Source organism: Mesoplodon densirostris, chromosome 8, assembly GCF_025265405.1.
Source record: "Mesoplodon densirostris isolate mMesDen1 chromosome 8, mMesDen1 primary haplotype, whole genome shotgun sequence".
NCBI lineage: Eukaryota > Metazoa > Chordata > Mammalia > Artiodactyla > Ziphiidae > Mesoplodon > Mesoplodon densirostris.
This window is the reverse complement of record NC_082668.1, coordinates 33,155,911-33,227,999: the sequence shown is the minus strand read 5'-3', so window position 1 is coordinate 33,227,999 and position 72,089 is coordinate 33,155,911. Positions and strand designations below refer to the sequence as shown.

The 72,089-nt window shown below is 42.1% G+C and overlaps 1 protein-coding gene across 2 annotated transcripts; it reads left to right on the top strand.

The window, feature by feature from the left end:
* Positions 1-50,504: 50,504 nt before the first annotated feature.
* Positions 50,505-55,705, top strand: CTLA4 (cytotoxic T-lymphocyte associated protein 4). 2 transcript variants are annotated; one of them, XM_060106820.1, is made up of 4 exons: positions 50,505-50,613; positions 53,419-53,766; positions 54,225-54,334; positions 55,601-55,705. In XM_060106820.1, the coding sequence occupies exons 1-4, from the start codon at positions 50,505-50,507 to the stop codon at positions 55,703-55,705; spliced, it is 672 nt and encodes a 223-aa protein (XP_059962803.1). The 2 variants fall into 2 exon arrangements, with proteins under 2 accessions (XP_059962803.1, XP_059962804.1); XM_060106821.1 differs by lacking the exon at positions 54,225-54,334 and having other exon boundaries at positions 55,601-55,668.
* The last annotated feature ends 16,384 nt before the right edge of the window (positions 55,706-72,089 follow it).

Below are 72,089 nucleotides of genomic sequence, written 5' to 3'. Positions count from 1 at the left end.
CCCCTAATAACCTTATTCTATGCTCTACCTCTATGAATGTGCATATGTTAGGTGCCTCATACAAGTGATCCTCTGACATTTATCCATTTGTGACTGACTCGCTTCGCTCAGCATAATGTTTTCAAAGTTCATCCATGTTGTAGCAAGCATCAGTACTTCATTCCTTTCTATGACTGAATAACATTCCATTGTATGGATATACCACATTTGGTTTACCCATTCACCTGTCTATGGACATTTGGGTTGTGTCTTAGTCCATTCAGGCTGCTCTAATGAAATACCAGAGACTGGGTAGCTTATAAACAACAGAAATTTATTTCTCACAGTTCTAGAGGCTGAAAGTCCAAGATCAGAGTGTCAGCATGGTCTGGTCCTGAGTGAAGGCCCTCTTCTGCCTTGTAGAAGGCCAACTTCTCACTATGGTGGAAGAGGTGAAGGATCTCTGTGGGGCCTCTTTTATAAGGACACTAATCCCTTTCATAGGGGCTCTACCCTTATGACCTATTCACCTCCTAAAGACCCTGTCTCTTAGTACCATCACATTGGGCATTAGGATTTCAAGGTATGCATTTTGGGGGGACAAAAACATTCAGACCATAGTGGTTGTTTCCAGCTTTTCACTACTGTGAATAATGGTGCTAGGAACATTGGTACAGACAGACCTCTGTTCAAGTTCCTGCTTTCAATTCTTCTGCTTTCAATTCCACCCACCTAGGGATCATATGGTAATTCTATGTTTAACTTTTTGAGGAGCCACCAAACTCATTTTACATTTTATTTAGTCTTGACAAACTTGCCAGTGTTGAAACCACACATTGAAATCCTCATAGAGAGGGGCCACCTACTCTGGACCCAGGTTACCCCCAGCAGGTTACCCCCAGCAGGGCAATACTGCTCATTGCCTCCATTAAGGGACTTCTGTGTAGTATAGGCTAAAGTGAGCTGTATGGAATTTTCATTTTAGAAATGAGAAACAAATGGAAGAAGCTAAATCAGCGATATTACCCACTCTTCTCTTGGTAATGAGAGCTCCACTAACTTTCCCTGACTCTGCACTTAGGAAGCCTCACCAAATGCTTGTGGCAGCCTTATTTGGGTCTATACTGGATTCCCTCGACCAGTGTGGACTTGGAACCATGAGGTTCCAGGAGGGAGCTCTTTCCACTCCTACGCTCAACCTCAAGCCAACCTGTCACAAATTTATCAAGGAGAGGGAAGATGAACTTAGTTCATTTCATGCCCCAGTAACAGTTCTAAGTGTGCATTAGTCTAATGGGTTAGAATGTGGTCACCGGAGCCAGATGGCTTGTGCTCTGATCCCAGCTCTACTATTTGTTGTGTGATCTTTATTGAAATTATTTAATTTCTCTGTGCTTCAGCTTCCTCACCTATAAATTGGGGATTAATGACAGTGCTTTACTTATTTCACGTGATTGTCATGAGTTGACATGGTTAAGCAAGTACTTTAGAAAGTGCCTGCACTCTGGAAGGGCTCTGAAAGTGGGGGTAGTGTTAGCAGTACTGACATTATGATTATACCCAGGAATGTAAATTCTCTAAACTATAACAGTTAATAGCAAACTGACTATAGATCACCTCTGTAGCTCTGGTAATTAAACAAACAAACAAATAAAAAAAAACAACAAAAAAACAAAATTAGGAGGACACAGATGAACAAAACATGGAGAGACACAGCCAGATGGTTTGAAACAGCCACTGGGCTTTGTCTTTGGCCTGATGTCACAAGCCTAGAAAATGCTAACACTTGGCCTCTTAAATTTGTTTCTTGCCTCCAAATTGGAGTAACTCCACCACATTCATTGCATTGTGTGAGGACTTAGGCAAAGATAGGGCTTTATAAATGATGATCACAAAACAAATGAAAACACTTAGATTAACAACCTGAAGTAGCCCTTCAAACTGTCGTTGTCCAAACGGATCTGGTGTTTGTGACCACGTCTTGGCAGTGGTTGTGGAAAACATGAAGGTTCAGAGGTCAAGGACAGACACGAGAAAGAGTTGGAGTTGTCATGCAGTGCACTTGGGCCAGATTCATGTCTGTCCACTGAGGATAGGGGTGGGATGAAACTCACCAGTCTAAGGAATTTGGGCTAATTTCCGTTCAGCATCGAATTTAAAATACCAGAAAGATTTTTTGAAGAGATAGTGAAATCTGAGTCCTCCTCTATGACTACCTAACTGAAATAGAGAAGTGGAAACCACATGGTCGTAGCAAAGATGAGAGATGGACTGGAGGCTCTCCAGCCTTGAGACGGGGGTAGGGGGGTGGGGGGGTTAGACCTGACTCATTCTGTGAGGTGATCTGGAACCAGGTATTTATTCAGCAGTCACCTTGCGCCATCTATGGGTCTGTATGCTTTACTGCAATATCAGGAGAGTAGGCTGTGATACCTTCAGCCACAACGTGGTTGATTTGATTTTTAAAAACTAGTCACACCTCCCTTTGCCGGTGAAAACCTTTCTCATTTTTCAGTTTGTTTTTGTTTTTGTTTTTGGTGGATGCAACACTTTTGGTGACTATCAATAATACTCTCTTTGGAACAAGGGGAGAAATTTTGCCTTGAGATGCAGCTGTGCATTAGGAGGGCACTGCAAGCCCGGGATTCCATTTGCTAAGATGTTTCTCACAGCCAGGAAAGCCTTCTTTCTACATTAAATGACCAAGACGTCATTTAAAAAATCAGGTGAGGCTTGCATTTTCCCACAGTTTACTGGAAAAGGGGATGGACCAGGAGTTGGAGTGATTTCTGCTTTCTATTGTCCCAGTGTTTTACTCTTTGCACCAGCTGGTCTAGGGAAGGCCACTGATTGGGACACAGGGAACCCCGAGTGCCGTGAAGGGCAGGGCAGGCAAGGGAAGTCAGGGAGGACTGTTTAGAGAGCGTGAAGTGGGTTCTGGATTTTAGAAAAAATGAGGGTGGCAAGAAAGGGGGATGGGCTGGTGGAGAAGCCCCTCTGCCCTCTATACAGATCAAGAAGACCTCACATGAAAAGAAGAAACTTGTTCCTCATAAGGCTGTCTCATATTGAGCTTTCTTCCTTTGAGTCTCCATGTCTTTGTCATCTGCCTGTTTCCATTCTAAGTTCCCTTACCCTCTCCCTGGTCCAACCATACTGGTCTCCTTTAGTTTCTGGAAAGTACCACACTAGTGGGTTTTTGCAATCACCAAGGGTTTTTGCATCTGCTGCCGCCCTCTGCCTGGAACCATCCTTATCCTGGTAAGTCCTCTTCATGCTGTAGATCTCAGCTTAAAAGTCACTTCCTAAAGGAGGTCTTGCCTTATCCCCTAGACTCTATGGGATCTCCTTGTGCACTCTGTGCTTTGCATTTTTCCCTCTCCTTTGGAACTCTCATCACAATTGTGGGGTTACAGGTCCAACACCTGTCTCCTCTATATTGCAAGTGTGGGACTGTCTGTATCCCCATTGTCCAGTTAGAGGCTCATGGAGGGGTCAGGAGGGGAAAAAGAGCAGGAAAATTGTACCTCTTCCATCATTGTTTTCTTTGAAGGTTTATTTAGAAGCCAAGCTAACCGTGTTCAAACACTGATGCATGGTAGGGTTGGGGGAGAGAATGTTGTGGGTGCCATTTTCCCAGCCGAGAAATGGGGCAGGCTCTCTGGTCCTGTGGGCAGAGGAGGGACAGCACTCTGGGGTGGAGCTACTATTGTTACTCCTGCCCCTGGGGGTGGAGTAGGATGGTGACTGTGCAGGGGGGCCCCTGGTTGAAGCATGATGAGATCACCAAACTCAGGAATAGGGAGAGTGGACTTTTCTCCCTCAATTAATTGAGAAAAGCCATTTCCCAGAGTGCAGAGGAGAATTGGAAAGGTGAATTATGTCCATAGTGCAAACTTTTGAAGTATACATCATAATATATAATAAGTTATACATAAACCGAGAAGAAGATGGTGCTGAGGTTTGAATGGGTTGAGCCCAACTGCAGATGCAAGCATACTGAGCTGAGAGGAGATAAGGTGAGAAGGGCCAAGTGATCCAGTTCTAAGCCTCATCTTTTCTTTTATCATGAATACAATAAAGTCTTGAGGTCATGTTTAAAAATATAATAATGTCTATATCATTTTGAAGGTGAGAAAGAGAAAAGGTATCCTGTGAGGTTAATTTGGCTGCAGTATTTAGGCTGAATTGGAGAAGACTAGTCCAGGAAAGAGCGGTGAGTGTTAGGGCTGGAGCCGAATCCATGAAGCACGGTCTGAAGGAAGACCTGGGGCTCAGAGTCTTTGGGGTGCTAAGGGTCCCAGAGGGGCAGACCAGCTGTCACGGGGCACCTGGCTCAGCAGTTAGTGCCAGGATTATTTGAGGCTCATCAGAGGATCACTTTGGGTTGCCAGCAGGAAGCATCTGGTTTTGCAAAGCTGAGACAAAAGTAGGAACTGGTGTTTGCATTCAGTCTTGGTCATTTGACTCCTGATTGGCCAAAGAGATGTGAGAATGACCAAGGGGAGGGTAGGACACTAGGTCTTGATGGTTGTACCATGATAATAGTATGTTTCCTGGGTAATGAGGTCAAGGCATATGAAGGCTCACTGACACCCCTTTAAGTTTTAGAAAAACCCTCATAGGCTCAGAGGGAGTTGCTTAGGCTATAGACACAGAGTTGACCATGATCTTTGAATCCAGCCTGGCTAACACCATGATCCTTATTCTGACAGGGGAAACCCCCAAGTGTTGGATTTAGGAATGTGTATTGGGTTTTTATTGGCCATACCATTGTCTCCTCCAAGGAAAATCTTTCATTGTCAGATAGCAGGTAATGTTCTCAAGCCCTCCCTTGCTAAAATATCAAGTTCTTCACAGTTTCTTCTTAAGAGCTACCCCTTGGGCATTGCTGAGGCCGTGGAAACAGCACTGACGTGGCAGGGGAGAGTCTGGGTTCTACTCCCAGCCTCAGTACTCTGAAACTATGTCCATGAGCAAGTCATTTCACCCACCTGGAACCCAACTTCCTCACTGTAAGATGAGGGAGGTGATGTTCCTTCCATCTCTCACATCCTATAATCCTATGATCCAGTAACTGGAGGTAGTGATGCAGCTCAGCTTGTTTCTAGAAAACAAATACAGGCACCCCTCCTATGGTGGACTGAATGTGTCCCCCTAAAATTAATATGTTGAAGCCCTAGACTCCAATGTGACTGTATTTGGAGATAGGGCCTTTAGGAAGTTAATTAAGGTTAAATGAAATCAAAGTGTTGGGCCCTAATCTGATAGGACTGGTGTCCTTATAAGAAGAGAAAGAGATACTAGATCTCTCCCCCCGCCTCCTTTTGCTCTCTCTTTTCCTCTCTCTCTGTGGACCCAGAGGAAAGGCCATGTGAGGACACAGTGAGAATGTGGCCATCTGCAACCTAAGGAGAGAGCTCTCACCAGATAACCAGCCTGCTGTCACCTTGATCTTCTAGTTTCTAGAACTGTGAGAAAATAAATGTCTGTTGCTGAAGCCACGCAGTCCCTGGTATTCTGCTATGGCAGCCCAAGCAGACTAATATATCTCATCCCTCAAGAGCTAGACTATGATTTATTGGTCTGTGGCCTCTGCTAGAATTTGCATTTAACTTTTTCCATTGGCAAGAGAATAGAAAAATAAACTAGATTCTGGAAAAGAAGGAACTCCTCAACTGCGGCACTTATAGGCCATGTCTACTAAGGCCCTAGTGACCAAGTCTTTCCCAGAGTGGAGTCATGGATGTGCCTCAGATGTTTTCTCTGACTGCAGCCGATTCTCTGACACCAGCTGGGTGTCCAACAATTCAACTCATCTACCTGGAGTTAGCATCAGATCCCACAAGTTAAAGGATAGCCCCCTTTCAGGTGCCAGTCACAAGTTCCGAGCTACCTGTACTTCTGATCAACTAGCTATAAATTGGGGGTCCCCATGACCCCCCTCCTCAGGTTTGACAATTTGCTAGAATGGCTCACAGAACCCAGGAAAACTTTACTTAGGTTTACTGGTTTATTATAAAGGATGAAACTCAGGAATAACCAAATGGCAGAGATGCATAAGGCAAGGTATGAGATGAGCGTGGCGAGGAACTCCCACGCCCTCTGCGGGCGCTCCAGCTTCCCAGCATGTCAGTGTATTTACAACCCAGAAGCTCTCCCAATATCATTGTTCAAGAGTTTTTACAACCCAATTTCCAGTCCCTCCCTCCCGGACTCCAAGACTGTTGAGTGGGTGGAAATTTCCAACACTCTGATCGCCCTGTTTTTCGGCTATCTAAGGGCCCTACCCAAAGTCACTGTATTAGCATGAACTCAGGTGTGATTGAAAGGGGCTCATTATGAATAGTGAAAGACATTCCTATCACTCAGGAAACTCCAAGGTTTTAGGAGCTCTGTACCAGGAACCAGGGGCAAAGACCAAGTATATTTATTATTCTACCACAATATCCAACATGAATCATGTTCAGCCTTAGGTGGTCCTCTTGTACCCTTGTGGATGAGCCTGTATGGTTACTTTCTGAGCGAAAATTGAGCATGAAATCTTGAAAAGATTTTGTTGTTGACTCAAGAAGTTTTCTGCAACTTCTGCCAAAATATCTTGGTTGTGGGGCACTGGGCTGAGTGGGAAGCTGTGGGGCAATTGGACTGTAGGCCACTGATTTCCAGAAGGGAAGGTCCATACTGTCACCCCAAAGACCTAGATCACAGGACAAAGAACATGGAGCACGTGGAAGTGTGATAAGTTGAATTTCTGTCTTCTCTTCCTTGGGAGCTCCCTGTTTGGGATGTGGTAGCAGATGGACAGTGAGTGGTCTCTCAGAACTGACCTGTTCTAAGGACCCACAGAGGAGAAGAAGGAGAAGGCAAGCTGCAAAAGAGAGGGACACCAAATACAGGGATCCCTGGGGGAGTCCCAGGGATCTGAAGACCCAGAGTGACAGCAGACATGTGGCCATGGACTTGATCTAGACCCCGGGCTTTCTGTGGGGCAGCAGTAGGTCCTGCCTAGGCTTTCTTGGTACAACAGGATACGTATTGACATTACCCAGTGGGATGGAGAATGCAGGGCCAAAGGCCAGCTGTATGCTCCTGTGAACACACTGTATCTGGTCCTGCTATAAGCCTTATACATGTGTGCCAGGATGGCTCCAGGCCCAGCAGGCCATCCTCCAGGGGCCTGCATTGAAATCTTATTCTCGTTCCTATTATTGGAAGTAGACTAATTTGGAAAGAGGCCACACTGAAATCTAACTCCATATTGTGCTCTCAAAACTGTGTGTTAAGTAAAATTATTTCCTTCTCTTTTATCTGGCACTCACACAACAAAATCAGAGTTCATAATGTCACCCCAAAGGCCCTGGCTGAGGAATCCTGAAGATGAAGGATTTTTCTGAATTCTCGTAGAAACAAATACTTTAAAGAGTAGCTACAACTAAAGTTCGCAATCTATGGACCAGGTAGAGATTTTTCTATATCCAGAATTTCTGATTTTCCAGAATGTCTGGGATATTATTGTTTAGTGCATACAAGATTGCATAAATATATTTTATTTACGGAGGAGAATAAACTCTTTTCACACATGCTGGAAGCGTTTTTCTTTTTTAAACAAGATTACCTTGCTAAAAGGAAATATTTATTATAGGAAGTATTAAAAGAATGCAACAGGTCTTCCCTGGTGGCGCAGTGGTTGAGAGTCCTCCTGCCGATGCAGGGGACGCGGGTTCATGCCCCAGTCCGGGAGGATCCCACATGCCATGGAGCGGCTGGTCCCGTGAGCCATGGCCGCTGGGCCTGCGTGTCCAGAGCCTGTGCTCGGCAGCAGGAGAGGCCACAACGGTGAGAGGCCCGCGTACCGCAAAAAAAAAAAAAAAAAAAAAGAAGACAAAGAAAAAAAAGAATGCAACACTTGGAATTAATTGCAGTACTGTGTGAGCATGTAACGTGACATTTTTATAAATGGATAGATGTTGACGCCTGCATCTAATTCATTTCTGAGTCTTTCACAAACCCCACTAGGTACTCTATACATGCTACAGCCTTGCTGAAGTTTTGTTGAATTAATTTTTTTAAAGTAATAGTCTGAACCACTTATTTGCATACCTCTGGAGTTACCTTAACAGAAATGGGAGCCTTATTCAAAACAGACTAAGAGAAAGACCCAAGGGAGCACAGATTTTCAATATGTGGTTTCAAATGTTCACAGTTCATGGGTGCCTATTGCTTGCTCTCTCTTGACACTTCCACATTCAGTACAGTACAGTTCATTGTTTTGATCTATTTTCTTTTATGCTTCACTGAACACATAGTTGCAGGCTGAGATGTTAAAAGCCATCCATAGGTGGCCAGCTCTCTGATGGTGGGTCTGAAAAGAAGGAGACATCACTACTGGCCTAAGACTCCCCAGAGGTGGGAACAGCCCAGTTCCACCTTTCTGAATTTTTATTCTCCCCTTAGGTTCTCAGAATCTGTCAGAATTCTTAGTTGTAAGCAATGCAACCAGACATCAGCTGCTTTAACCTCACTTATTAAAATGGCATTGGGTTGCTTGTAGGGTTGCTGGCAGAATAGGAGAACCAGGCTTGGAGCTACAGGAGCAGGACACGATACCCACAATCGTGCCCCACAGTGCGCTGGTGAGGACACCACTGTCACTGCCCTTGCCGGACACTGTACTCTGTCGCTGACGCAGCAACACTTGTGCTCCAGGTAGAGGATGGGGACAGCATCAAACCACTGCTGCCATGGAAACATGATCTTGCTGCAAATGCCACCACCTCTAGAGAGGGTCTCAGAGTCGCTGCTTCTTTGTGTCACTAGTACCTGATTCACAGTCCAGAGTGGGTGCTTCTGATTGGTGGGTCCTGGATCCTGGGCCCATAACTACTTGCAGGGGATGCCTGGAAAGGTAGTATCCGACATTTCAGTTTTTATGGTGGCAAGTTGGCTCTGTCTTTCTTGAAGACTCATAAGAAAGGCAACTCTTCAAATAAATGGTAGGCAGTCAAAAGGAATGACAATTGTCCATGATATGAACTAAACTATACCAGGATCACCTGCCCCAAGAAAGAGGATAAAAACCTTGCTGTACACAGATTATTAAAATCCAAACTAAAACAAAACAAAAACTACCAGTAGTAAACACGATAGCAAGGAGATACTTTATTCCTTAACTTTGAAAATCCTGTCTACCATGAGAATGATTTCAAATGTAATTGTTTAAAGTTTATTCTACTAGGAGATTTGGGCTTCTTCTAAATATTTTTTAAGGGAGTTTTTCTTCTTCTTTTTCCTCTTTAGAAATCTACCTTATTGGTGGGCTATGGTATTGGATTGTTATGGGTTATTTTTCATTCATGGAGATCGATAAATTGTACATAGTGGTTATGTTTCTAGAAACTTCCAAATGGGAGAGCTTCAGTCCTTAAAACCTCTGTGGGGTAATCAGGTTTTTCTTAACTCATTTAGTCAATATCTCCTTGGATTTTACAAGAAATCTGAATTAGAGCCAAAAAGGCCACTTCTGCTTAGATGGGAAAAAAAGTGTCATATCTCACTAGGTTTGTACTGTGTCACTTTGGCACCAAAAGTTTCCAGTTCATATAATTTCACTCATACACAGAGGTGCAGTCTCAGTGCAGGGCATGTGGCATAGGGGTGAGAAAAGGAGAGAGTGACTTGGTGGGAAGGGCGAGAAGCCAGGGAATGGAACTTCCTGAATCGTGCTGGGCAAGCTTACCCACCAGAGAGCACTCCCCTTCCTAAACCCTGCTGATGTTGGTCCAGTTATTTCAGACAGTCCAAGTTAGTCCAACATTGTTGCAGCAAATGAATTGGGGTTGTTGTAATATGATTTTCACCTCCGCATTGCCAATAGCAAGTCTTGATCCAAGGGAGCATAGGGACTAGGTATATATATATATATATATATATATATTAGTTCACTCTGTAACCATTTACTAAGACCCTATTATGTACTAAGCATTGCACTAAGTGCTTTACATTTATTACCTCATTTAATAATCCCTCCAACAACCCTATCCTATGTAGTAGATCTAATTCCTTCCCCTATTTGAAAGATAAGACAACTGAGGCTCAGAGAGTTTAAGAGGCAGGAAAATTTGAATCCACATCACTTGACTCCAAAGTCTGTGATTCTAGCCACTGTCTCTCACGATTTTTGGTGCTCCAGATCCTGAGGTAACTGGCAGACAGTGTCTACCCTCAGCAGTGTTTGGACATCAGAAAAGAGACATCACCATACCATGTGTTTCATCCTATAATACTGTTGTATCCAGGAGCCCAGCCAAAGTTTGGATGGGAGGTAGCTCATGAAGGTTTTCTGAAGGAGGTAAACTTGAGCTAAGTAATTAAAGGATGACCAAGATGTTTCCACAGGAAAAGCATGTGTAGAGGCGTAGAGGTGTGAGAACCTGTTCCATGGCTGGTGTGCATGTAAAGAGAGAGAGAGAGGCTCAGGGGAGAGAGAATTGAAAACAGGGCTAGAAAGAAATGCAGAAGTAATGTGGGTGAAGAAAAGGGTGCAGATATGAGAGCCACTTGGAGAGTAGATTCAACAAAACTTGGCGACTGATTGGATCTGATGAATGAGGGATCCATTAATTTTTTAAAAGTATTTTAGAGTAGTTTTAGGTTTATAGCAAAATTAAGAGGAAATACAGAGATTTCCCATATACCCCTTCCCCACACATGCACAGCCTCCCCATTATCAACATCCCCCTCCTGAGTGGCACATTTATTACACCAGTGAACCTGTGTTGACACATTATTATCCAAAGCCTATAGTTTACATTAGGGCTCACTCTTGGTGTGTATTCTATGGTTTTGGACAAATGTGTAATGACATATACCCATTATTACAGTGTTATATACAGTATTTCCATTGCCCTCCAAATCCTCTGTGCACCATCTATTCATCCCTCCTCCTTCCTACTCCCTGGCAACCACTGATCTTTTTAGTGTCTCCATAGTTTTGCCTTTTCCAGAATGTCATATAGTTGAAATTATTTAGCCTTTTCAGGCTTCTGGCTTCTGGCTACTAAGTGAAAGAATGGCTTCTTTCACTTAGTAATATGCACTTATGCTTCCTTCATCTCTTTTCATGGTTTGATAGCTCATTTCTTTTCAGTACTGAATAATAGCCATTGTCTGGATGTACCACAGTTTATTTATCCACTCACATACTGGAGGATATCTTGGTTGCTTCCAAGTTTTAGCAGTTATGAATAAAGCTGCTATAAATATTAATGTGTAGATTTTTGTGTGGACACACAGTTTCCAACTACTTTGGGTAAATAAGAAGGAGTATGATTGCTGGATCATATGGTCAGAGTATGTTTAGTTTTGTAAGAAATCACCAAACTGTCTTCTAAAGTGGCATGCACAGAGAAGAGGCTATGTCAGGACTCAGAGAGATAGTGTCATCTTTAAGTCAGGAAGAGAGGCCAAACCGGAACCAACCCTGCCAGCACCTTGATCTTGGAGATCCAGCCTCCAGAACTATGAGAAAGCAAATGTCTGTTGTTTTAGCCACACAGCCTGTGGTATTTTGTTATGGCAACTCAAGTAGACTAATACTCCAAGAGAGGAGACAGTTTCAAGGATGGTTTAAAGAAAGACAAATATCAATAAAGATAAGAGTAGGCATGTGTTTTCTGAATTTGGTAATCCTGTGACCCTAGCAAGAGCAAGGAAGTACCACTGTCAGAAGACAGGCTGCAGTGACTTTAAGGATAACATCAGCAGGAGGAAGGACCACATGTTTTACATGCAAGCATGGCCTCTAGGTTGGAGTGTGGCAGCTCCTACCATCTGTGTCCGTAATCTTGTAAAGTCTTTGTGTAGACTCCCCCAGGGACCAGCATAGTATGTGGCACATAGCAGGTTCACACTCATGCCTGTTGAATGACCTTCCTCTGCTGTGCACTGGCTTAGGTGTAGAGTTAGGTGAAACTTGCTTGACCAGTGAGGCAGCCTTATATAGTAGTATGAGTGATGTGAATTTAGTGCTGTCTAGGTACCAGGCATTGTCCTAAACAATTTGCATATATTTTCTCATGTAATTTTCATAACGACTTTATGAGTTAGGCACTATTATTATTGGGTTGGCCAAAAAGTTCCTTTGGTTTTTAAATAAAAATAAAAGACATATTTTTCGTTTTCACCAAGAACTTTGTTGAACAACATAGTCACTGTTTTGTTCCACTACCTTCTGCCATTTTTCAGGCAACTTCAAAAGTTCTTCCAAAAACTTTTTATGTTTTTGAGCAAAGAACTCTTCCAGGTGTCTTTTACAGTCTTCCAGGGAATTGAAAATTTTTCCATTAAGAGAATTTTGTAAAGACCAAAATAAATGGAAATCCAAAGGTGTAATGTCTGGTGAATACGGCAGATGAATCAGAACTTCGCAGCTAAGCTGTAACAGTTTTTGCCTGGTCATCAAAGAAACATGCGGTCTTGCGTTATCCTGATGGAAGATTATGCATTTTCTGTTGACTAATTCCGGATGCTTTTCATCGGGTGCTGCTTTCAGTTGGTCTAATTGGGAGCAGTACTTGTTGGAATTAATCGTTTGGTTTTCTGGAAGGAGCTCATAATAGAGGACTCCCTTCTAATCCCACCATAGACACAACATCATCTTCTTTGGATGAAGACCGGCCTTTGTTGTGGTTGGTGGTGGTTCATTTCGCTTGCCCCACAATCTCTTCCATTCCACATTATTGTAAAGTATCCAATTTTCATCACCAATCACAATTTGTTTTAAAAACGGAACGTTTTCGTTACGTTTCAGTAGAGAATCGCATGCGGAAATACGGTCAAGAAAGTTTTTTCTCTTCACTTATGTGGAACCCAAACATCAAAGCGATGAACATAACCAAGGTGGTGCAAATGATTTTCAACGCTTGATTTGGATATTTTGAGTATGTTGGCTATCTCCTGCGTGGTATAACGTTGATTGTTCTCAATTAATGTCTCGATTTGATCACTATCAACTTCAAGTGGTCTATCTGACCGTGGAGCATTGTCTGGTGAGAAATCTCCAGCACAAAATTTTGCAAACCACTTTTGACACATTCGATCAGTCACAGCACCTTCTCCATACACTGCACAAATTTTTTTTTGCATCCCGGTTGAGTTTTTACCTTTCTTGAAATAATAAAGCATAATATGCCGAAAATGTTGCTCTTTTTCTTCCATCTTCAATACTAGAATGGCTACACAAAAATTCACCAATTTTGATAACTTTTAATAAAATGCACTCTGATATGACAGCTGTCACAATACAATCTAGCAAAATTGTTTCAAACGAAGTTACAGACAACTGAGTGCTACTAGAGTCATCTTATGGAAAAAAACGAACGAACCTTTTGGCCAACTCAATATTATGCTCATTTTTCTTATGGAAAAACTGAACTATAGTTTCAAACAATCTGATCCCAGAGCTCAAGCCCTTAACCGCCACCTTCTGCAGCTCATATCCTTTTACCATCTGCCATCCCTGGGTGCAGACCCCTGGGTCTGCCCTGTGGAGACTTGAGGAACTGACTGGGCCTCAGTATCCTAACATGCACTGTGTGGACTTTGCAGAAGATGATTCTCTAAGGTGCTTTCTGCCTCTAACGATCTATGATCTGATGGTTTGTACCAAATTACACTCTACTGACCTGGCATTAACCTCTGCAGAAAAGTCAACCAGAAGTTGTCGGTCAAGACCAGTGGTCAGGACCATGGGAAGGTCCTATGTTGAGTGTCTTGCCTATGACACACCACCCCTTATTTATGCAGGCAGGGAACATGGGGAGTCCCCCAACAGTTAATGGGGGAGTGGGGGGATGTACACAGGGTGACCGAGAAGCGTGATGTGGGTTCCATTCCAGGCAGGGTGGCGGTGGGCTTGGGAGAAGCCCCTACCTCTGCTCCATGTTGCTGCTTCCACTTGTTGTCTAGGACGTGAGGGGAGTTCTGGCTGAGGGTCAGCGATCAAGTATTTCATGGAGGGGAACAATCAGCCAGTCACCACCACATTGCTGAAGGGTTTAACAATGCCAAGTCTGCCTTGGGGTATGCAGGGGTCTGGGCAAATTTTTCTTCCAGGGTCCCTGTCTATATAAATGACTTAATTAAAAACATATCACAAAAATATATGGATCCATGTGAGGCCCATATGATTTGTCAATGAAGATATAGAACAGCGGGTAGAGAAGAGGTACGTATGGATTTACTTATTGTCCAGTTAGTGCACATGAAGATACTTGGTTAGGTCTGGCAACCACCTCTTTGTTGTCAAATGCACTGTTCCTGGATAATTTCATATCTTCCACGAGGAAATGGTACAATGCTGTTATCACAATGCCATGGTTCTTCAGAACCTGTTTGTATTGAAACAGTCTAGATCTTCCAGCCTCTGCCATCCCTTCATTTCATTTACTTAATGCTGATTACAGCATTAGTCATGATACTGCATCGTCCATCAGGCTGCCTGTGAATACTGGCTTCCAGTGCCTGTCTCTGAGATTCTTATTGGACCTCTCTGAGGATGATCACAAATGCAAGTCATACTCAGAGTGCACAGGAAAATGTGAACGATCATTTGGTTTTTGGCCATATTCAGAATTTTGTAGCATAAGGTGGAATAGCGTATCTTCCAATCACATATTCTTTTATAATTTTTAGATCATTATCATTGCATTCCTACAATGTGATCTTCTTCCATGATGAGTGCACCTCCCTCTTTCATATATCACCCAAGCTGGGAGGAGAGGTGAAGCGGTCGTGGGCAGGCGGAGAAGAGTGTGGTCTTATTCATATAAGGAATGGTGTCCCATGCCAGGCACAGCTTAACACTGATCCAGGAGAGCATGAGGTCACCAGCCCATTGTAGGCAGGGGGGACATCACTTGGAAGAGTCTGTGATGAGAGGGGGGACTGGGGGGGGAGGGGTGCACATCATAAAGCACACCTGTCCCCATCCTGCTTCCCTCAGTGCTGTAGCCAGAGGCAGCACTTTGGTCAGGACGTGGACTGATTAGAGCCCATGTACCAGCCTGTACACGTGGCTCAAACCAGTGGCCTGTGTTTGTTTTCTATTGCTGCCATAACAACTTACTACCTATTCGTGGCTTAAAGTAGCTCATCTATTATCTCACAGTCATAGGGGTCAGAAGTCTGGGTACACATGGCTCAGCTGGCTCTCTGTTCCAGATTTCACAAGGCCAAAGTCAAGGTGTGGACAGGGCTGTGTTCCTTTCTGGAGGCTCTAGGGATGCATCTGCTTACAAGCTCATTCAGATTGTTGGCAGAATTCAGTTCCATGTGGTTACAGGAATGAGGTTCCCATTTCCTTGCTGGCTGTCAACCAGGTGTCATTCTCAGCTCCTAGAGGCCACTTGCATTCCTTGGCTTGTAGCCCCCTTTTAATCCATTATCAATGCCAGCAGCAGCAGGCTGAGTCTTTCTCATGCTTTGAATCTCTCTGATTTTCCCTTCTGCCTCATTTCTGCTTCCAGCTAGAGAAAGTTCTCTGCTCTTAAGGGCTCATGTGATTAGACTGGGTCCACCTGGATGATCCAGACTACTCTCCTTAATTAAGGTCTGTACCTTAATTATATCTGCACAGTCCCTTCTGCCATATAACATAAGAGATTTAGAGGTTCCGGGTTGGATTATGTACACCTTTGGAGGCCATCATTCTGCCTACCACAAGGATTGCTGGTTGTCCTAAACGCTGAATTCATCCTGTGTCTGACATGAATAAGCTTCATCCCAAATTAGGATGTCAGCACCATTCTGGCAGTTCAATAACTGTAAGGACCAATGCAAGAAATACCCCACTGGCCAGCAGGAACAATCTGCTTAGCAGTCCACCTTCTTGGAATGAACCTTGGCCATGGGGCCTGGCACTACACATGAGCATGGTCCCAGAGCTCCTTGGGCCTTGTGGACCTCTCCCCAGGTGGGTACAGGGGTTGAAGTAGAGGGCTGGAATGTGGAAGAACATCCCCAAAGGGAGAAGGAGGGATGGGCCAACATAGGTCCCTGTTTATGCTCCTGCCTGGATGGTCCTGCTGATTCTGGGTATTCCCAGGCACTGGAGAGGAGCTCAAGGAAGGCATTAAAATTCACAGGTGCTCCTGAAATGGGTCAGGGTAGGGACGCTGCTTGCCTGGTTCCAAGGGCAAGGCAGCGCTGCTTCTAGCAAATAACCTGAGAACTAAGAACTCAACTTTCTTATTCTTTGTGTAATATCACTATAGAGTGCAGCTCAGTGCCCTGCTGGGTTTGCCCTGGTCAGGCAGTGGTGTGTGTGACAGAGCCTGCAGAGGCTTTCATTTCAGCCAGCCTTGGTTCAAGTCCCCAGTATTGGTTCAATAGCCCATATTGGCTGGATGGCCTTGGACCAATGACTTCATCATGTGAGCCACTGTCTCTTCATCTGTGTAGTGAAATGAAGGCAATGATAGTGAACACTGGCTCTCTGAGGGATGACAGATATCACAGCTACTTTACACTAATATCTGCCCATTATATTCAGCTGTTAATGTGGTGATGATCAAGTGAGATGGCATAGGTAAAAATCTCTGGAATACAATAAGCAATCCATACATTTCAACAATAAGCATTAACTGAGCTGGTGAATGGTTAACAACCGGCTCTCTGGGGAAGGAGAGGAGGAGGACTCGTAGCATTGCAGATGGCCAGGGTGTACATACTCCCACCGCAGCTAATTTCAAACTAACCACATGGTGTCACTGAATTTGGAGTTGAGAAGTGAGGCGAAACACTGGCTCCATGGGCCGGGGGCAGCCAGCTCCAGCACCCACTAGGTGAGCTCTTAATTTGTGCCAGGCACAGTGTTCACACTGGGGGCACAATGATGCATACGATTTTGCAGTTCTCTTCTGGGCACTTTCTCCCTTCTCCAACCAAAAGTACAAGTCTCCAAAATGCTTTGTAAATCAGACGTAGCTCTAGGTAGAGAAGCAGGAACCCGGTAACCTCTCAACATGTCTGCCAGCTCCTGCCTGAACCAGTAGAGGAAGTGTTATTTCTGGCTTCTTTGCAAGCCAGCAGCCTTGTTTCCATAGAGCTGAGTGGGGGTATGATTAAAGCCAGAAGCGCTGCTCCTCTCATTAGTTTGGGGTTTGGTGTTGGTGGAGACATTTCGTTTCCTGGAGGCCAACTCAGCAGCTCTAGTAGGGGAAGGTGCTGGCTCATCCATTCATTACCGTGGGGACTGAATGACCCTGGTAAGAACCAGAGTCATTTCCCAGTTGTCTGACGTCTCACCCTTAACCACGCCCATGCTTCATTCTCCCAAGCACTTCGAGGATGCCAGGGATTCCATTATAACTAGCATCTGGTGTTTTTAATACAGAAGCAATTTAACTGTTCTCAAAGGGGAAGAGAGATTTTTTGAAGATTGGCGAAGGAAGCAGGTTGTTAAGCATCTATGTAGAGTACTTGGAAATGTGTAAGCTGGTAAAACTAGAGGTCAAGGAGACGTAGGTTGTCTCTACCTCACCATCTTGAGTCATTGAACTCAGGTACTGTAAGTTGTTTTATATCATTTCTCAGAAGCCAATCTCTTTTCTCACCTTAAGTTTCCATGTAAGTGGGTATTATGGGGGAAGGAAAGCATAATGCAAGCACTGTTGTTACTGGTGTTTAAAAAGGGCCAGTAACACAGTATTGTAGGTCAACTATACTTCAATTAAAAAAATATAGGGGCTTCCCTGGTGGTCCAGTGGTTAAGACTCCATGTTTCCAATGCAGGGGTTGTGGGTTCGATCCCTGGTTGGGGAAATAAGATCCCACATGCCACGTGTGGTGTGGCCAAAAATATATATATATATACATAAATAAAAATACTTTTCTTTCTGAAGGAAAAAAAATTGAAAAGGGCCATTAAAAATAAAGTTAATATCTACCCTTCTTAATACACCCAGCTGGAAATTAATGTAAAAACTGGGATCCTGATGGCTTGTGTGAGTGTGTGTGTGTATAAACTTATAATAAAATCTATTTGGGATGTTTGAGATTATTTTATTTATTCTTTTTTTAAACTACACTTGCGAAATTAAAATATGTATTTCATATGAGTTCAAGCTAAATACCCAAATTTTAGAATAAAGGACAAACTCTCAGAAATTCAAAAGGGTTCTTCAATATAACTAGAAAGAACAAATTGTGACTCAAGAATAGTAGAAAGTAGAAAACAACTGCAGCTTATTTTTGGAGCAGCATTTTGGGTATGGGTGGGGTATTTCATTAACATATAGATGCCATGTTTTTCCATTTTAGATAACTCTAATTGATTTCTCATGTGTCAAGGATTTAGCATTGTGAGTTAGTTTCCACAATAGTGTTTACATTTATTATAGAGTATTACATCCTTTTCTGGGTTGGAGCTTTTGGGTTCCATATAGTAAATTTGCAATAAGAATTGGATTATTATTTTGCTTCAATTTAAAAAAATCTCATCCATTTTCCTTTTTTTGCTTAGAGTCTCAAGACAGTGCTGATAATTATAATTTTACAATTACAATTAAAAAATAAATATTTATTGAGTGCTTTCTGTATAGGTAGTATTACTCTTTGTTTCTGAAATGAATTTTTAATGATAAAAAGATATTCTAAAAGTTGGCCCATATTGACAAGACATGGAAACAGGAAAACATGGAGTTATGGGGTCAGTGACTAGCAGAAATTCAATTGAGAACAATGAAGTTAAAATGACAAAATGTCATTTTGAGTGGATACTGTGATAGTCTTGAATGCTAGGGTAAGGTGCCTGTATTTTAAAATCATCAATGACTTCCTTTTGCCTGAAAAATTAAAAACAGGGAAAAGGTAGTAGTGATAGTGTGATATTATCAGAAGTACTCTTTTAGATATATGTAGAAATATGTAAAAGGTGAATTAGGACAAGGAGAGGATAAAAACATAAGTTAAGAGTAGGATTGCTAGGGGGACTTCCCTGGTGGTCCAGTGGTTAAGACTCCACGCTTCCAATGCAGGGGGCACGGGTTCGATACCTGGTCGGGGAACTAAGATCCCATATGTTGCGTGGTGCAGTCAAAAAAAAATAAGAGTAGGATTGCTAGATAAATACAAGGTGTCCAGTTAAATTTAAATTTCAGATAAGCAAAAAATATTTTTTTTAAGTTTAAGAATGTCCCACGCAATATTTGGGACATGCTTGTACCAAAATAAGTATTTGTAGTTTCTCTGAATTTCATATTTAATTGAGTTACCTGTATTTTTATTTGCTAAATCTGGCAGTCCTATTAGGGGGCTGCTGCAATAGTACAAGTAAGAGGTAATAAAGGCCAACCAGGGCAGTGCAAGAAGAAACTGATAGAAGGGTATGGATGTGAAAGAACTGAGAAGGTAAAATCGATAGGACTTCACAACTGATAAGAGAAAATGATGTGGCTTGAAATACTATAATATGGAAAGATGAGCTAGAATCTAATAGACTAATTTTCTAATAGAAAATTTAGATATTTCGAGGAAAAAAATTGGCTAACTTGACATAGAGTACTGATTCTGTGAATTGATAGCCTTGACAAGTACAGTGACACAAACATTAAAAGAAATCATTGCAATTTTAAGTTAAGTTGAAATAAAAATTTAATAAAAGTTATATTCTTTGAAGAATAATTAACATTTTCATAGAAGTATTGCACAGTTTAAATATTTTATTAATAGCACTGGGGATGTACGGCTGCTTTTTCATAATCCAGATAAATGAAAGCTCATGGCTCTTATTCTCCCAAGGCATTTAAATATGTACCTTAAATCAAACAATGTCTGTGTGTTTCATTTCTGCTGAGGAAATGGTCTTTGAAAGGGAATCTGGTATCAAGCTGGGCAAAATAACTTGTGCCTCATATCAGTGAGTAGGATTCAAGGGTGTTTTACAAAATCTGGCATTAAAATTATTAGACAATATTCCCATTTATTTTAGTACAGTCAACTGGGCAATTATATCTTTCCAGACATACCTATTTCTAAACATATATGTTTAGAAAGATGGTGGAATAAATTTAGAAGATGGTGGAATAACTTAGAAATTACAAAGATGTTCCTTGAGAACTTTTAAACTCTTATAAAGCCATTTAAATGAATTCAATAAATATTTATTAAGTACCTTTTGTGAACCTAGTTTCTACCAATTACTCACAAGAAGACAGACCCTCTCCTCATAATCTTAAAGACCGAATCAATTATGGAGCAATCAAGTAAGAATAGAAACTTCAAGTAAAAAGCTATGTTTCCCCATTTTCCTTGTTCTCTAAACCCCTAACTGCCTGCTACGGTAGCTCCCTGTATCTGTCAGGGTCCAGTAGGGGGACAGAAACCACACTATTGGGACAGAGAGAATTTAACATAAAGAATTGTTAACCAGGCATAATGATGTGAACTAGGTAATTGAGAAGCAAAAAGAGAACTCTAAGGTATCATGGAGGCAGCAACACCAACGACCGCCCCTGGGGCAGGAGGAACAAGAAGAGGTTAAAATGACTAAAACTTAGAAACTTACAGGAGGAGCCTTGTATGCCTGGGACCCAGACCTCTGAGGAGGGGTCTCCAGTCAGGGCTGGTGTCTCTGGGGAGTGTGGGTAGGGGTCATGAAACTAGCTCTGCACATCTTAGGAAAAAATTGCAAAGTGGATTCAGCTGATGCTAATGGAAGGCACTGCTGCTGCCTTGATGCCCTGGGGTGATGTTCACAAAAACATGGGTCAGATGGAGAAGAGCGAGTCCCTTCTTCCTGCTTCAGCCTTGCAGTCTCCTTCTAGTGCCTCTATTGGCAAGAGCCTAAATGGATCCAGTTGTCAAAAGTAGAAACGTAGTTTTCAACCTCCTAGCCTCAGCATCACAATGCAGAGTATAAAAGAATCGATTTGAGCTGAGAGACCATCACTTAATGACTGGTCCACTTAAATGTTTCTTCTGGGTCACATGTTGCCTTCTCCAATGGAACCCCTGCCCTGTACCAGAATGACCTTTCCAAAGCCCTCCAAATCTTCTCATGATCTCAGAATAAAGCCAAAGATCCCTACCATGACCCACAGACCTGCATGATTTGACTCCTGCATGCTGTGTTTCCACCCTCATCCTGGACCTCGATGTATCTGTAGCCTGTCTGCCTGCCTGCCAGCCAGTCCTTGAATGTGCCATGTTCTCTTCTCCTTCAGGGCTTTTGTACACACTACTCCCTGTGCTTGGAATATTCTTCCCCTCCTCTTTGCCTAGTGGAGTCTTATTCAATGTTGAGATCTCGGCTCAAGAATGGTTACTTCTTTAGGAGAGCCTCTTCTGCTCCCTAGACTAGAGGTCTCTCTGTTAAACATTTCCATGGCTTCCTTGCTCTCTTCATGATTTGAAATTGGGTTGTTGTATTTGACTAACGTGTCTTTCCCCACTATATAGTGAGCAACTCAAGGGTAGGGATAATGTCTGGTTTGCTCCCTACTGTTTTTCAGTGTCTACAAGGTGTCTGACACATAGCAGGTGCTCAACAAACACTTATCACATGACCAAATGACTGAAACAAATTATTTTGTGAGGACGAAGGGTTTATTATAATAATTTAGGAATCTATTGTCACAAATACTGTCCTTTCACTATAAAGAAAACAATTGGTAAGGACCACTCTGAAAACATGTTAATTTTTCAGGGTCCAGGTTCAGAACAGTGAGTCCCAAACAGTGGGAGGCTTTTCCTAATTAACTCATTCCAAGGTCCAGTTTCCCAGTGCTCTTTTTATTTCCTAGATTAGTTTATTTCTAAAGGAGGTCAATCCTGTTCACAGAGTAGATTATAGACCATCACAACAGAATGTAACAGGCCAGTATTTTTACAGACAATACACATACAGAGGTATATGTGTGTGGATAAGTGTGTGTGTGAGGTCTTATATTTTCCCTTTCTGAATTCCAAAAGTAAAGGGCAGCTTGCTTACTGACTGCTTGACTGATGAATTGATTTAAACCTTTCTCAGAGCTGGGGTGGCATGGGTTTCCAGAGCACCACAAGTTGGGTTGTAATGAGAGAGTTCTGATTGGGTGCCACCAAGCCCAGGCCAGATGACTTTTTCGTGAATTGAAATAGTCTGTACATCCTGCATTTTCAAGGTCCTAGCAACAGATTTTCTGCATGCCTCTCTTCATACAAAATCCTGCTCCATGGGAACCAGCGCAAACATGCAGGCCCAGCACCATCCAAGTTCATTCTTAGAAAAGAAACATTTCTTCAAAGGAAGCATGGTCTCCCCACTCTACAGACAACCTTTTACATTCTCAGAAGAGCAGTTCGTTTTCCTGGTGCGACACGTCTCAGACACCTGTATTTATTATTAGGGTCTTTGTTCTATAAATTGAAGGCCTACTCCAACAATTTTCCCAGAACCACAGATTGGTCTCTACCAAACATTCTTTTGAGTCTCCACCTTGCGAGACAGAAAAGTGTTTACAACCTCGAAGCGGTGGTTCTAGTTTTCACTCTTCCCATCAATGCCGCAAAGATGTGAAGGCTAAGTTACGGTCAGGGCTTAGGTTTAAAGTACCGTGAGTAACACAGTCCCCCAGCAGGCTCTGCAAGAAGAAAGTTTTTTACAAGTGTGTTTATTCATTTAGTCATCCACTCATTCAACCCACATTTACTGAGTGTTTACTATGTATGAAGCATTGCTCTAGGCACTGGAACTATTGAGTTAATAGGGAGAAACAGATCATAAATAAATAAGATAGTATCAGGCTATGATCAGCACCAAAATGAATATAGGGAGGGACTTGTGGACCTGCAGTGGCATGGGTGGTCACTGATGTCATTGATGAGATGAGCTTTAAGTAGAAATCTGAGTGACAAGAAGGCACCAATTATTAAGCCATGTGGGAAGAGCATAGAGGGGGCAAATTATGCTAAAGCCCTCACGTGGAAGTGAATTTGGCTAAGCGTGGCTGGTGTGTAGTGGGTGAGGGACCTGGGAAGGAGAACCCAGCCCAGAGATGATGGCATAGAAGAGTGACTGACCTCCTCCACACTCTGTCCTATTTTGTCTTTTCCCTGTGCTGGGACTAATGCATTTTCTGTTATATCCATTCATGATTTCTGCTTAGGTTCAGTTGGAGCACCCATTTGCTCTGTTACTATACTCCATCAGTTCAACTTTAAGTATAGTTTGAGAAAAAAGATAAAACAGTTCTGAGCTTAACCTTGGAATATTGTTTAAGGCAACTACTACATAATACACTTGGGTATTAGAAAATAAGTTAAGTAAAATTGGCTATGGGGCTGTATGTTCTGCTAGATAACCCCCCTCCCCACTAATCCTCTGTTAGATTTTTACAGCCTATAAGAACAAATTCATGTGTTTATTAAGCCTTCAGCAAAGCTGTACATTCACTGACTTCCCAGCCTACCCTAGAACCATAGAGTCTGGGTTGGTACAAGTCTTAGGGTCACATAATAATCTACACCAACCTCCCTCTAATTCTAATTGTTTTGTGTCCTGATGAGTGATCATCCTGCCTTTGCTTGAACACGCCCAGTGACTGTCTGCTTTTTGAGTCAACTTGTTTCATTGCTGGATAGCTCTGGTCATTAATACAAAGAGTGGCTTTCTAAGTTGAACTCTGCCACCCTATCTTTCACCCTTGAGGCATGCAAGGACAAACAACAAAGGAACTTTCCAGTATGTCTTCTAGCTGTTTTGGACTTTTTGTAGGCTAATCGGAGGTACGGTATAACTGAACACACACACACACACACACACACATTCAAAAGCAACTGTAAAATTGGAGTTAGGTTACAATTTTATCAGAGGACCTTAGGAGGGGGTACTTCTGTCACTGTTTTGTCTCACATCTTTGCTGTTTTCAGAGCCAGCAGAAGTAATGAGGCCTGGGTGTCTCTGACTGACTATATGTTTTGGCCCCTCCTATGGCTGAGACCTGTAAGCACCAAGTCCTTTACTTTGGATTTCTGGGATCTAGAAGCAAAACTTTTATATTCCTCTCAAAACAGGGCCAGGGTGGAAGAGGGTGGAAGATTGAAAGTATTGAGAAAGAGTGAAAACATGCTTGCAGTATTCTGTAGTTTGGCAAAATGATGATTCTCACAGTATGTCTCCCCATCCCTCCTGCAGATGAATCACCTGGGACCATTTTTATTTTTAATTTTTAATTAATTTATTTTTTCCCAACCTTACAGTGTTTATTTGATCATTTTTTCATTTATATGATTGTGTTTACATGCATTAGATTCTTTATTCATTTGGTTTTTTAAAAATTTTTATTGGAATATAGTTGATTTACAATGTTGTGTTAGTTTCAGGTGTATAGCAAAGTGAATCAGTTATACATATATCCACTATTTTTTAGATTTTTTCCCTATATAGGTCATTACAGAGTATTGAGTAGAGTTCCTTGTGCAAACAGTAGGTCCTTATTAGTTATCTATTTTATATATAGTAGTGTGTATATGTCAATCCCAAGCTTCCAATTTATCCCTCCCCGTCCCCCCTTACCCCCTGGTAACCATAAGTTTGTTTTCTACATCTGTAACTCTATGTCTGTTTTGTAGATAAGTTCATTTGTACCCTTTTTTTTAGATTCCACATATAAGTGATAGCATATGATATTTGTCTTTGTCTGACTTACTTCACTCAGTATGAAAATCTCTAGGTCCATCCATGTTGCCACAAATAGCATTAAGGATCTTTTTTAAATGTACAGGTTCTTATGACTGGCTTCAGTCAAATGAATTCATATTTCTAGGGGCAGGGTTCCCGTGTCTGAATTTTTAACCAGCTCTTCAGGAAGGCATAATGCTCATAAAATTATGAGAATACTGCTATAAAACATAAGGAAAAAGAAGAAAAAGGAATGAGGAATAGCTCTGATGAAGGAGAATAAGAAGGGAGGAAAGGCCTCCTACCAGTGGTCTCAGATAGAAAAATAATCTCTTATGTAAGTTATGGTACAAACAACCATCATAAAATATAGCAAGCAAATGCTGTAGATGAATATATATTGACATGAAAATATATTGATGATATACTGTCAAATGCAAAATAGTGTGATGAAATAACTCCATTTTATATGTATATATGCATAGAAAAATCTCTCAATTCATGCAGCCTAAGGTTATTCATTGAGTTAACAGTGGTGAACAAGACTGGTAGAGTACTTTGTTCACAGTCTAGTAAGTATACATTCAGCACTGTGTTAGCACACTATTTATGGATTTAGAAATTTCTATTGCCTTTATGAATTTTCCAACTTATACATAGCTACCACATTGTTTTCATAATAAAAAATAATAAAAAATGAACATAAATGCTCTCCTAATACAGTATATGCCTTACGTATTATGAATCATGTTCTTTTCTGCCCTCTTCTTCTTTTGCACTGTTTTTTTTTTCACCACGGTCTATCCTTTCTTTTCTATATCCAAGTCATCAGTAATATTCCACCAATTTTGTGTGGAGAAAAATCAAGTTCATTTCATTTATTATGCATATAACATGTATGGGTATATCAATATCTGGCTGCATAAGTATTGTTCATGACATCTTTCCTGTTGTTTTCTCTCCACTCTGGTGCTTTTTTCTGGTTCAGACTACATGATACAAATGAGTAATAATTCCTGGTAAGGAAGCCAGGAGTCAGTGGCAGTACATCTCAGTGTATTTCAGATTGGTCTGTAGTATGGGAGTACTCCCTGAGATTTTATGTCCAGTTCTAACTAGTCCCTCTTCCAGGACCAAACAAAACTGGACACGAACTACAGGTAGTTAAGTGACTTTAACAGGGAAGCACCTTGAACTCAGCTGCATTGGCTGAAGGAGGAGCTGTACAGTGAAAGGGGAGAAGTAGGAATTGTGTCAGGCAGCCTTTCTGCCTTCCCTTCCCTCCTGACCAGACTTGGTTTAAAGACTCTCTTTTGTTTTATAGACATAGTTTCAATAATCCTGAATTTTATAGGCTATAGGAAGACCGAGCAGGTGCAACATCTTTTAAGTTAAATTTTATTGGAGCCTGAGACCTGAGGAAGTCTATTGCACAAGTATTCAGTTACCCCAGATGGTGCAAATCTAGAAATGAGAAACATGGTTTCTTTCCTTTTTTCCTTCTTTCTGGCTTAGCAAAGTCACCAAAACTCTAGGTTATCATGTTGTAATATGTTTTCAACATATTTTCAGCTCACAGATGCCTTTGCTTGATTTCTTTCCAGCAGACCCTGTTCCTCATGCATTTCTAATGTTAAATCATGGCCCACAGTCAAGCATATGATAAGCCTTATGTTTCTTCTGGACCAATGTGAGTGAGGCTTAGGCTTAGAACTGTGGGAGAATGTAGATGGGAAGAGGAGTGAGGGGTTTCTCCCACACTCCAAGCCCACTGTTAAGCTATTACTATCCTGAGAATGATAGAAAGAACATTGCTGAGATATTTGCTGTGTGGGACCAGGGTTGTATGTGTGTGTGTGTGATCCTGACAGTTATACCTTTACTTCAATGTTGCTTTAAAGCAAAGTGTAAAGAGGCTGTAATGCATGAATCTTAAGAATAGCATTTTATTATTCTTTTCTCAGCCCAAAGCCATTAGAAATCTCTTTCCATGGACATCTGGAAACCATTTAGGACCTCCTCCTTGTGCATGTTGGAGACTAAACAAGTGCTATCAACTCTAATGCAGTTGGGAAGTTGCAAATTCATAAGAGCAGCTGTGATTCTTACCAGCATTCCTTCCAGCTTCCTAGTAAAAGTAGGGCTGTGTCCAGGTTAAAATGGAAAGTTCTGATTTGGTGTCCATATGTTTTTCAATTTAACATTCCACATCTAGATTTTAAAAAAGTCTCGGTGCCTGACTGTTGGAATATTCATTGTGATTTTTGATACCTGCCTGGAACCTCCAAACATGTGAAAACAGATTGTTTGTACTTTTGGAAAGGTTTTATTATTGCCTTTGAGAAGCCACCATAATGGAAGGCAGTCTGATAGAATGGATAAATGAGTGTGCTGATTGACCAAAGAAAAGAAATGCGAAGAGGGCAGATAAGGAAAAAAAATAAACATAAATGTAAAGCTATGCTACATGTTCCCATCTCCTCTGGGGGATAATCCTGAAGTATTTTATTTATTTATTATGTGCACACTCACTATTCAAAATGCTGATGACATGAAAATAAAAATGATATGGTCCCTGCCTTCAAGGAATAGAATAAGGGGAGAAGACCTGTAAATTAACAAAAGTTGCTGATTAGGTACATCCTGGCAGAAGAAAAAGTGGTAAATCTATTGGGGTGGAGATAAGGGAGGGGGAAAGAAGAAAATAATTCATGGAAAAGTAGGCATTTGCCAGGCTGATGAAAAGGTAGGGCAGCCCAGGCAGAAGGAGTTACATGAGCAAAATAAGTTTCAAAGAGCCTGGTAGGTTAAGTGGATTGGTCTTACCAAAGAGCAGGGCACAGGAATGTGGAAGATTCAAGAGCCAGGCAGCAACCTCCAGAGAAGTTGGATCTTCATCCTCCTGACCGTTCTGTGGAATATTATTAAACATTCCCCAGGCAGCAGCACCTCAGGTTGCTGTTTCTCTTTAGTCAGTTAATGTTCAGTTTTAAGAGCAAAAACTAATTAATATAAACAGACTAAAACAATGAGAAAACTTTTACATTTATGAAATTAGTGGATATTAAAAAAAGAGGAATATCAGAAAAGCTGCAAAATCTATATACTTCTGATGGGGATGTAAATTAATAGACTTGCCCAGAACTTTATATATGTATGTCAAGAGCCATACAATTCTTTGACTCATGGTCCCACTGCTGGAAATTAACCTTTTAGAATAAAATTCATCCTTGATTTTAAGATAAAATATGGGAATTTTAGTTTTTTAGTTTTTTTTGTGTAACTTTAGGAACATGAATGACTGTCACACCACCAATGAAGAGGAGATTGGGAAAATTATGGCTTGTTATTTGAGACAGCTTTAAGTAAGCCTACATGTGAGTGCATGGAGCTTGAATTAGAACTACCTGCATGAAGTAGGTAATCCAAACGGAAATAACATTAAAACTAGTCTTTATCTGGTAAAACATTTAGGGTTCCAGCAGAAGCAAATTAGAAACTGCTCGATCGGGACATCTCCAAACCTGAACACCCTGGGATACCAATGGTAAACAACTTCAGTGAAGATGAGCTCACAGTAAAAAAAAAAACAAATAAATTACAAACTTCCAGGCTTCCAGGTCTTCATCTACAAGGAGCATAATTGACCAAGGCCTCCAGATGCTGCACTCTAAAGCCCCTCACTCTGTTTTTGCTGAAGCCAGTCTTCCCACAGGCTGCTCCCAGCTAATGCCTGAATGTGGCAGGGTTACCTAGGCAGGCATCCCTAGGTATGGGAGACACATGACACTGGTTATAGCTGTGTTTAGCATGAGGATTCCCCAGAGGTTTGCTCAACCTTTCTTAGACTATGGAGCTTCTAACCAACCTTCCTTCCCTTCCACCTTCACTCAGGATTAGAGTTGCATGATAATCTGATGGCTCTCCCATCATTCTCTAGTTCCTTCCTCATTGTATCCCATGCATCTTCTTGAATAAAATCTTTAATTTCATTTTGGCATTTGTTTCTTCTGAGAAGACAAATGCCTTGATCTTGGAATTTGGGGCTAGCTTTCCCATTAACCAGCAGGTGAAAGGACACAGTCCTCACTAGTAGATGCAGATAGTCCCTGACACAAGGTCAATTGCTAAAGATTTCACCAATCGTGACCTAAGAAAATGTCCAAGTGGAGGGGAGTACTGAGTAAGGTGCGATGATCCAGGCTATTAAAAAATATGGAAGGAATAATGCAAACAAAGATAGTGGGGTTGGCTGGCTACTACTATGTTGTATTAATGCCCCGCAGAAGGATACTGGCAGACTGGGGATGTTAGGAAGCATTGCTAAGTGTGAAAGTCAGAGAACTTCTGTGGTAGCTCTCAAAGAGCCCTGTATTCTCTGCAGTAAAAGGACAAATGTAATTAAAGGCAGATTGAGGACCTAATTGTTAGAGTCACAGAACTCCAAAGACATTTGAATGTTCAGCCAAGGCAGGTCTATTATGCAAAGGTCAGGGATCTGGTGGGAAAATTTAGAATACTGAAACATGGGCTAAAGATATCTAGATAGTGCCCTGCGGATGTTGACTCTGCAACCTTCACAAACTCTCTTGGCTTGCAGAGGTGGCCCACCTTCTGTATTAAGAGCTAGCAGTTCTATGGTGCTGAAGGATGCTGCAGAAATCTCACCTCCATAACAGAGGCCACCTTCAGGACCTGACCCCACCTCCTCTCCTGCCTGCCAAGCCAATAACTAAGGCTAAACCCCAGTATACCATGGTTGAGGTCATGCTGGGCCTCAACCCAGCATGAAAGAGACTTGACATCCAAAGAATTGTAATAATTAGCTAGCATGTTTTGGCAGGAGCCAGGGGAATACTCATGGGATTGAATTCTGAGGGTGTTAGATCAAGGGGACTGGAATGTAAGACTGGATAAGAAAGAATGAATTGACTTAAGAGCGCTTTCTTGAGACATGGAATTTAGCATCCTAGTGAAGTTGTTAGGGGATGGGTCAAACTCACAAACTCTTAGAAGTCTGGATAAAGCAATGGCCACCACTCACGAAGTGGAAATGCCTGAGGTGCCCTGGCATAAAAGAAGGAATAAAGACCCTGAAGAAGAGGGCATGGGCAAATCATTCACCAAGGCCATAGGGAATGTGCTGGCGAGAGGGGCATCAGCAGCTCAGTGGTTGCCTCCTCTGGATGCCAGAGATTATGGTAGGACAGGCTGTCACAGATCTGGGCTTATTAACATCCGTGGGGATGATGGAGCTCTGGGAAGCCATGAGACTGAAAGAAAAATGAGGCGAGAGTGGAGGATCAGGAGGCTGAGGACTGTTGCTCCAATAAAAAGTCAAAATGCCTTTCTCAGTTCCTTGACTTGAGCCAGTTTTCAGATCTGGAATCCATTAACCGAAGAGGTAACCAGGTACCTAGGGGGAAGGACCCTTCAGCACTGTGGCAAGAATACACTGTGACAATTACTTCTGTCTTTCTCCCAAGGGACTTATGACAACTTACTCAGATGGGGGAAAGGGGAATATCCAGATATACTGAGGGTTAATGGACATAGGGTCTGATATAACATCAATTCTTGGACCCCCTAAGTGTCACCATGGTACCCTTTGTTAGAATTAGAGCCTATGGAGGCCAAGTAATAAATGGAATCCTGGAGGACTGCACAATTGGAGTTGATATATTTGGAAATGGAGTAAGTTTACACAGGTTTCCTGGTCTGTGGAATAAGAGTTATCATAGCAGGGAAGGCCAAATATAAACCTTTGAAATTTCCCAACCCCCTTTCTGTCCCATCCAAGATAATATACCCCCCCCAATATCATATCTTGGGGAAAGGGGATGGTGGAGATTAGTGTCATCATTAAAGACCTAAAGGACGCAGGGATGGTAGCTGCTACCATATCTCCATTTAATTTATCAGAATAGTCCCTTCTAGAAAATGGATGGATCCCAATAGTTCTGTAGATTACAATAGTAGTAGCAGCTCCAAGTGCAGCTGCTGTACCAGATGAGGAATCATTCCTAGAGCAGATTAGTAAGGACTCAGGCTTGTGGTATGTAGCTATTGTCTTGGCAAATGTATTTTCTTATTCCAATTAGGAAAGAGGATCAGAAACAACATTCACATGGCATGGGCAACAATATTCATTTACAATTTTGTCTCAGGTCTATCTCTCTCCCATCCTCTGTTATAGAATAGTCTGAAGAGACCTGGACTGCCTGAACATCCCACAGAACATCAAGCCGATCTATTTCATCAATGATATCATGATGATTGGATAGGTTAAGCAAGAGATGACTGACATGCAGGACCTTGGTAAACCATATGTGCTCTAGTGGGTGGGAAGATTCAGGGCCAGATTTTAGGGTCCAGTGTTCAGGGCTATGCTGGAATATCCCCTCCAAAGTTAAAGACAAATTGCTGTATCTTGTATCTCCTATCACACATACACACACAAATACACACAAACTCAAAAAAGAAAAGAAACAGCATCTGGTAGGCCTTTTTGAGTTCTAGAGCAGTTGTCCCCACCCCCTGGGCCATGGACAAGTACCAGTCCGTGGCCTGTTAGGAACCGGGCTGCACAGCAGGAGGTGAGTGACGGGTGAGCAAGTGAAGCTTCATCTGTATTTACAGCCACTCCCCATCGCTCGCATAACCGCCTGAGCTCCTCCTCCTGTCAGATCAGTGGCGGCATTAGATTCTCATAGGAGCGTGAGCCCTACTGTGAACTGCGCATGCGAGGGATCTAGGTTGCGTGTTCCTTATGAGAGTCTAATGCCTGATGATCTGAGGCGGAGCTGAGGCAGTCCCTTCACCCCCCGATGGGACCATCTAGTTGCAGGAAAACAAGCTCGGGGCTCCCACTGATTCTGCATTATGGTGGGTTGCATAATTATTTCATTATATATTACAATGTAATCATAATAGAAATAAAGTGCACAATAAATGTAATGAGCTTGAATCATTCCAATACCGTCCCCCCGCCCTGGTCCGTGGAAAAATGAAACCGGTGCCTGGTCTTAAATGAAACTGGTCCTTGGTGCCAAAAAGGTTGGGGACTGCTGTTCTAGAGGCAACACACCCCACATCTAAGAATATTGCTCCCACCCCTGTACCGGGTGACATGGAAGGCTGCCAGCTTTGCATTCAGTTCAAAACAAAAAGGGCACTGCAGAGATCCAGGATGTAGTATAATCAGCCCTGCCGCTTGGGTCATATGACTCAGCAGACCCTATGTGCAGAGGGCATCAGTGGTATTGAAAGCTCTAGCAGGAGAATCATAATGAGGGCCTCTGGGATTCTGGAGTAAGGCCATGTTATTGCAGCATTACTTTTAAAGAAATAGCTCTTGATTTGTGACTGGACGCCAATAGAGGTAGAGAACTTGACCATAGAACTCCAAGTGACTATGCATCCGGAACTGCCCTTTATAAGCCAGGTTCTGTTAGATTCACCAAGCCATCAAGTCATATGACACCAAAACAGTCAGTCATAAGCTGGAAAAGGTATATCTGGGATTGAGCCCAAGAAGAACTAGAGGGCAAAAGTAAGCTGCATGAGCAGGTAGCCCAGATCACATGTCATCCACCACGGTTGTATCAGTGCCCTTCCCCAGCTTATTCTTTTGACCAAATGCATATTCCAGAATGACCAGTTGAGAGAGGAGGAAGAAGCCAGAGTTTTGTTTATGGGTGGCTCTGCTTGGTACTTGGGTGCAAGCTGAATGTTGACAGTGGCTGCATTATAGCCTTATTCTGGGGTGGCCCTGAAAGACAGGGAGGAGGAAAAAATCTTCCCAGTGGGCAGATCTGTGAGTCATGCTCCCAGTCATCCACTTTATGTGGGAAGAAGCGGCCTAAAATGAAAATACAGATCTTGGGGCATGGTCAGTGGCATGGACATTTGATCAAGGACTTGGAAGGAAAAGGATTGGAAGATCAGAGAAAAGGAGGCCTGGGGTAGAGTCTTGAGGCTAAACATATGGAAAAGGGCACAGAGTGCAAATATTTTGTTCCATACATTAATGCCCACCAGGAAGTACTCACCGTGGAAGAAGCACTGAACAACCAAGTGGATAAAATGATTTGGCCAGTTAACATTAACCAGTCTTCATCACTGATCACTCCAGAACTGGTATGATGGACACATGAATAGAGCAGAAAAGAGAAAGGTGACACATTGGTCCAGTAGTACGGACTTCTACTTACCAAGGCGGATCTAGCTAGTGCTATCTATGGATGTCCAAATTGTTAGCAATACTGAGCCCCCCATATGGCTCTATTCCTTGGGGAGATCAATTGGCCACTTGGTGAAAAGTTGACCGCATTGAGACCTTTCCATCTTGGAAGAGCCAGTGGTTCATCCTCTCAGGGACAGATACCTATTCTGGGGATGAACTTGTTTTTTCTGCCTGCAGAGTCTCATATCAATATTATTATCAAGGGACTTCTAGAATGCCAAATCCACAAGCAGAAAATTCCCTTCTGAATATCATCTGACCAAGGGACACACTCCACATTGAAGGAGGTGTTGGAATGGACTCATGTTCACTGGTTGTATCACATACTGTAGCCAGAGACAGTCAGCCTCACATGGTGCTGCAATGTCCTTTGAAAGGAGCAGTTGAAATGCCAGCTTTGGGGAAATACTCTGAAAGGATAGGGTATCATCCTTTAGAATGCAATGTATTTATTAAGTCGGAGACTCCTATATGGTGCTGTGACCCCAGTAGGAAGGGAACACGAGCCCAGGGATGAAGAGATGGAAGCAGATGTGGGCACATTTACCATCACTTGCACTGAATGACCCATTGAGGGATTCTGTGCTTCCTGTTTCTGCTCCTCCAAGGGAGCACATTCTTGGTAGAAGACATAGCAAATGTCCCAGCTGCCAGGAGGATGCCTTGAAGTCCTGTGTCCCAGGACCAGCAGGCAGGCAGAAGAGTCACCATATTGGTAGAGATAATTGACCCTGATCAGAAGAGGGGGTACGGCTGCTTCTACACAGTGGGACGGAGGAATACAAGTGGAACACAGATGATCCACTTCCTGGATCTCGCCCCATTGTAACTGTGAACAAACATGTGTAGCAACCCCAAACTGTGAAGAGTATGATTATTAAGGCTAAGACCCCTCGGGAATGCAGGTTTGGGTCACACCACCAGGGAAGCCACCAAGATCTGTCTGAGGATGTTGGGAAGAAATTTAGAGTGGAGGGGGAAGACTGGTTGTGGGCTTGAGATCAATTACTGTTATGGTGGGTTGTTGTTTGTTCATTAATTTTCCTCTTTTGAGTTTTCCCTCAGGAAGAAAGGCCGATAGGAACTGTGGAAGAGGAGCTACCAGAACCTATGTGGAGAAGTGGATCCACGTGACACAAGGGGTGGACTATGGCATCCATGAGAATGAGCCTCACAGACCCTCTACTGCAAGAAGGGTAATGGCCAAGGGTCCAAGCTGCTGCGCTCTGCCAGCCACCACTCTGTTTATGCTGAGCTCTTGCCTCCCACTGTGTGTGGCAGGAACTGTAAAGCAAGCCTGTTCCGGGGGGTCTACCTCGGCTCAAGGACCTTGACAGTCTGGCCAAATCTTTCTTAGACTGCACGGGGGTCTAGAGCACTTCCACTCAACCTTCTTTCCCTCCTTCCTTTCCTTGGGAGTCAGATTTGCATCCTGATCTGATGTTTATCCCAGAAATCCCTATCTCCCTTCCTATTTTCAGTCACAGATAATTCCCTGAACAAAACCCTTATATGTTTAATCACATTTTGGCCCCAAATGTCAATAGTCCTGAGGTTGAGAAACCCTGGCTTAGAGAGATAATAACAAGGGGAGTTGGGCATCAATATTGGCTTAATTATTTTGTGATTCCCTGGAGATAGAGCTCTCGGGGTTTGGTCCAGATAGCAGATGCTGCACCAAGGAAAATGATGTTTCTGAGAAGCAGTCTGACTAAGAGTATCCTGTTCCTGAGGGGTTTGGTCAGAACTGGCTTGCTCTGAGAATGCATGGACTTTATCATCCTTGTCTGCTTGTTTGACTTCCCTCCCTCCCTCCCTCCTCCATTCCTTCCTTCCTTCCTTCCTTCCTCCCTTCCTTCCTTCCTTCCTTCCTTCCTCCCTCTCTTTTTCCCTCCCTCCTTCCCTCCCTCCTTCCTTCCTTCCTTCCTCCCTCCCCCATCCCTCCCTCCCTCCTTCCTTCCTCCTTTCATTCCTTCCTCCCTCCCTCCTTCCTTTCTTCCTTCCTTCCTCCCTTCCTCCTTCCCTCCCTCCTTCCTTCCTTCCTCTCTTCCTCCCTCCCTCTCTCCCTCCCTCCCTCCCTCTCCCCTTCCTTCCTTCCTTCCTCCCTCCCTCCCTCCCTCCCTCTCTTACTTCCTTCCCTCCTTCAATCTTCCATTCTTTCTCTCTCTCCCTCTCCCTCCATACCCTCCCACTCTCTCTTTTCTGGCCCCAATGACTTCTTGTCTCTTACCTCAATATAGTAGTAAGAAAATAACAATGATTACTTGATAGTTCCATCCTGAGAACGCAACTCTCATGCGAACAGTTAACAATGACTTATAGTTTGAAATTTCTCATGGTTCAGTTTCGGATAAAGGGTGAATGTTCTTGGAAAGTTTGCACTTAATCAGAAAAGTTATTTTTGAATTATGGTCTTAGAGTAATTGCTGGGCTTTTAGATTTGGAAATATATTCTTACCAGGTATTGTCCACTCATTGCTTCGAGATTCGGGTTAATAATTTTATCACTTAATAATTTTTTCCTCCTCTTCAGTTCTTACACACTTGCACATATTTAGTTTCACTTCTACTGTGAGCACTGCACTCCCAAATTAAAGCTGAATTCACTCCAACCTCAAGTTCTAACTGGGTCAGGTTTGTTAATAATCAAGCCCAGTTTAAACAACTTTTTCATAAAATTGATCTGGGTTTCAAGAACGTAATGAAACCAGAACATGGGGGAGTTTAGAATATAGTCTGGTCTCAATTTGCCTGCTCTTTGAAAACCACAGTGTGGTTTCAACCCATCTAAACTTGGATAGTTTAATTGAAAAAAATAGTGACTGGAAAATCCCACCAACCAATGGAATATAATAGCGCCCTTCTAAGGACAGTAACCCAGAGGGAAATGTTATTTTTCTTGTTAGGTTTGTCAGTAAAGTGATAGATATTCTAAAATAAATGTATCAGAACTTATGAGTGCTGATCACTTTAGAAAGTGACCTTGGATATCCAATCAGCCATTATTTAATACAAATAATCAAGAAACTGTCTTGATCAGTTTATTTCACCTGTGTTCCCAAATGTCTCACCTCACCTTCAGACTCTGTTTTACCTCACTCCTAAAATTCTCAGTCTTTCACTGAATGAGGCTTAGCATTACTAACTGTCCAAGACTTGGATCCAAAGAAGTTTTGACTATTGGGCTTATACCTTGGGAAATAGTCACTAGGCTCTCTCCATAGTCAGGCAAGGCCCAGCTTTCTTCCAAGTCCTTTTGTCTGGATCTCAGGACTGAGTTTCTGCTTTGAGACTTCTGACTGTCTTGCTTTGTCTTGCCCTTTCCCTGAGGCCAGAAACTTTCTGTCTTGGGACCTGGGACTCATTAGTCTGTGGGGAAACCTTCTGAATGAAGAAGTATCCAGTTACTATCCACCTGGATTCCTACATTTTGTGTTCTACTCACCGTATACAATCTTTTCCTTGGGCTTCAGTACTGCTACTTGTGCCTTGTGAAGGTTTGGAGTAACCCCTCATCTGATCCCCCAGGGGCCTGAAGCTTATCTGCAGTCCAGCACTAGTGATGGGTAATGAGAGAATCAGCCTTCCTCTCCATCTCCACATGACTTGTGTGGCAGGATTATATCTCCTGCTCAAATCCAAGATGTGATAGCTCATCCTTTGTTCTAGTGATGCCACCATTACTGAAAATGTTCTTGGTATTGAAACGCCTGTAGCACAAGCCTTCCAACATTTTCAAAGGGAGCAGTTATTTGTGGTCTGAATATGAATATGGTATTTTTTCCCTCAACAATTTCTTAATTAACTGAGGGACCTTGGTGACCAAACCAGGTGTTTCCAATTTTGTATCAAAACCAAAATATAATTGTAAAGTAACAAGACATGGAATTTTTTTTCTCCACCACAAAAGTGAGAATACTTTCAAAAGAGGCATCCCAGGGATGTCTTGAACAATGACAGTGTCACTGGAAAAATACAGTCTTCCAAGATGGCATATTTGATGAACTGCCACCATTTGGATTTGCAGTTTTATGCTCATATCCAGCTGAAGATGAAACAATTGAACCTTTCATCACCCAGAGCTTTTTTTGTTTTGTTTTGTTTTGTTTTCCCAGCTATAATGAGCTGTGGGGAGCTAGTCATCCTCACATTTCCTTGGGATTCTCCTTGTGACACAGTGATGATGTCTCCTCTAATGTTGCTGTGTAACCTAAGTGTGGAGAACTAAAAGAACTCCCTGTGATAAAGAAACCTGAGTCTCTTCTTTTCCCCTTGCCTCTTTCTGCCAAAGAGGCTGGCATGGTTGAGGGCCTTAGACTACACTCCCATAGCATAAAAGGAAAAGTTTCAAGTAGGAATACAATTTTGACATAGAGAAATTGGCCAGAGAATTTCTAAAATTGCTTAGGATTGGTCCTTTAATTTTCTGTCCTTGTTATGCTCAAGATCATGTCTAATTTATATTACTGAATATGAGAATTTCTAGGAATTCTCTGATACCTGATTCTGACATTTTTACCCCTTGACATCTGAAGTCCACCTTAAATGGCAGGTCATCTGTTTGAATGACCTGCTTGGTGTATCTTGTGTAGTTTCTATAAAGTTAGAAACCAAGGACGTGCATTCAGAGAATGGAAAGTTTTCAGTGGGATGTGAAGCCAGGCTTATCTATCTGCCTGGAAGGATCAGTTTCTCCTTGTCACAGCCAGTAAGAGATGGACCTTAAACTTAAGATTCCCACATTCAACGTCTCAATGAATTAAGACCTGAAGAGTTCAGACGACATTTAATAAACTTCCTCTTCTAAAATTTAGCCCACTAATGTCTCTCTCCTATGTTGGTCACATAATCCATTTATTTGCATGTCTAATTAACCATGCCCATAAACATTATGTATCTGTATGTTATGAATGTGTTTCTTAATGTGTACAGTATTTTTCATAGTATTCTAGGAAAATTAACACAAGAAGTGCTTTTAGATTATTGTGATGGTGATGGGTAGCTGATGGCACAATATGTTGCGCTGGAGAAATTCTTCTTTGGTCAATATTTTAGAAACTGGAGTTCTAATATAGACTTATCTTGAATTTCAAATCCCTGCATGAAAAGGAAGCTATATCCATATCTTATCTCCTTTAACCTTTTTACAAAAATAGGAGTGCTAAAGTTCTGATAACTTGGCATACACTTAGTGCTCTATAAACATTAACAATACTTTTAATTTTTATTGTTTGTAATATCTTATCTGTTTTTCTGACCACAAATAGTACATGTACATTCATAAAAATGGAAAATACAGGTAGATGAAATAAGAGAATTAAAATTCTATGTAATCACCATTAACATGTTGCTGTATAAAATTCTGCATGTATTTTCACTTTATTTTTACAAAATGGATCATATTCTAAATACAATTTTCTAACCTGTTTTTTCCACTTACATATCATGAAAGTTAGAGATTCTTCCTAATTGGGCCTCCTCATTTTCATGGATGAGAAAATTAAACTCTAGTGAAATTATATGACTAAAGTGGTTTCCACTTAGGTAGCATCAAAGCCACATCTATAATTCCAAACTCTTAAATCCCATGCCACCACTTTATGCATTTTTTTTTTTCGGTACGCAGGCCTCTCACTGTTGCGGCCTCTCTCGTTGCGGAGCACAGGCTCCGGACGCGCAGGCTCAGTAGCCATGGCTCACGGGCCCAGCCACTCCACGGCATGTGGGATCTTCCCTGACCGGGGCACGAACCCGTGTCCTCTGCATCGGCAGGCGGACTCTCAACCACTGCGCCACCAGGGAAGCCCCATTTTATGCATTTTATCTCTTATATACTATGACTAAAGTCTGACTCAATAAGTTGGAATTAGGGAGCATGAGAAACTCTTTATCTTTCCCTAATGTGTTTTATCTTGGCTGAATGTTTGCTGGGAAACACAGTGGGAAAGATTAACTAACTCAGAACTTATTAAAAATATTTTATAGAAGATAATTTGTGAATTTTGTTGGTTGGTTTTCAATCTTTAAAGCTTCAAATTGAGGCCTCTCTGCCAGAACAACCAGTTTTGCGGCATTAAATCTTGGTACATCCCAAACTGCTATAAATCTTAAAACTTTATTATCTAAACCAGTGTCAATAGAAATGTGGTTAAATCTAAGTAAGAGTTTCCTGACTTTTAAGCTAGTGAGTTAAAAAAACCATTTATACTGTGGTAATTTGAGTTAAAGACTTTAAAAAAAGTTTCTATGAATCAGTCTTATCAATTACTATCAATTTTATTTGCTAAATTTAGTACTAGAGTGACATTATCTGTACATTCTTTGTATAAAAACATCTAACAGAGCATCTTTTTTGGGGTTTTGTGATATTGAGAGCTTTTTGGAATTTTATGAAAGTTCCACCCACAATCAAATCCAGTGTTCTCTGATTGTTGATTAATTCTGTCAGGTAGGTCAGAATTGATACTTTTTTGAATATATGCAAACTATCTTTCATTTAAAGTTTCTGTTTTAATAAATGCTAGAAAGGGTGTGGAGAAAGGGAACCCTCCTGCACTGTAAGTGGGAATGTAATTTGATACAGCCACTATGGAGAACAGTATGGAGATTCCTTAAAAAACTAAAAATAGAACTACCATATGACCCAGTAATCCCACTACTGGTCATATACCCTGAGAAAACCATACTTCAAAAAGACACATGTACCACAATGTTCATTGCAGCACTATTTACAATAGCCAGGACATGGTTACAACCTAAATGTCCGACAGACAAATGGATTAAGAAGACGTGGCACATATATACAATGGAATATTACTCAGCCATAAAAAGGAAGGAAATTGAGTTATTTGTAGTGAGGTGGATGGACCTAGAGTCTGTCATACAGAGTGAAGTAAGTCAGAAAGAGAAAACCAGATACTGTATGCTAATGCACATATATGGAATCTAGAAAAATGGTACTGATGAAGCAGTGGGAGGGCAGCAATAAAGACGCAGATGTTGAGAATGGACTTGAGGACACGGGGGGAAGGGGAGGCTGGCACATAGTGAGAGAGTAGCAATGACATACATACACTACCAAATGTAAAATGGATGGCTGGTGGGAAGCTGCCGCATAGCATGGGGAGATCAGCTCAGTGCTTTGTGACCACCTAGAGGGGTGGGATTGGGAGTGTGGGAGGGAGGCGCAAGAGAGAGGGGATATGGGGATATGTGTGTGCATATAGCTGATTCACTTTGTTGTATGGCAGAAACTAACACAACATTGTGAAGCAATTATACTCTAATAAAGATGTATTAAAAAAAGTTTCTGTTTTGCCTTCCTCTGCTCCATCCATTTGTCTCTCATTTCTCTTCTTCTTTCTTTTCATCTTCCTCTTTACTCCCATCCTCTTAAAAATCCTGAGGATGTTTCCCCAAGTTTTTCTTTGCTATAAGAGATTTTGAAGTCAATCAATATGTTCAGATTATACAAATGGCATTCACTTATGTAGACATTTTATAATGCTAGTTAAAAGAAGGTCTGGATATCTAGAGAGCAAGCCAGATACCTGGGAAGTGATTTGTTTTCTCAAATGAAAAGAGTGGCTCCAAATGACGAGAAAAAAAATGTATTTACTCAACAATATTTATCACCATAAACTTAGTTACTGAATTTAACCTATAAATCAAGATAATAAACTCCAGTAGCAAAGACTTAATACTTATAAGTCATAACTTCCTTTAGCTCTTTTTTATATTGTGAGTCAAAAATTCCTAACAAATTCATTTGGTTTTAGGCACACGTTTGTCTCTCTTATCCAGAGAGTGAAATGCAGGGGAGATAGTTGACCAATGTTTGTTGACCTGTTTATATTTGGGGAGGACAGGAAAAGAATGTTTCTGGTACTTTCTACTTGTCAGCATTTCTCAACCAATGTAAAAAAATGACCAGAACTGGCAAGAACTTTATGTGATCCGACTGCATTTAAATAATGTTGAGAAATAACAAAGACACAAGAAATGGATTCCTCAGGGTTTTAAAGGCAACTTCATTGCTGTAACATGATTCTCTTAGATGAGTACAGAAACTGGGCTCTACACATGTGCCAGACAAAACCTAAAGACCCTGGGTTTTAGTCATGGTGTATCACCCTTGCTGCCTTCAACAGGTCTTGATGTGACCAAGTAAGTGCAATTATTTAGCTTCCTACTCATGGATGAAGTTCTGGGCCAGAGAGTTTCCACTTGGAGCATAATCCATGAAATAGAGCCTGCTAACGAAAGCTGCTAAATGTAACCAGCTGCTTCTAAATTATTTTCTCCTAAAGCATGCTTGAATAATACAGTTCACTGAGACAAAGTTTCCTGCCATGGCCTCCCTCTATCTCATTTAGTTTTTCTACAACCAAGTAACCTATTAGAAAATTGTGCCCAGGAGAAGGCAGGGCCAATGATCTATATTTTAGATTCTGGTTGGTAATGGTTCAGTGTGGTGTGTGGTCAGAATTGTAGGTGATGAGGAATAACCAGAATCTTTCTCCCTTGCCTCAGCCAGACAATGACACATTTACCAGTTCATCCCTTTTACTCTCGGAAAGAAGCAAAATTGGTTATGTGTTTTGTCCAGATTACACTCAGAGAAGAACAAAAAAGTATGGCCATATCAATGATATGCTTTTTAAGATGGTGAATGCCACCCGAATCCATTGGCATGACCATATATTTGTGTGTGTGTGTACGGTAAACATAAACATAACAAAAAATTTACCATTTTAAATATTTTGAAGTGTACGATTCAGGTATTTATACATTCACTATGTTGCGCAGCTATCACTACTGTCTAGTTCAAGAACATTTTCATCACCCCCAAAAGAAATCCTATACCCATCAAGCAGTCATTCTTCATTTCCTGATTCTCCCCCCTGTCCCTGGCCATCCATAGACTGTTTTCTGTCTCTGTGGACTTGCCTATTCTGGATATTTCATACAAATAGAATTATATAACATATGGCCTTTTGTGTATGATTTCTTTTACTCAGTATGATGGTTTCAAGGTTCATCCATGTTGTAGCAAGCATCAGTACTTCATTCTTTTTTATGGCTGAATAATATTCAATTGTATGGATATACCTCATTTTGTTTATCCATTCATCAGTTGATGAACACTTGGGTTGTTTCCATCTTTTGACTATTATGATTAGTGTTGCTATAAGACCATGATTTTTTTTTTACATAAATAAAATCTGATTTACTGATTTGTGTTTTTGGGTACCCAAGCCCCACCAGGAAGTTTGGTGGGGCTGGGTTTCAAATTGCAAACTAGCAGGAAATTAGAGTCAGAAGCCCTGTTAATTTAATAGGGCTTGGGAAGATGGGGAATGATGGTGAAGGCATGAGAAGAGAATTAAACTAGAGTTAAGGACTTTTGGGCTCTCATCTTGGTTCTGCCACTAACAGGATGTGCATGTAATTTTGGGTAGATCAGCCTGCCTCCCCGGGCCTTTGTTTACCATCTATAAAATGGGAGAGCAGAACTCACATTTCCTCTAGGATTCAGTGCCTGCAACATGCTGTGCAAACCCATGGTGTTCCTCATCATCTAACACACCTTTCTCCACCATCGTAGTTGCTATCACTCACACTGCAAAGGACTAAAGATGCTCCTTTTCTGTCTTCAAGGTGTGAATATAACAGTTTCCTTTGAACTGGATGTGTGGAGGAGGTCATGGCCTGAAATCATAAATGCTGCAGTAGCAGCAGGGCTTGAAATAACACAGCTCAAAATATGAAAACAGTGATTGTCTCTGTCACCAAGGATCTGAAATAAGTGCTTCAGGCTGAGATTACCCAGCCACAAATATCATGGGAGAAATGGGTTCCATTAAATATTTGACAGTTCCAATGTCCACTATTTATAGCTAGCAACTATTTGGGTGTCGGGTGGATTATTCAGCATTAAAGACAATTTTGAGTCATACTCCAAGGTTTCTTCTTCTTTCACTGAGGCAAGTAAACAGTGACTTGTGCAGTTTCTTCTTTCGTAAAATGGAACTGATACTGGGCCATCTCAACTTGTCCTAAATGGGAATCAGGCAGGCTCTTGAGTACCATTCAGGTGAAGAGAGCTGGGGTGCAGCGTCACAGGTTAAATACTGGACTATTTATCCATCCCTTTCTGTCTATTTGTCCTTGATGATGAAGGAATAAGGCCTAGATTTGTGACCCTGAGCAAGCCAATTTACTTCTCAGCATCGGTTATCCAATCTATAAAAGTATCACCTATTGATATTTTGAAAACATCTATTCTTGGTTTTTGATAAAATCACTTACCTAAAATATTCATGGCTGGCTGTGTTGCAACAGGGGTGAAGGATTAAGGATAAAACACAATTAACTTGGGGCTTCCCTGGTGGCGCAGTGGTTGAGAGTCCGCTTACTGATGCAGGGGACACGGGTTCGTGCCCCGGTCCGGGAGCATCCCACATGCCACGGAGCGGCTGGACCCGTGAGCCATGGCCGCGGAGCCTGCGCTTCCGGAACCTGTGCTCCGCAATGGGAGAGGCCACAACAATGTAGAGACCCGCGTACCACAAAAAAACAAAAACACAATTAACTTTAATTGTACTTTTTAGGTGTGAGAAGCTAAGAAGATTGAAATATAATCAGTGATGATAATGGCTGAAACCAGAAATATGAGATCATTATCCATAAATGGAGGTAAGTTATGCAAAAGCACTCAATCACACAAAGTAAGGCGCTTGGGTAATTAGAACATAGATTTCCCCTTCACATTATTTTGTGACGGCTGTAATCACAGTTGACTTTGTCATTTATTCATTCAAAAATATTTGTCTTCATCTCTGCATAAGTAAAGCTGTGATAGGTGAGGATTAACCTTCAGCTGAATCAGCCCCTGCATTTTATTTTGTCATCCAGACCACCAAATAAAGCTTTGCTTCCCTGACAACAGTTTCCACTTTCCCCCCAGCGAGGGGACAATATAGACTAAAAAGCCAGCAGGAATCTACTCTATTTCCCCGCTAAGGGACTGGCAGAAATGTCCACAGCTCAGAACCATCCATTTTTACCTGACTTTATGATGTAGATTACAGTTTCCTAGGGACTGAAAATTCACCTACCACATTTATTTAAGTAAGTTCTTGCCCAGCCCATATTTTCACCCTTTAATGGTAATGAAGCTAAAATTTCTTTCCAGTCACTTTGCATATCATTTCCTTTCTCTTTAACTCTCTTTCGCAGTGAGATGATTGTTAGATCCTTCTTTAGCAATCACTTTGGTAGATGATTTTCTTTTTCCTTTGAAGTCGATTTTGAAAGGAGATGTACTGTGATGAGCTAATTAGCATAAAAACACAGAGTATATAACCTTAATTAGGCATGATTATAGGCTCAACGTAACGGGATGTCCTGAAACTGCACGCTATGCAAATATTAAACTTTTCATTCTACCCGTTACGTCTGAAACCATCAAGCAAAGGATGTTTTGCAGTATGTACCACAGTCAATGCCAGGTGCAAATCTTTCAACAAAAGGTGTTTTTCTTTTTTTTTTTTTTTTGGTTGGGGGGTGGTGGTGGTGTACCAGTTGGGGAAAGGATAGTAGGAGAAGGTTCAGAAAAAATAAAAACCTTTAAGAGTTCAGTTAAGCTCAAGATGAGCTTTACAAATTCAGAGGAGTTTTACAATTAAGTAAAACAACACAGTTACCCTACCCAACCCATATCTCCTCTGGAATTCTGAAGGCACTTCACTCTAGGCATCATTGTGAATTATGCAAATCTTGAGAGATCTTTCAAATCCAGTAACCACTAAGAGTACTACAAAACCAGTCTGGGGTTTAGTCAAACTAGTAGGATATAGGAAGATGGTGAGGAAATGAAATCACAGTGAATCCCCGAGCCCTAATTTTAGCCAATTATTTTCATTTCCTTTACCACCAACCTTTCTTTTCTAATTGGAGTGGTAAAAGTAAATAACAAAATTGATTTTCCCCTTCCTACCCTGAAATGAAAACATCCAAGGATGCGGTGCGCTTAGACATTTAAATATTCAACCACTGAATAATTGAGAGCTCACAATGGAGAAATCTTAGATTATGTCTAGTGTTGTGAGTTTTCAGACTCAGTCAGATAGCAAATAATAAGCTATTTGGTTCCAGGTACCGATGGAGACACTGACAGCAGCAGAAATTCAATAAATGTGTGAGTTTTAGCAAAGAAAGTAGCTGATGTTAGTCTAATATACCATCCATTCACTAGCGCTGATAATGAAAGAAGGCTTTATATAACAGCTGAATTTTGAAATCCATAGTTTTCTCTGTATTTAATAGATGAGTTAACGTTTACTGGGCACGTACTATATTCTAGGTCCAGTTTTCAACAATTTATTGTCATAGTTGAATGCCAATAACCATCATTACAATAACCCTATAAGAAGGTTATATAACTAGCCATATTTTACAGATGAGATAGCTGGGGATCAGAGAAGTTCGAAAACCTCACCCAGGATACATCTAGTAAGCAGCGGAGTCAGGATTTGAACTCAAGTCTGTCTGACTCCAGCCATGCTCTTAAGCACTGTGCTGGACTCCTTGGTGTCTGTCAGTCCTCTGATGGAAGCCTTACTCATTCGTAGTTCTCCCAGAGCTGGAAATGAGATGCAAGAGACAGAAAAAGTGTTGAGAACAAAACTGAAATGCAGAAATCCTCCACCATCTGTTATGTACAAAGGAGGTCCTAGTTAGTTGCTAGGTGTGGCGTGAGGGTGCAAGATGGAATTATCAATAGAATTTGAAATAAGGGAGACAGAATTGCACACAACTGTAATAAATACAAACCGGTGTGACATGACATATTATTACTGCACATGACATAATAGGGGAAAAGAAGTACTGGGCGGGATGAGACCAGGATTTAAATCCAGTTTTCACCGCATAATAGCTGAGGGACTGGGTCAATCAGAGACTCTACAGGAAACAGGTGGTTCAAATAAGAGACTCAGCGAAAGGACTACAGTTGACCCTTGAACAATGCAGGAGTTTGGGAAGATCTACAAATAATTTAGAGTCAACATTTGGTATCCATGGTTCCTCCATATCTGTGGTTCGACTTCTGTGGATTCAACCAACTGAGCATGGTGTGGTACTGTAGTATTTATGATTGAAAAAATCTGCTTATAAATGGACCATGCAGTTCAAACCCCTATCATTCAGGGGTCAACTGTATTTTAGAGGTCTTAAGGAGGGCAGGGGCAGACGATATTAATGCACTCTGACTCTAGCAACAGTGGAAGCGGATACCACTTACAGGGCTGAAAAATCAGGGGAAGAAATAGTGAGAATTGGCATCATAGAAGTGGGGGTACCCGACAGGACCCATAGTTGTACGGAGCTACTGTCACTACCAGAGACAGGGTCTGAATCTGGGAAAGAGCGGGGAAGAAATACCCTGACCTCCATCCTCATGCTCTCTGATCTTCTGCTGGTGCCTCAAATCAGGTAATCCCTCCAGGAAGCTAGCCTGCCTGAGAACCCAATCCTCTGTGGGAGTCTGTCTCCCATGTGGAGAAAGGCTGTGAAGGAAGGGGATGGAGAATAACCTTGAAAAAGTCACCTCCTCTCTCTAAATTTCAGTTTGCTTATCTGTGCTAGAGTGTCTACCATATTAATAGCGGCCTTATAATTTCTACTTTCAACTTTTGATTTTGAAAATTTTCAGCTTTACAAAGAATTTATAAGAAAAGTATATGCACACAGTGATATAACCTTCACCTAGATTCCCCAGTTGTTAACATTTTGTCACTGTTGTTCTATTATTATTATTCTTTCTCTTTGCTGACACAAACATATACACATATTTTTGCTGAATCATTTGAGAGTTATTTGCCAACATCCTGAGACTTTATCCCTAAATATTTAAGAAAATATCACCCCCAAACAAAGACATTTCCCTACATAACCCCAATAAGCTGATAACACTCAGCAAATTTAAACTTAATGCAATGCTATTATCAAATATAGTCTGTATTCAAATTTGCCCAAGTATCTCAACAATACGCTTTATAGTTGATTTTTTTCAATCAAGGATTACACATTGGATTTTGTTGTCATGCCTCCTTAATCGCCTTTAATCTACAACAGTTTTTCAGGTTTTTTATTTTTTAATCTTTCATGATATTAAGGCCAGTTGTTTTGCAGAATGTTCCCACTATGGACTTTTCTAGTTGTTTTTTTCATAATTAGATTCAGTTTAGGCAATTTTGGCAATAATACTACAGAGGTGTGTTCTTCTCAGTGTATTGCATCTGGACTTGATGTCAGAATACCCACCATAGGTGATCTTCAGTTTGATCACTTGGTTAAGGCAGTATATGCTAGATTTATCCATTATTTTCTCACCTTTGTAATTATCAAGTCATCTATGGGATGATATATGTGAATATTTCTTTTTCACCAACTTTCTTTCACCCAGTGGTTTTTACAACTGTTGTTCGGCAGAAATAGTTTCATAAATGTATAATTAGGGGAGCTGGTAAGAGTTCTTTACAAGTTTCTACTACGACCCTCATCTCTTTCTATGTTAAACTGTTTTCATTCATTTATCTATTAAAATGTTTATAGTGTGCTCATCATGGGCCTTGGCACTGTGAAGTTTTTACCTGTGGCTTCATGGTTGCCTAAGCTAATATCTCTAGCTTGGCTCTTTCTCCTGTGCTCCAGATCCACATTGGCAATTGCTTTTGAGGGTCTCCATGTTACCATCTATGGCTACCTTAAAGTCAACATGCCCAAATGGAACTCATCATCTTCACTTCCCGATCTGCTCTTCTTCTATTTTCTATTCCAGTAAATTACACTTCTCTTTTCTCAGTGACTCTGTAATAAAAAGGACTCCTAGTTACTGAGTAGCCAGTCTCTGTAATAGGTCTTTTATATACATTACATGCATTATCTCATTAAATCCTTGCAATAGAATTGCAGCTATTTTCTGAAGGTCATTGGGCCCTTAGCCCCAGATAAACAGCTAGCAAGTCTTCATGCTAGGATTCAAATCCAGTTCTCTTTGGCTTCAAAGCCTTTGCTTTAGTATAGTGATTAACAGCATCATTGGCTTCAAATCCTGGCTCTCCTACCAATGATGGGGGATTGGATAAACCTCCTTAACTCTCAGTGCTTTGGTTTTCTCCTCTATAAATTGGGAAAGCCAATAATCCCTGCCTTGTAGGATGGTTTGGAGACTTGAATCATATAAAACTTGACAAACATTTGAACAATTCCTGGCAGCACAGAGCCATAAATCTGGTGTCACCCTAAACTCCTCCATCCACTCACTGCTTGAGGATTAGTTCCCTTAGGGACCTTGTCACCCCTGCTGTCATTGCCTTAGTTTAGACCTGGAGTTGGCAAACTATGGCCGGGAGGCCAAATCTAGCCTCCACCTGTTTTTGTAAATTTTTTTTTAATTGAGGTATGATTGACATTAAAAAAAAGGTTTTATTGGAACACAGCTATGCCCATTCATTTACATATTCTTTGTGATTGCTTTCACCTTACCAAAGCAGCGTTGAGTAGTGGCAACAGAGACCACTCTGTCTGGCCTGCAAAGCCCAATATATTTATGGTCTAACTCTTTACAGAAAACAGTTTGCCAATTCCTGGTTGCCCGTGGTATTGCAATAGTCTCTTTCCTGGTTTTCCTGGTTATATCTTCTTCCTCCTTGAACTCATCCTCACCACCCCTCCTCCTGTGCTGGGGGAATTTCCCTAAAATGTGCACTTAATCATGCCTATTTGTTCCTCATGGTGCATTGAAGACTAAGAACCTAGTCTTCCACGTACTGGTGAGCCCCATACCAGGCTTGTTCTCTGGCTGTAATGAATGCTTTATGCCCTTTCTAGCCTGGCACACGTTGTTTTTCTGGTCTGAATGCCCACCTCTTGCCCCTCGTCCTTAACAATAAGTTCAGCGTTTACTTCTCTGAGAAGCGTTTTCTGACTTCCACAGCCTGAACCAATGGCTTCTGCCCCTTTATGGCTTTGGCAATACTTCAACCTCAGCATTTATCCACAATTTCATGATCATGGGTTTAAATGTCTGCCTTGTGACTGCTGTGGCTTCCTCTCAAGATTAGGAACATACGTTTTTCACTTTTGTATCTCCAATGCCCAGACTGGGATGTGGCCCTTAGTAAGCGTCCTTTAAGTTGTTACTGCCTGCTGGCATTTCAGGTGGGGTTTGAAGGCTTACATAAGGAGTTTGAGGAGTATGGGAAAGAGGCAGGTCAGGAGAGAGGTGACACCTTAGCTAACACCTGGAGGATAAAACAAGACAATGGGAGGGAGAAGGCAGTAGGAACAGTGTTGGTTAAGCTGATGAAACCTGAAGGTGTGTTGGAGAGATGATGAGCAGAGGAAGGGGGCATGTGAGGGGATGCTGGAAGATAGTCTAAGAAGAGAGGCATCAGGCCCATACTCTACACAGCCTCCTTTGCTGTGCTGGGGAGTCTGGGCAAGGGAAACCATGAAGGGCTGCAGGAAGCAAACACCATACTGTCTGCTCGTGTGTCGGTCTTCTGGAAGTCCTTTGAGGCATTGACTACGTTTTTGTTTTGTCGTCATTCAGTCCTACATGCACACAATTTCTGGCATATCATAGGCTCTCAATAAATGTGTCTTTCATCGTTGAAATATAAGAAAACTCCTCAGTTTTAAGAGTGGGGTAGTCTCCAGTGCTTAGTATTTTCTTAGAGGATGAACTTTGCTCTGTCTGCGACTTTCATAAATTTAAGAACTTCAGTCATATTTCACCTCAGTCTTTGGATTTTCTGCTTGAAAACTTCCCATTAGGAAAAAAAAAGTCTATTCTCTGATGGAAGGTTTGAATTTCTTGGATCATTTTCACTGACTTTTTCTTCTTCAATTCTGTTTTGTCTTTGTTGAGTTAAGGTATTCAAGAGCACCAGGACTCTTTCCTCATCTGCAAAAACAGAGGCAGATCAATTTATTTCTTGTGATTTTGGTATTTTCTCTTAACAAAAATCTTAAATGGAACTAGGAGAAATAAACTCTGATTTGCAAAGCATGGCAAAGATGGTGCCTCACAGGTGGAATGTAAAGCTTTTATTAATGATGCCCAGACTAATTCTGTCTTTAGCACAAGGGCTCAGAGAGCCAGCAACTTAGCAGTTTTGTGGGGGGTGGGTGTCAATGAAATAAATTGGGTCACAAAATATGCCTAGGCAATTGGATAAAACTGGGACTTAGTGGGACTCCTGCACTCCAGGAAATTCTCCAAGTCTCCACTTATCCTCAAAATGAACAAGAAACTTCAGTTTCAAATTGAGTGCATTTTCCATCCATGGATTGGCTTGTTTTGTTCAGTTTTACTTTGAGTATTTGAGGTTATCTTTTCGACGTAACAGCTAAACCCACGGCTTCCTTTCTCGTAAAACCAAAACAAAAAGGCTAGAAATTCAGGTGCCTTCTGTGTGTGCACATGTGTAGTACATACCTGGGATCAAAGCCAGCTATATAAAGTCCTTGATTCTGTGTGGGTTCAAACACATTTCAAAGCTTCAGGATCCTGAAAGTTTTTGCTCTGCTTCCTGAAGACCTGAACCCATGGCTTGCTTTGGATTCCAGAGTCATGGGGCTCGGCTGGACCTGGCTTCTAGGACCTGGCCCTGTACTGCCCTGTTTTCTCTTCTCTTCATCCCCGTTTTCTCTAAAGGTGAGTGAGGCTATTGGAGCATGGGGGTGGAGGAGGTGTTTCTCCCACCTGGGTTTCATTCCTTTTAGCAGTCAAGGGTAGTGATTTATAGCAAATCCAGAAGCTAAAGGTGAGACTCCAATCTCCTGGCATGGGCAGCTCTGTATTCCAAGGCAGGCAGGGGACAGCGGGCAGCAGCAAATCAGCAGAGACACAGCTCTTAGCAGTTTGCTGGGCATGGAGTGGGAGCTTAATGAATACATGTGAGTTCGTCTGGGAGACATGAGCAACTTCAGACACTTCTATAAGATTAGAAGAAAATACTGCAAAGTTAAGTGATTTAAGAGAGAAAAGATACCCACCATCCTAAATTCATTTGGGCTTGGAATCAGGGTTAGCTCAACATTTCCCTTTTTAGAGAACACTGATTTAGGCAAATTATGGGAAGTTTCTTTCCTACCCAATTCAAGGTTTTTTTTTTTTTTTTTTTTTTTTTTTGGGGGGTATGCGGGCCTCTCACTGTTGTGGCCTCTCCCGTTGCGGAGCACAGGCTCCGGATGCGCAGGCCCAGCGGCCATGGCTCACGGGCCCAGCCGCTCCGCGGCATATGGGATCCTCCCAGACCGGGGCACGAACCCGTATCCCCTGCATTGGCAGGCGGACTCTCAACCACTGCGCCACCAGGGAGGCCCCCAATTCAAGGTTTTAAGGTCCTCTGATTTACTTTTATAAATGGATTAGCCTGCTTGTTTAAACTTTCAGCATTCTTTACTCAATGCAGGGTTTTAAGGTCCTCTTAATCAACTCTATAGTTAGTTAATTATTTAAAAAAAATGAAAGCAATTTGAAGTAGTAAAACAAACAAACAAACAAACAAACATAAAAAAAAGAAAGGCAGAAAGAATGAATGAAAGAAAGAACAAAAAAATGAAAGAAAGAAAGAGCCATAGGTCTGTTTGGCATAAGATACTTAATTGCGGCCTGACTTATCTCTGGACTTTAGGTGCAGATTCCCCAGTTTTCAGATGACATAAAGCACTTTAGAGGTTGATACCTAGTCTGTTACAATGGTGTAAAATGGTGACCGTTTTACCAGAAGGTGAATTTCAACCTTCTCTCCCTCTAGACCTTCTCGGTTGAAAAACCATGTGGTTTATACAAAGTAGATGCTCAAAAGATATTTGATTATTAATTTTCACTGTATAAGAAATATTCATAAACATTTTCTTATTTTACATGTTTTGAACATGTAAAGTTAAATACCAGAGAAATAATCAAATTTACTTTTAAGAAAATTTATCTCAACCTGTAACTGGGATCCTCCCATGGTGGATATTGGAAAATTGTGTAACCAGATTTAGTGGTGATAATTGGGAGCTTGCCTCAGGGGAGGGCAGGAAACTTGGTCTTCTTTAAGCTTAGAGTCAACACAACAAATGGGCAGGATATAATGATTAATGCACAAAAACCTTTAATACAGGGCCGAATTTGATTAAGTACTGCAGCGGAGTTATAATAGTACAAAGGATGCTCAGAGGGAATCTCTGATAGACAGAAATGAGGGTTGGGAAAGAAAACTACTGTCTAGCCAACCAGGGCTGCTGGATTAACCATGGCAATGGCTGCTGCCATATTGTTCTCTCTTCTGAGGACACAGGTTGTCTACTACAGGTGCTTGGGGGAAAGGACTAATGTTTTCAGAATAAAGAGATTTATACACAGGAAGAGGTGTCCTGGAAGCTCAGATTGGAGTGGTAAGCTGGGATCAGATTATGGAGACAGTTAATGTTATTTGTTTTTGTAATCAGTGGTATATAAGGCATGAAAGGGTTTGAACAGAATGAGTGACATGGTTCAATCCAAGTTTTGAGTGTCACTTGTGTGATTGATTGACTAGAGAGGGGCCCAGTTAGTTACAGGAAAGTAATTTGTCATGAAGCCACCATTTTTTAGATGACGTGAGCTCTTTTGTATGGAGAGCTGGCCTCCCTTCTCCTGTAGAAGCCAGAGGGAAAAGAACAAAGAAACACAAGGTGTTCAACTGAAGGAGAGAGGGCGGTGGAAGAGATGATGACAGTGGCAGGGGAAGCCCATAGAAGTGAACAGCAGGGTTGCCTCAGCCTACAGAGGAAATGACCTGGTGCCCTCGGCTCAGTGGCTCCCTTTATCAAGCAGCATCCCTCATTCTCTGGTAATAATGCAGGGAAGGGGGCGGCCGGCACCGTAAGCCAAGGCTCAGCTCCTTGGGGGCGGTTGAGGTCCAGGGCCAGATCAATGTGGGTAGAGGTTATTAAGGTATACTTTGAGGGATAAAGCAAGACTCTATACCTCAGCCTCTAAACGTTCCCCTACTACTCTTATAGGTCCTACAGCTCTATCATAACCTTAGAATACCAGAGTGGGAAGTCACTCTGATGTCATCTGATCTAATCCCCTCTTTTGCATGTGAGGGAAAAATGAAGCCCACGGGGGAGGCATGGCTTTCCCCAAATCACCTATTTCATGGTAGAGCCAACCCTTCTGTTTGTCATATCAGTGTTCTTCATGCCACAACCAACTGCCTTCAAGGCACTGTTTTCCAATAAGGAAGCACCTTCATGGAGAGTAACTGGAAGACAGTGGCAAGACGGAGGGGGTGTTGGAGTGGGTGGAGAAGGAAAGGGGTAGGGGAGGGTGATAGGCTTGTTGATGGGGGGAGAGAAAGGCTGACAGGTGAAACTGGAGGGGGCCATCAAAGATCAACTTTGCCCGGCCCGAGGGTTTTGCCTGGACCTGGTCATGGGTGAACATGAGTTCATTGAGTTCCCTTTGGTTTTCCTGCTTTAGGGGTGCACGTGGCCCAGCCCGCAGTGGTGCTGGCCAGCAGTCGGGGTGTTGCCAGCTTCGTCTGTGAATATGGGTCGTCAGGCAAAGCCGCCGAGGTCCGGGTGACGGTGTTGCGGAAGGCAGGCGGCCAGCTGAATGAAGTCTGCGCTGCGACCTACATGGTGGAGGATGAGCTGACCTTCCTGGAGGATTCCACTTGCACTGGCACCTCCAGTGGGAACAAAGTGAACCTCACCATCCAAGGGCTGAGGGCCACGGACTCCGGGCTCTACATCTGCAAGGTGGAGCTCATGTACCCGCCGCCCTACTATGTGGGCATGGGCAATGGAACCCAAATTTATGTCATTGGTGAGCATGACTGACGACGCCTTTTGCATTGCTGTCTCTTCTTTGTGTGCAAACAGTTTTGCTCCTTGATTTCAGGTCGTTCATGTTTAGGATTGTGGGAATTCTCTTTAAGAGTTCTCTGGCATACTGCATGGTAGTCCTACTCAGGATGGGTGGCGAGGCAAACGGCATTCTGTTTATAAAATAAAATGAGCTGGAGAAGGTATTTTTCCTCCCGGCGGGTTGGAGCACTCACATTGGAGTGATACCCAGCATGAAATTTGGCCTTGGCCTTTGATCTGAAACTCCTGGCCAAGTAGCCCCAATGGTCAGACTTACCCGGGGTCCAGCGATTCCAATTAGGGGTGGACATCAAGGTCTGGAAGCTTGAACATTTTCCTTCTCTTACCAATGGGGGGAGTACTGCCCTAGAATTTAGAAAGCATCTCAGGGAAGCTCTGCTTTGTTCTCTGTTGCAGATCCAGAACCATGCCCGGATTCTGATTTCCTCCTCTGGATCCTGGCAGCAGTTAGTTCAGGGTTGTTTTTCTACAGCTTCCTCATCACAGCTGTTTCTTTGAGCAAAATGGTGAGTGCAGTGCCGACAATGCACCATCCTTGGTCAGAATACTTTTAGTGATAACAACTGGGCAAATGATGCTGTGGAGTCGAGTTTTCTTGAGATGAAGCAATAAATGAAGAAGAGGAAGGACAGTGGTAAAGAACACACTAGAACCCTTGGCATTGGCCTGTGAGGTTTCAGGATGACTAATATTTTATATGAGTGTGTTTGACATTGAATGTTTGTGTGATTTTGCACAGGGTTTCATTTTGAGTAGCTGAACAACACGGAGCAGCTGTTTTGCTCTTTATCTTCATGACAATTGTACTTAAGTTAATAACCCTGAAACATAAGATTAGGTTGGGCAAAATGCTGCTGGAGAAGACCACAGGGGTGGTTAATGTCCCTCTGCTTTACCTGGAAGGCATCTCTCTGTGCCTCCCTACTTGAGCCTTACTTGACCAAGCTGTAGGAGTCCATGTAACACATGCCCAGGGCTCCCTGTTACCCAGTCTGCTCGACTGGCAAGCCTTATGCTCTTCTCCAGCCCAGTAAATTAGAACCCAGCTTTCATTTACTACAGTTGTTGTAGAAGAAGCAGAGGTATGGAATCCGGACTTCTGTAGAGATTTCTGACAGTAGCTTGCAACCTCCTTTGCCTGAGGCTGGCTTTGCCATTCATAAACCTCTCCCTCCCCTTCTCTTCCACTCCCTTACTCCCTCCCTCTCTCCCTCCCACACCCCTATACTCTATTCCAAGATCCTCTACTCAATCTGTTCTGTTGCTGTGGCTTCTTTCTACCTCATTTGCGACAAAGTGCCACACTAACTAGTAGACTAGACCTCAATTTACTGAGGTGATAAAAACTGGGAACTAATGTGGACCGAGAAAAAAGTAATAAAGAGTATGTGAGGAGTAGAGATGAGACATACTGCTCGCAAAGAGAATAATTGAAGTTTATTATCTTATCAAGCTCATCCCCTCACAAACAAGATCCAGTCAATTATCACAGGCATTTTGGGTATTCTTTCTAAAGCTTTCTTGACATTTCTTTCTGCTATCTCCCAGTCAGGGAAAATGATTTCTATCTTAAGTCAGTAGCACAGAGTTATTTACCTGAAATTAATTTTAATAGCTGAATCAAGAAAATCTCCTGGGGCTTATAATTCTGTATGTTGTGAACATCTATTTTTCAGTGGGGTAGGGACCCAATATTTGTTGAATCCTATTATAGTTAGAAGCAGCTTCTGTATTCCTCAATACTAATTACTGTTTCTTTTTATGTTTGGCAGCTAAAGAAAAGAAGCCCTCTTACTACAGGGGTCTATGTGAAAATGCCCCCAACAGAGCCAGAATGTGAAAAGCAATTTCAGCCTTATTTCATTCCCATCAATTGAGAGACCATTATGAAGAAAAAAGACTATTTTCCAATTTGTAAGAGCTGAGGCAATTTTAACTTTTTGCTATCCAGCTATTTTTGTTTGTTTGTGTATTTTGGGGGATTCATCTCTCTTTGATATAAAGCAGGATGCAGAACCCAAATTAAGCGTACTACAATTTAAAACAAAGGAGCAGAAAAACAGAGCCGGGCTGGTTCTGCCACATCTGATCCAATTTTAGTAAAAGCATCACTTGGGAGCAATATGGGGATGCAGCATTACAACGTGGAGTCAAGGACATAAGTTAGGGAATGGTACAGTCCCAAGAAAGCAAAGGAAGAAGTAAGAGTGAGGATAGTATTGTATACATCTTGTATTTACCTGTGAGAAGTTTATAGCTGAAATGATGTTTTCAAGTAAAATTTTTATGCTGTATTATTTTTCTTAACAAATATATAATTACATAAAGACTTAAAAAATACTCACATGGCTATATTTTAGCCAGTGATTCCAAAGGTTGTATTGTAACAATATGTATTTTTTATTTGATAGTATTGTGCATGGGGGTCACATGTGCTTTTGTGTATTTGCTGGTAGTTTGAGTATAAACACTATATGGCAGTGTCTTCCCACCATGGGTTCAGGGGAAGTTTTGTGGAGAGACTCAGGACACTAATACACCAGGTAGAGTACAAGGTCACTTGCCAACTGGCCTGGAAACTGGATAAGGTCATAGCTGATTCTTGCAGACATGTTGGGCTGAATTGGTGTTGGCATGGGCTTTGGGCTTTTATGCCAACTCCTTCCACTGGTTTGCAAGGAAGCCAAAGCTGGTGGTATCTGAGTTAACTTGATAGAGCACCATCATCGTCGAGAAAATGGCTCATTTCAGGAGTCTTGTGGTTATAAACCTCAAGGAAGATCCAGTTCCATGGGGGCCCCAATTCCTTACACATGGTTAATGCCACAGACAGAAAAAAGCAGCAGATGGCAGAATAGGATGCGAAGGTCTCTGAAAACTAACACTGTTGGTGTTTTTTAACTTGACATTTTCTGTGAAAATGCAACAACATGTATAATATTTTTAATTAAATAAAAATCTGTGGTGGTCGTTTTCCAGAGTTGTTTTTGACGTTCCTTATACGTGAGTATTGTGTTTGAGTTTATTTTTGATTGATTCATTTAGCAGTTGGTTGAGTCTCCAATATTAGAAATACTGAGAACAAATTGAAAAAACCCAAAAGGGCAAATAATGCTTCATGAATCAGCCCTTTACCTGCAAGCCATTCTTGGAAGGAATTCATCCTCTGCCCTTTTGATTGCTTCCCCACTGTTTGGGATATGAAGCGATCTACCACAGCTACAGCAGCCCTTGATAAATCACACAGCGTTCTCTTTAGCACAGGTTCTTTACCCCCTCTTTCTTACCCAGACCTTTCCCAGCTCTACTCGAACACTGATTACAGTTGCCATGGCAACTCCAGTGTTGTCAACCGTGGTCCTTGCAGCCATTTTGCTCTGCTTCAGTGGTAAACGGAGCTTTCCCTTGCAGCTTCCAGAGGGACTCTTTCACAAATGTGAGGAACACATCCCCTCTGTGATTCTTGGTTAACCAGTATGTAGCCTCAGCCTGCTTGGTTTCCACTTAAGTTTCCTCATTCTTGACCTCCACATCCTGTTGTTGTTTTCTGCAACGATTCTCAGGGTGGCCAGGGATCACCTATAATTGAATCAACTGGATCACTTCCTAAAAATGCTGATTCAAGCACTTAACCTCAGATGCACTGAATCGGAACCTTTGGGCAATGGGGCCAGGAGTTTGCTCTCCCAACAGCCTCCTCAGTGCTTCTTAGACCCCTCAGGTTTTGAGGATTGATGTTTAGGCAGCTCTCTCTCTCTTGCTCACTAAAACTCTCTCTTTTTTTTGCAAGCAAGTGCTAACAAACAAATGAGAGAGCACATAGTGAGCATTCCAGAAAGATGTGTTAAATAAAAAGGAATAGGTCTTCCAAATATGGTAGTGGCACTTACCTAGAATAAATTCCTACTATGCAGAAGACTGTTTCTCTTGATTTCTTGGTCTTTGGTTGGAAGCCATGAAGAAACACATAGTTTATGAGGCTCAATGGATAGTCTGAAACCATTTCTGCTCCTCCAAATGTCTTTAGAGAGATCATTCTTCTCCATAGTTGATGGAAGATCTAAATGACAGAGGGCCTTAGGCAAGGGATCTCTCGGGCATCTTTCAGACACCATTAGACAATGGACTACTTTACATAAGCTTAATATCTCCTCTACTAATATCTGAAATTCTACCATTAGCTATTCATTGAGTTAAGCATTGTCTACTTCACTCAGTTTCAATTTTGAAGACATATTAATAAAATACTCTTTGGCTCCAAAGAGTTTCTCCTATGGTAGAAGAAATAGGCAAGAAAGACTGTGACCTGAAAGGGTAGAAAGCAAATATGGGGTAGGGGTGTCTGGGGACCAAAGGAAAGCCTTTTCTAATCCCTAACTTGTTTATGAGGGTAGATCCATTGTCTGAAGTACTCAGAGAGATGCATTGCCCTCAAATCAGAGGACCAATGGCTTTATGGCCTTCCAACCTTCATCACCATCACCATCTCTGGGATCAAGGTCTTGGGAAAGCCCCAAGACTCCAGTCATCATCAGATGAGGCTTGGTCCACCGTGGCTGAGAGGGGAGGGGTCCACTGTGCCCCTCCTCCCGGAATCACTAGTCTCAGGTAGGAATGTGGAGACAAGAGGAGCAAGAGAGAACTACCAGGGGTTGCTTGGGTCAACCCCAACCCTTACCAGTTCCCAGAACATACCTCTGCTCACCTCCCTTATTCCAATATGGTACTCTAATTTCTGCCACTTCCTGGTTCCCAATTCATCACCCCCAAATATCTTTGTCCCTCATTTTTGCATCCATAAACACTCATTTCAAATTCTGCCTCGTCCATCGGATGTGCTGACACTTCAAGCCTACATGGATTTTCCTCTTCTGTTTCGCAGCTATATTCAGTTTCGTCTCTAATAATTTCAGATGCATATGTCTTTTCTCCCTAGCTTGGATGGAAACTTCTCCAAAATAGGCATCATCACATCTTTAGGCACACAATAGATGCTCAAACAAGTGTACTGGAGAGTTGGGGAGCTAGGACATCTGGGACAATGAGAGGGACATGTCTTCTATGCAGAACATGGCTGTGCTTCTGAAGGTGGCTTCAAGTCTAACCTCCTTCCGCTTTGACCAAGAGAATTATGTGTAGTCAATCTGTTTCTCAGATTAAACCTTTAAGACTGGAATCTGAGCTCCCTCTGGCTCCCTTGCCCCACGCATTCTACTTTTATCTCAATCTAATCTTCCAATATTTGGGGGGAGGAGGGAGATGAATTCTCATTTTTATTCTCTGGTTTTTGAACTGTGGGTTTTGCTGCTAAAACTGACTATATGTTTACACTGAGTCTGTACCTTCTTTTGTCTCCACAGTTGATACACACTTACTTTACTTGGGACCAAAACTTGCAAACTGTTGATGTCACTGTGCTGTTAATTGGAGCAAAGCCAGTTGGGAAGGTTAAGAATTTATACACTTAAGTTATTGTTTTTGGAGTTCTCAAAGTGAAGGAGAAGCTGGCTTTCTCTGGAAAGCTATTTCTATTGTTTTGCTTCTCTTTTGCACCTGGTTAGAGCCATGATTTAGGCGGCTTAGAGACCTTGTTTTATTTTATAAATTTGTTTTTCTCAGCTCAGGTCAATTTTCTTTGCTCAGACCAGAAAGATAACACATCCTATTGGTGGAGACGGAGGAAAGGTTCTTTACTTCCTCTTTTATGTGTCCTTGTCTACAGGCTGGGATAGGAGTTAATAGGTAGGTTTGCCAGATTCAGCCAAAAGAAAAAAAAAACAAAAAACCCCAAAACCCAAAAACAGGATGCCCTGTGTTTGATCTGACAACCTTATCAGCAGGAAACTTTTTACCTTAATATGGTGTGAATAAAAAGTGTTCTGGAGACCCCTCCCCAGGAGTTTCTGGGCAGGAACAGCCTGAGACCGGGGCTGCTGTTTCAGTACTAACACAATCTCCTGTTCTCACTCCCAGGCACATGTTGGATGGATGCTCAGTATCGCTGGGGGTTAATGGGTCCTACAAAGGTGGCAGTAACTTATCTACTAAATTTTTTTCTTAGAAGTCAACTCACTTTGTTCTATACAGTGAGGAGTCTGACATTCAGACCCTTCTTGGAAACCTTTGGTTTCGTGGGTGGACTCTGTTACAGCTGTTCTTACACTGATTGTGCACAATAATTATCTGGAACATTTGGAAAAAATGTGGATTGAAGTGCCTCAGATCCAGAGCTTCTCGTTTATAAGATCTGAGGCAGGGCCTGAGGGATTTTAATTCTTCAGTGAATCTTTGAGATCTTGCTCTCAGATGCCCTGGTCTAACTCAGAAGCCTACCATCACAGATGATTAGGACTGGAGAACGAACCTTGGAAATTGTTTTCACATTTCAGAAGAAAATGAGACTCAGAGACATTAGGAAACTTGTCCAAGGTAACAAAGTCTGAGAAGATAGGTCTGTAGATTTTCACATCAGGGCTGTGCTGTGGGTGACACTTTGAGCCTTTCTGCTCAGGGACTGTCCTTTTTAGGCTGCTTCTGGAACATCACTGCCATCACCCCAGGCTACCTCTAGAAAACCTGTTTTTCCTCTCACCTCCACCCCAGCTGCTCTGTTAAGTCTCAGTGTGACCGTTACTACTCTTTCCTGCCTGATGTTGGCTCCATCCTTTCTATCTCTGCCTTAACCTTCTGGGGCCCTAGCAAGAGGGTCTTGGGTGATCCTCAGCAGTCCGGCAGAAGGATGCAGCAGAAGAGAAGACAAAACAGTTGCTGCCAACCTTCTGTCAGCAAAGCCTACAGTGCCCTGAGAAAGCTTCTCAATTCTGCTGGAAGTCATGGAACAACCCAGTGAAACGATACATGTTCTTTTTTTTGTATCACATGCCATCAGGTTACCATAGCAACCAACCTTGTTTTAAAAACATGATATTAGTCACCCAAAGTGATATTATCTATTTGAACAAAAAGAGGAGGCTCTCTCTGGGAGAAATTGTAGGAAATATATTTCAGGAGGTGACTTCAAATTTTAGAATGCAACAGAAGTGATGTCTCACGAATTACACTTTTCTGAGGACATTGCCTTTTTCTTCTTGCTTCACCTTGACAACATTTTAGTTTGTTCTGTAGTCATCCCATTGTTATTTTCTTCAATGGGTTGAACACGAGCCTGGCTTTCCTTCCTTGCAGTTAACTGCAAGTCAGACATAGTCTTTAGTCTCCCGTGAGCATCTGTTTGCCCCTGGCACATCAAAGTTATCCTTAACCATGACTATAAGGACAGGAAGCTTGGATTTGTGAATGAAGACTAGCATTCTCTAGTGTTGCTTTCCTATCGAGGAAGCCGCCATGCTGGATACAGCTCATGAGCTCCTTATTTGGATTGAAGAGGGAAAGGAAACCAACTCATGAAGGCTTCAACACTGCGTGGGTGTAAATTACCTAAAGTCATCCTCATAAGATCCCTGGAGAAGAGATACTGACATCACCCGCATTTTACAGTTGAGGAAGCTGAGGTTTTAGGGGGTTTTATTACTTGCCCAATCTCACACAGCTAGTAAGTGGCAGAGTCAGGATTAAAACTGATGTTGAATTCCAAAGTTCAGCCTCTTTTCAAATGACCACGTCTGAATTCTGGGGGTCTATCTGCAAAAGGAAAAGGGCAAAATGGAAAGTGAATGGGAACCAAAGTGCTAGAGAAGCAAAACGTGTTTCACGCGGGTTACACATGGGGGGTTAAGCAAGTATTCTTGGGGGTTACACATGGGGGTTAAGCAAATATTCTTATTTTGAATAACTGTTTCAAAACAAGTGTTTTAAAAGGCTTTTTGAAGGTGTTCATTATGAGATTAGCTCCAGCAGCTGAGAATTGTCACCAGAGAATGAGGAAAACAGGAAATCGAAGACATTTAAAAGTGGACCATGGGTGGCAATCCACAGTTTATGCAGTAGCTGCTTTCCCAGTCACTGGTGCTGAAGTCCATGCAGCAATGTTGCTGGCTGGCCTTGGGTATTAGAACTTCTCACTCAAAAATGGGGAAAATGGAAACCAGTAATACAGCCAATGGGAAGATTTGATTCTCGCATAACCATAGCATGCTCCTTGTAAATTGGGGTCATTCCCCGTTCAAAACAGGCTGGAGGTAAAAGAAAGTAATGACCAGTGGAAGTCAGCTGGAGTGACCTTGCATGTATACCTGTGACCCCTGGAATGGGGCTAGTTTCTAAAAGGATAATAATCAGCTTGGAATAGAAGGTGAGTTTGGGGGATGGGGGTAAAGAGAAGGGAGAGTCTCTGAGTTGGGGCTGAGGGGTGCTGGAAAATATCAATGAGTCCCTTTGAGGAGAACAAAAGAAAGAAAACATAAGACAGAAACCTGGAGTTCCCCGCAAATGGCAAATGAAGTAGACCAGTATTCTGTGAACAAAATTATCAAGCAAGACCCAATGACACAGGTCACATAGAAGATTGAGAGAAGCCCAGGTCAGAAGCAGGGGACCATCCAACTGAGACTGTGACTGAGGTAGCCATGTAGACGTAATTCCTACCAGAAGTCAAAGTGTGGGAACCACTGGCAAAAAACCCTTCCCTGCCAGGAATGAATATGAAAGGCAATGGTTCCGCTCTGGATGGGTGGTGGTGGAGGCAGATATGTGTGTAGGACAGGGTGGGCACTGTGCAGGGGTGAAAGCTGATTATGGGGGAGCATCACAAAAGAACTGCTGAATGGAGCGCCTTAAGCCTGTGTGAAGCTGAGCACCCTGGACTGGGCTTGTGCCCATCTGAGTGTTCATGGTGTTTGTAATTTGTGCTTGAGGAGATGATTTAGGAAGGGCATGAGAGCTGTGTTCAAGACATGAAGGGCTCTCATGTGAAAGAGGAACTAGATTTGCTTTGTGGGCTTCCTGGAGCACTCAGCCCTGGTGTTCCAAGGAGCACGTGATAGAAAGGAGGTTTAGCACGAGTTTCCTTCTAATGTGTAGACTTGGATTCAGAGCCAGGGAGAGTGCATTCTGATGGGTCATATTGCAGATTTGCTTGGGGCAGGGCTGTTGGAGCCTCATCAACATCAGCTGGTGGGGAAGGAAAAGAATCAGGGGAAGTGGAATCCTGGACTCCCCCCTCAGAAACTTTCCTCTTGCGTGGTGCTTTATATATACTGGGATCAAACTAGTCTGGATGAATCTGGCTTTTGCCAACTCTCTTAACACTTTTGCCTTCATCAGTCACAGCTGTACTAATGCTGTCTAACTTGGCTGCCTAACCTATAAATTTTTTCAAATCAGACATCACTATGCCTAGCGAAACTGAGAGAATTATTTTATAATCTCACTCTCTGGAAACAAAATAGTCAATGGAAATTTTTAATAAAAAAAGAATGTGGTAGAAACACAAATTTAAGTCATGAATTGAAAACATGCAGCAAAATCTTTATCCACTAGACTTTACAATATTCTGTGACCATCTGTGGAAATATATAAGTATTAAATTAGATACGGGCTGATTTTTCTCTTTGCAGAACATAACAGAAACCTAACTGGAAAACCCACAGCAATAACATAAAACCAAATGTGATGTCTAGTCCCTTCAAGGTCAAAATTCATGTGCAAATGAGAAGAAAATTACATGCTTTGCCCTTGAACAAAAGGACCTCTGTTAATATTCTTATTAAATACTTCATGTTTCTAAGAGATGGTTAAGAAAGCAAATGTACCATCTACCCGGAGTCTAAATTATATTCAAAAGTGATGATAATAGAGACAAATGTGTAATATACAAGGTTGGTCTTACTTTGCTTGTATTCCATTGTTTGAATGCTTTCCTGTGCATAGATTTATAAGTCTATGTTCAGTTCCTTAAAAAAAAAAAAGTCACTGTCTTTTCCACAGAATCAAGAAAATGAATGCAGAAAAATGGATCCATTTGACAAGAGAGCATATCAGTATGTCCTGGCCTGAGGGCAGGAGGCTGGCCAAGGTGACCCCCTAAGGTCCTGTCCTGGGGAGTGAGGTATTAGATCTGTCCTTTGGAAGCCTGTCTCCAAGGAACCGTCTGTGGAGCCCTGAAAAGCGAATTGTCAAGGGTAAATGGACGAGTATCCTTGTTTGGAGCTAGGAGACCTCATTCTGCTCTTGACTCTGCCCCAGAGGGTTTGCAGTTGCCTGAAGCCATTTCTGGGTTAAGCACCCTTTAAGAGCCACCCTGGTCTCTTTGTTGATGGCTCTAGCCCCAGCTAAACTCCCATCCCCAGACTTATTCTTACACGGTCTTGTACTTATGTAATTTGTTATTGTTTAATGCTCACAATTAAGTACCTATGCATTAATATTACCGTGTCCCCAAATACAAAATGAATTCCCCAAGGGACTTTTACTTCATGGAGGCAGTGTGGGGTAATAGTTCAGCATGACCTCTGCTGCAAGGGGTCTGGGGCTAATCCTGCCCCATACTCTATGCCTCTGTTTCCTCTTATGTAGGATGAGGTTGCAGATTGAATGAGTTGGTGTTTATAAAGTGCTTAGCATGGGCCTGGCGTGGGCTGAACACCGTGCTGTGTAGCAATATACATAGTAACTGTATGACTACAGAATACTTGTATTATTTCTTCATGACCCCTTACAGTGCTTGGCATGGTACCTGGCACAGGTCAGGTCTACATTTTTCCTGTTTGCCTTCCTTTCTTGCACCTTTCCTTCATTTCCCCTTCAGCAAATATTTGCTAGGCAGATAGAGCCTTTTAAATAAGACTGATACTGGTTAAAATGGACATGTGCATTAGTTTGGGTGACTGAATTCACTGTATCCCCTAGTTATTCTCCTCTGAATCTACTCTCCATGCTCTCCTACTCTGCTCTGTGTGGGGAAAGCTGACCTGAATGGACCACAACACCTGCCTTCCTTGCCCTCTGGAAATCACGATGGATGGAAGGCACCAGCAGGAGATGGGTGTGGAGAGACAGTGATTGGGGTATTTCTTCCAGTCATCCCTGCTTTGACACAGCACCCAGGGCAGTAGTTGTGTCCTTCCCTGACTTCAGCTCTGGTTGCGTGGCTTCTTCTCATTTCCTGCCCTCACTGAGCTCTGGTCACTACTTTTCCCCCTTCTCCTTAAGCTCTAGGGAAAATAAAGTATTTCTGTGGTTGTTGGTTGCTGAGGAATCTCAACATCCACTGTTTGCCCTTAACGCTGTCCACACCTCTGTAAGAAGTCCCTTTATTCAAGTTTCTTCAGTTGAACCATCTGAGATGAACTCTGCTTTGTGCTGAGATCCTAACTGATAAATCACAGATCCTTGGAAATGTCCTCTGTGCCTCTGGATCCCCATTTCCTTCTCTATAGTGGAAGGGGGCTGGTCAGACTTGCTACCTCCAAGGTCCCTTCTAGGTCTGCAAGCCTATGGAGCTAGCATTAGAATTCAGAGCAACCTTGAGAAGCTGCAGAGATTTTCAGATATAAACAAGGTGAAGTTCAATTAAGAACAAGTGTAGAGCGGTGTGCTTGGGGAGGAAAAACAAAATTATAGAAACGTCAGGTGATAAACAGCTGGCTGTGTGCAAGTACATCAGCAAAAAGAAAGAAAGAAAGAAACAAAAAGCTCCAGGATGAGTAAGCTGTGCTGATGCTACTCACATTGAGTAAATCTGGGGGATAGACACAGAGTGTGATCTGTAGGAAGTACAAGGCGGTCCCCTGGAGTTGCTTGTCACTGCACACACTAGGCTAGGGTGTGATGATTTGATTCGGCTCAGTAATTTAGAAGAGCTGAACCTAAGAGAAAAGAAACCCAGAGTTAGATTGAAAATTGTAACTGACTTCTACAAAGATCAATTTCTTCTTTCCTTCCTCCCTTCCTCCCTTTGTTAGGGCCTGAAGGTAGATCAAGGAGCAGTCATCATTCATATGAAGGGACACCTCAAGTCCCTGTGTCCGGGAAATGAACTATGTAGAACAAGTTGTATCTTGGCCAATTATGAGTGTAATCCTGGACATAAATTACAATGTACAGGGATTGGTGTGTGGTCATTGGTGGTGTCAGGGTCTTGAGAATGTATTCTTTTCACTCTGCCCAACTTTTTCCACTTTAACGGCTTGGACACTGAACAGTTACTGACACAGAGTAGGTTTTCAGTAAATATCTCTAGTAGAATGAGTGCCTGATTGAATATGAAAATGAGGCTATAATCATTCAACGGAGTTGAATGAAACTAAGACCAATATAAGAGGGAACCTCAAAGGCTTGTAGGGCCCTTATTTACTAGGTATAGACCTGCAACCTACTTCCCAGGAAACGATATAAGAATAAGCTGTAATCTAGAATTCTGCACATTTAAAGAACAAACCTCAAGCACAAGACTCCATTAATGGAGTTCCTCCAGTGGCTGGAAGAAGACCTGGCTTGTGGTCAATGCCAGAGGAGGCCTTGGGTAGCAGAAGAGCAGGCAGAAATTCACGTCTCCTTGGTGGATGATTTGGGGAGGAGTGTGTCACCCAGAGAAGGACCACCTAGAACTGTGTCTACATGTTTCTCAAACATTAGTTTCAAAGCAGAATACCCAGTCATTTTAGTTAGAAGAGGACTCTTCACATAGATCTGCTCCGCATTGTGATGTTAAGCTCTTTCCATTCCTTTTGGGTGGTAAAGACCTGAGTGTAGTGCTTGTTTCTAAAGCAGGTCTTTTCAAATTGCTATCTTGGTTTCACAATTGTTTCACAAGGAGAAACTGGAAAGATGACAGAACCTCCTGAGAAAATACTGCTGGATTGTAAACAAAGACTGCTAGCTCTGAGTCCCAGACCCATCACTAATCAGCCTGCCGGTTTCACACAAGCCCCTTTTAACTTTTCCAGGCTTGAATTTTCTCAACACCTTCCACTTGAGGAACGTATGCCTGTTTTAAAAGCATTTTCATGTACATAGCTGAAATGCAAGAAGTCAAAGAAAATGGTATTTCCTTTGATCATCATCACTACCCTAAGAAGTAGGCAGTGCCAGGGTGGTCATGGCTTAGAGACGAGAAGTTCAAGGTTTAAGGATGTCAATTAACTTAGTTAAGAAAAAGGCTCATATTAACCCAGACCTTCTTACAGGAAGTGTTTACTTGATCAATCATTTTCAGCTTCATTTTATTGTGGTACTGACTTTGTGATATAGTTGATAAGGAACATAAGTGTTAATATAGTTGCTGTCCTGTAAGTTTTAAAATAAGCAGGTAAAATGTATACAACATGAGCTGTGTTCTAGTTCCTTCTTGCTAGAACATTAATTTTTATTATTGAATGAAAAGAAAGTCATGTGATTTTTTAATAGATGCCCTTTTCTCCTCCCTCCCTCCCTCGCCGCCCCCCCCCCCCAGACCTCAGAGCTTTGCTTTCTGGAAAGAATTCAGTACATAAGCTCCATAACAAATTAGACTTGAGACCGCACACTTGGAACAGTCAGAATGGGTTTGGTGAGGTGTGCTAATCAAGAGAGGAAAGGAGCACAATTCATTTCTGAATTGGTTATCAAATTCTTCTTGTAAGTGACATGATTGAAACTACCAATTGGTTTTGTAATCTGCTGAGTCCATATTTCTACATCTGTGAAAGCTCAGCAAACGAGCCCTTCTAAGCAAAGCAAGAGCGTTTCGCCAGCAAGAAATGTGATGAGGTGTTGCAGCCTGTGGCCAACCATTTCTCAAGAGACCTCTTTCTGTTTCACCTATTGAATTCCTTTATGATTGACAGGCAGCTTCACTCATTACTCAGATTTTCCTTCATGTTATCTCCTTGGCCAATCTGGTCACCGCAATACTTTTCAAAAACAGTGTCACGTTAGTATTACGGAATCATTCAACCCTAGAGCTTGGAGGGACTCAAAAGGTCATAAGATCTCTTCTCCCAAGAGCAGTCATTAAGTTTTCACATGTTGAATCCTTATCAGGTGGACCCCACTGTCCTTCTCTTCATCTCTGTTGACATATTCCATTAGGAAGTTCTCTCCGATTTCTTTCCATACTGCCATTCAAAAGCTTAGGCTCGGGGCTTCCCTGGTGGCACAGTGGTTGAGAGTCCGCTTGCCGATGCAGGGGACACGGGTTCGTGCCCTGGTCTGGGAAGATTCCACATGCCGCGGAGCGGCTGGGCCCGTGAGCCATGGCCACTGAGCCTGCGCATCTGGAGCCTGTGCTCCATAACGGGAGAGGCCACAACAGTGAGAGGCCCGCGTACCGTAAACAACAAAAAAAAATCTTAGACTCCCTGCACTACAAAATGGTGCCTTGAGTGATTTGTTTTACCACAAATTATGATAACGAAGATATTCATTTTCTTTGAGCTAGAGGATTTGTTTTGCCATTTTTAGCATTATAAGATGAGCAGAAGCATTTTCATAAGGGCCAAGGCATCCTGAGAAGGTCTATCAATGTTTGAGCAATAAGAAATAGAAGCTAATCCACTTAGATTCAATCTCAGGATTGTCTACTACTCTTTTGGTAACTACATCTTTCATAAAGACATTTGAGGAGTAGGATGTGTTTAATGTTTAGGTGGGGGGCAAAGAGCATTAAGAAAAAAGGATATACACTTAATTGTTTTCTTCTGGGTGTTTTTCTTCCTTCCAGACGTTATAAGTTTGTTTCAAAGACACACTTCTCATAACAGAACAGCTACAGCTACATGAATAAACACATTGTCCATCTGAAAGAACACTATTCAGACTGCTGGAAACAGAGCTGAGTTAAACAATAGGTGCCCAGAACCAGGAGAGTGGCATTTTGCCACTCAATGAATTACAAGAAACAGATGTGAGTCTTTTAAAAGGACGCATAGCCTGAACTCGGCCAACTTATCAAGAATTAGCAAAAGGACTTCAGATTCATGATTTAGAGAAAAGCCATTGACTCATTTGTGTATACACATGCCTTTGATGATCCCATCATATGATTTGATGGCTTTTCTCATTCAAAGACCTGCTTATTATTGGAGATACTTAATGCTTTTGCTGGGTTGGGGTTGGGAATATAGGGAATGTATTTAGCATCCCTTTACTGTCACCATATTACACCATAACATCATTTTCCACAGATGGAATTTACTAACCATTTTCTTAGAACATAGTAGAATGAGTGGGAGGTGCTGTTTATTAGAGGAGGTTAATATTTATAAGCTTCCTGAGGTCAAGCCTATGCCTTGCATTTCTGCTGTATCTCCTAGAGTATCTAGCACAGTGCTACCAGGGCAAGTACACATCATGCTTAATAAGAACACGTTGCACAAACATACTGGTAGCATCTCTCCTTGAAGCTTGCACAGAATCTGATCATTTACCTCCACACAGCCATTAAGTTAAGACAGATCTGGGAAGAACAGAGAACCAGCAAAGGCATGAGATTTTGTGAGATGAAAGAGAAGAACTGAGTTGGGGGCTGGTGGGGTGAGGACTGTCGAGGGGAGTGAGCAGGCGGAGATCATTTGGTAATTTGTGGCTGCTTAAGAAGCCAGAATTAAGTAAATGTTTTCAGCCCTAAACTACTGTATCTAGTCCAAGTCCAGAGCTATCAGGTGAACTGCTGTGATTTCGAGATCAGGAAAGGCTGAGGGATAGGTCACACAAAAAGAATACTGTTGAACATTTGTCAAAAATGGATTGGGCTGCCTGTTGGCTGGAACCCTTGGAAGCCTGTGAAAAGCTGGACTGGGAACCTATGGGATATCCATTCATTGTCTTAGCAGCCATTTTTGAGTAATAGCTTGATTCTGTAGTCACTCTGGAGCTGTGATATCTGCCCCAACTTTACAAATTTTCTGTTTGTCCTAACAACTTTTGACTGGGAATTATAACCTCCTTTCTATAGGGTTATGCTGTCATAACTCTTGGTAGTCTGTTTGGCTTCAAGTCCTACTACTTGAGAAGAGGGCAAAGTGGGAGGACAGGAGATGAACACTAGTCAATGTTGTTGAGATTTAGCCATGCTCTGAGATTCCCCAGTGCAGCTTCTCCAGCAGAGTTACACCTGAAAAATCTTCTTCAGCCATCCCTCATTGATTATGTATCGAGTTGAAGAGCCACGAACTGTCTCAGTACAGCTGCAGAATCAACATTCTCTTCTGTTGCTGGTAGGTTGGCAGAAAGGACTTTCTCAGACCGAGAATGGAGGGATGGCTTCTGGGTCAATGGGGCTAAGTTTAGATTCGGTTATGATGCCTCTGAATGTCATATTGACTGTGTGATAAGGAAACTCTGAGATGGGTGATCACAAAGGTTGCCCTGTCCAAGGAACTTCAGGAAAAATGATGGAGGACTCAGCACTCTAAGAGAAGATCCTGACAAAGACTGTGTAATTAACCTACAGGTTCTAGAATTATCAGGATATATCCAATGAAAATGGCATTTCTATAACATTGGCAAGTGATAACTTTGTGTTTGTGTGTGTTTAGGAAACACTCTTCAGAGTCTTCAGGGATAATAATTACAAATATTTAGAGCTGGCTATGCACCCAAACTGTTTTAAACCCTTAAAGTTGAATTATTTAGTTTATCTTCCTACGATGAAGTAGGAACTATTATTACCTTCATCTGTAAGATTAGAATTGGGGAGCAGGCATCACACAAACAGTGAAGACCTGCGTGACTGTGTGGGGCTTAGGGATGGGGGAATATTTCAAGTGACCTAACTAAGCTTGTGGAAGAGTATCTAGGCTAAGTAGGCTGAGAATGTTTCTATGCTTGCCTATAACCTAGATTCAGGTTTCTGACTTGTTGGAAAATCGTGGGTCTGTGGCTTCTCCTTTTATAGTTGCTGTCTTGAAAACTTAGAGATGAGATTCTTGTCAGCTATTTAGTGTCTGCAGAGTCCTTGGCATTCTTCTAGATGTAGATAGTAAAAATTGATCTTACTGGGCTTCCCTGGTGCTGCAGTGGTTGAGAGTCCGCCTGCCGATGCAGGGGACACGGATTCGTGCCCCGGTCCGGGAGGATCCCACATGCCGCGGAGCGGCTGGGCCCGTGAGCCATGGCCACTGAGCCTGCGCGTCTGGAGCCTGTGCTCCGCAACGGGAGAGGCCACAACAGTCAGAGGCCCACGTAGCGCAAAAAAATAAAAAAATAAAAAAAATTGATCTTACCACTTCATTCTTTTTGCTTTGGGTTTAATGTGTACAGTACCCAGTAAAATCATCTGGGCAGTGAGCTAAATAGAGCTATGATGGAAAACATCAGTAAGGAAGTCATTCTTATCAGGCATAAGACTGACGTTGAAATAAGAACCAGGATCACAACCCTGCCATTTGTGATTGAGCATTAAAATCATATCTCTTCCCTGTTTTCTTATATACTTAAATTTCCAAGCCCCGTTTAAAAAAAATATTTTTTAAGAGAAAGAAAGCAACAAAACAGGATTCGTGAGTGGTAAGTTAGTTCTTTTGAGCAGTCACTGTTAAAGTGAGATGTGAAATCATGTCACTTTCAGATGAGAAGAAATGCAGAAGCTGTTGTTTGAAGTGTGTCTTAGACAGTGGGAGAGAGACCTCTGCGGCAACAAACAGAATCCTATACGGCTGCCTCTCAGAGGGAGCCTGATGCCTTCGCTAGGGTTTATACTGTACTTCCAGTAGGAAGTGGTTATTATCCATCTATTTCTTAATATAACACCTCCCCTTCCAAATTATCAAAAGGGAGAGGTTTAGGAATATTTTTAGCAGTACGAACTATAATGTTAAAAATAATGAGGACCTACGGCTGTTGAAAGGCTATTTTCAATTTCAGTTAACACCCGGGCTTGTCTGGTTATAGCACAGCTGCCAGAGGTGAACTTCACACTTCAAAACATAGCATCCCAGATTTCACAGTGGTCCTGGAGCTTCAAAACTCTTAACGCCTTTACAGTCCTTGTAAAAGCACGTATGACAGCTGTTTTCCTTCCAGGGTCAGCTCTCTGGTGGAAAGGATGGAATTCTTGCAGGCTGGATCTTTGGAGTAATCTGAGGAAACGGGATCTGGTAAAAGCTATTATTAAGGGCCCTGTCTTAGGTCACATTTTACTGATTCAAATAGTTTTCTGCCTTTCGCTCTTCAAACTAGCACACACTAAAATAAAGAAAGGGAGTTGTTTCAGTGTTTCATTAAATATGCGGGTCATTCAGACAACCAGCCAGCCAGCAAACGGTATTCAGAGACTGCTGTATGCCATGCATGGCTCCAGATACTTCAAGGATGCTTAGCTCCCAAGGAATACTGAATGAAGAGTATTTTAGATTCTCTAGTATTTTTTTTATTATTTTATTT

What these genes read in the sequence shown, in the direction of transcription:
- CTLA4 (XM_060106820.1), top strand. Translation starts at nt 50,505, where the DNA reads ATGGCTTGCTTTGGATTCCAGAGTCATGGGGCTCGGCTGGACCTGGCT. An exon ending in CATCCCCGTTTTCTCTAAAG is followed by an intron (nt 50,614 to 53,418) that starts GTGAGTGAGGCT and finishes TTCCTGCTTTAG; the next exon opens with GGGTGCACGTGGCCCAGCCC. An exon ending in AACCCAAATTTATGTCATTG is followed by an intron (nt 53,767 to 54,224) that starts GTGAGCATGACT and finishes TCTCTGTTGCAG; the next exon opens with ATCCAGAACCATGCCCGGAT.